We start from the raw sequence: 72,089 nt of genomic DNA, 5'->3' as shown, positions 1-72,089 counted from the left end.
AAATAGAACAAGGTATATACTAAACAAGTAAAGTCAAACAAATTTTTGAGTGAGTATTGCGGATTGTATGTTTAGCAAGATGAAAGTCAAACGCAGATGCTATTGAGATGCATTGCAGTCCATTAATAGCAATATTTTGTCCAAAATTAGTTCGTCTTAGATACTGTTGTAGCGTAAAATTAGCTTGCCGGATCTAATGAATGGAAAAGACATTCAGCCAATCAATATTTTGAACGCCGTTCTGATTGAGTGTGTACCATACAGCGGAAAAATATTCCGAAGTCGCATGCATAAGTAAACAATTGAGAGACTTGAGACAATATATAAAGGTAAAGTTTATAGCTATGTGGAAGATATATCATAAACTCTTAGAAGCATTCGCGATGACGTAGGACATTTGATTCTTGAATACCTTTTTTTATAGTCATGACGATTTTCATGCATGGAAACCTTTGAATTATAGAATAGAGATGTTTTAAGATCCCAGACCAAGTTTCATTAAACATGTGGGATTGAACAAAATGTTGAATCTTCAATCACTTCAAACATTTTCATTCCGGAGAAGAGGGAGGATGTGTGGCACTGAATAAACATTGTTATGGATCTTAGCTTGATGGGCGACAATCAAAAGCCTATAAGAATAATGTAGCATTGAATCGCACATCAAACGATCTAGTAGGCATGGAACAACTTCGACGACTCACTCCTATGGACCGATGCACGAGTTCACTGTTTGAAGTTTCAGCGGTGCCGTGTTATTTATGTCACCATGGTAACGAGTGAATTTGGCACCGCTAAAACGTCATATAAGTGAACTCGTGCATCGGTCCATAGTAACATCAGAAATGTCAAGTTCTTCGTGGGGCTCCCGTTTGCTCACTTCGATTCCGAACTCCACAATGTACTCTTTTTTAACCTAAAATATTGTGTACTATTCTTTTTTGCTAAATGGGATCATGTTTACTCTTTTTCTAAATATCACTCAGAATTGCCGATCAAATCAAATATTTTTTTAAATAAAGCAGATAAATTACATAATATAGTTTCCGAAACATAAAAATTATCGATTATCGTAAACAGTTTTCATCTTTTGATGTTCTGGAACATCTTCAGTTTGTCTGTATTCGTTCACAGCGGAATATTGTTATACATATAGTACTAACAAGCTTCGTACTATACTAAGGAATATTTTTTCGGAAAAATAATATCTGGAGCCAATTTTGGCTACAATAGGTCTGAATATTACAAAATTGATAGATAAAATTGAGGTTAAATTTCACAAAATCTATACAGAAAAATTGAAATTTTTGTCAGCTAACTTAACTTTATACAAAAATGTAAAAATTGTTATGATTATAAATTTGACAAAATTTTGCATTACTTGGCGAAAGCATTTCTTAATTAGCTTATTTCTTTAAGATTGAAGTGAAATTTCAGCAAAATGTAATAACTAGAAAAGATTTTTTACGCCTATACAAATTCTGCTTTGAATTTTTGTCCCTCCTTCTAAATTTTATATTTTGAGATGAGAAGTCAGAAAAAATATTTATCAAAATATTAAGGTTTTCCAAATTAGATTTAAATTTTAAAACATCAAAATTGGGGCCTTACTTAGCCGAGTGGTTAGAGTCCGTGGCTACAAATTAATTATTTTTATTATCCCCCCATCGACCGTCCGAAGGTCGATTGGGCAAAATATTTGTTTCGGCGTAATTAGCAAAAATAAAAATACAGAGCTGTTTATTTGGAAAATTTAAAAGCTCTGTGTTTTTTCAATTTGTCGAATATTTATGAAGACATTGCATTTTGAGTTCTAATTGTTACTCACATTTTATATGGGCATTAATTTTCATATTTTCTGAAGCATGGCCTTCATTTTAGTGGTAATTATGCTTCAACCCTTCAACCACTTCAACATTAAAAAAACTGATAATGGTTAACATAAAAAACAAACCCTTTAAAAAACAGAGTTTTCGATTTTCAAGAATAGGCTCAGTGTACTCTTTTGTACTCTTTTACAGAGTTTGAAAAATGTACTCTTTTTGGTTAGAGCATACATGGTAACCCTACCTTATAGCCCTGTTAGGGGCGTGGGTAAGATCGACACCCTTTGATTTTTCATGTTTTTAGCAGATTTCCATGCAATTTCCACTACGCTCTATCGTTGCTTGTGAAATGTTGTGTTTCGAATGACATTACAACTGACTTATAGGAGACCCAGGGCTCATGGGATTTCATCACTTTGGGGGTGTCGTTGAATATCTCGTATGCCAAAAGAGATAGCACAGTACTGTCTTCGGCGAAGTTTCAGTGCTAAGTACGATCTACCTTAGGAGTTGAGGATCATCATTTTAGTTGAGAACATGGCCGGTAGGGGCGCTTTTTCTGATTTGCACTCTATGAAGCACGAGGGATAAGAATGCAAAATTTTGTAACATATGATATCTCTAGTGGGGCCCAGATAGCCGTAGCGGTAAACGCGCAGCTATTCAGCAAGACCAAGCTGAGGGTCGTGGGTTCGAATCCCACCGGTCGAGGATCTTTTCGTAAAGGAAATTTTCTCGACTTCCCAGGGCATAGAGTATCTTCGTACCTGCCACACGATATACGCATGCAAAAATGGTCATTGGCATAGTAAGCTCTCAGTTAATAACTGTGGAAGTGCTCATAAGAACACTAAGCTGAGAAGCAGGCTCTGTCCCAGTGGGGACGTAACGCCAGAAAAGAAGAAGAAGATGATATCTCTAGATCCTGATGTTTTGGAAGATTGGTGTCTTCGGACAGTTGTTCAGTAGCTAAAGGGCTGACATGCGGTGGTCATTTTGATACGGAATTACGCCACCAGGCGGCGCTAGTGGGCATGGAATTTTTGTTTTGTGCATAGCTCAGTTTCCTGCAGAGTTGCTTAATATCAATCATATCAGCTGATGGCTGATGGTCTAAAACTATCACTATCACTTGCGAGCTATCAATATCACTTTGATTTGACAACCAACAGCAGTGATGCGACATCGCACTCTAGATCATAATCACTGCGGAATGAGTGATCACGTGGTAATTATCCATGCTATTACTGTTTTTCAGTGACCAACAAATAGTTTCAACCTATCTGCAATACTGTAAAAAATATCGTACTGATAAATTGCCATTTCAACTGCTTAATTTAAGGCTAAACTTAACCCATCAGTGATATCTATAATCTATCGCCATCAATACCCTTGTGATGGAGTAGACAGCATGATATTGATATGATGTAGATTGATCCGAATTGTATCGCAGTCGGCCTGTAAAAATCAGCAAATTTTAAGCGTTGATAGTGACAGCAAGCAACTCTGGTTTCCTGACCACTTAGAAAGATGGCGTCTTCGGCAAAGTTGCTCAGTATCACAAGGGCTCACATTATTTGAGCCGAAAGTTAAGAAATTTTGCCACTAGGCGGCGCTTGTGAGGAAAGAATTTTTGTTTTGCGGATAGCTCAGAAGCCTGAATACTTGGAAAGGTAAAGTCTTCGGCAAAGTTGCTCAGTATCACAAGGGCTAACATTATTTGAGCTGAAAGTTTCGAAATTTTGCCACCAGGCGGCGCTAGTGAGCAAAGAATTTTCGTTTCATGGATAGCTCAGTAGCTTGACCACTTATAAAGATGGCGTCTTCGGCAAAGTTGCTCAGTATCGCAAGGACTAACATTATTTGAGCCGAAAAATTCAAAATTTTGCTACCGTTTTGCATCGAATTCCCGGACGCTTCGAAAGCCGGACACTCAGTACAATTTCAGCTATTTTAACATGCATATGCATTTTAATTTTAAATAATTATATACGAATCGACGCCTAACTTTAAGTTCTACATGGTGTTATAATTCGCATCATAGTAACCTGATAAAATGATTGTTAAACTCTTAAAAAACAAACTCGTGTCATATTGAGCGTAAGTTTTCCCGCTGGTTAGGTCGAAGCCTTAGATTTGTACCTAAAACAAATCTTATCATTTCAGAGTATTGAAGTTAACTTAAGTGATATTGAGCAAAACCGAACATTATTCTTGTTTATAGTGATGTTTGTAAACAGTGAAAAGTGATAACAACTGCACAAGCTTCCAGTATTTGTCAAAAATACCTGGTGTCCGGGTTTTGAAGCATGAAAATCTACCGTTTCGAAAACCGGACACCCCATGCTTCAAACATTCCATTCATAGTGATTGTTGAAGGAAGATTAAAAAATCATTATAAGAGTGTTAATGAGTGATTTATAGAGGCTGAAAGTTTTAAAAATCTTGGAAAAGTGATGGACTGTGAGTGAGCAAGTGTTTAATTCAACACAAATGGATGTTTTAGTCCTGCACTACATTTAGTGATGGTGTTGGAAATATTTTATTCTTTTTTTTTTGAAATAGGAAGTAAACAAATCCATGCTGAGCAGAAACAGGTAAGGAATTAATACTTTTAAAAAGTGCTATTCAGCAGTATATCCTCGTCCAGTGGAGGGAACAGAATATAGCTTCAACTTCTGGAATTTGATTTGCGTCTCAGTTCTACTAATTTGATTGAAAACAGGAGATGCAAACATTTTCATAAATTTGAATGCTTACTGCATATAAGTAGTATTTATTCTACCATAATAAAGTTTAGCTTCAACCGCATTACATTCATTCTTGAGCATTAATTGATTAGATAAAATTTACTTTATCATACAGGCTCTAAGCTCTAAGTAGGTTCACATCTAAGAGTAGACTGTTCCTTCTTGTCTGAAATTGATTAATTGGATTTTACAGTAGTTATTTTATATTTTTTATAGTTTTTTTTTATATTTGCATCATAGCTTTATGTTGTTTGTAGAACGTGTTGGAAATTGTTTACGCAAATATTTATTAAATTCTCCTAATTTATTGACAATTTCATAGTGTCCGGATTTCGAAGCAAAAGTGTCCGGGATTGGAAGCATGCATTATTCAGTGTCCGGATTTCGAAGCAAGACATCCCCCACGTTTAGTGTTTTTTAAGAGGTTTATATCATATTACTCGTTATTTTTAATTCGATATTGCTTTCAAAAGACAGCTGTTTACATACTTCAACCAAAAAATTCATCCCATAATATGAAATTCCTTGAAAAATATTGAGTTGAAGCTGCCTAGGTGCTTAGGTGTCCGGATTTCGAATCAAAACGGTACTAGGCGGCGCTAGTGAGCAAAAATTTTTGTTCTGCGCATAGCTCCGTGGCCTGACCATTTAGGAAGATGGCGTCTTCAGCAAAGTTGCACAAGGGCTCACATTATTTGAGCATAAAGTTTCGAGATTTTGCTACTGAGCTATTCGCAAAACAAAAATTCAATGCTCACCAGCGCCGCATAGTGACAAAATTTCGAAACTTTCGGCTCAAATATTGTTAGCCCTTGCGATACTGAGCAACTTTGACGAAGACGCCATCTTTCTAAGGGGTCAGGCTACTGAGCTATCCATGAAACAAAAATTCTTTGCTCACTAGCGCCGCCTAGTGTTAAAATTTTGAAACTTTTGGCTCAAATAATGTTAGCCCTTGTGACACTGAGCGACTTTGCCCAAGACGCCATCTTTCTAAGTGATCAGGATACTGAGCTATGCGCAAAACAAAATTCCATGCCCACCAGCGCCGCTTGGTGGCATAATTCCGTATCAGAATGACCACCCCATGTCAGCCCTTGAGCTGCTGAACAACTCTTCGGAAGACACCAACCTTCCAAAACATCAGGATCTAAAGATATCATATGTTACAAAATTTTGCATTCTTATCCCTCATGGTTCATATAGTGCAAATCAGAAAAAGCGCTTCTACCGGCCAAGTTCTCAACTAAAATGATGATCCTCAACTCCTAAAGGTAGATTGTACTTAGCACTAAAACTTCGCCGAAGACAGTACTGTGCTATCTCTTTTGGCATACAAGATATTCAACGACACCCCCAAAGTGATGAAATCCCATAAGTCCTGGGTCTCCTTTAAAGCATATTCCTATTACGCCCCCAACCAAGTGTCTAATTGGAGACCTGACTGTATTTATTTTCACAACCAATCATGTGGCTTCATCTTCGTAAACAATTCATGAAAACAAATTAATTATATCCATGTGTATTCACCCCAAATATATAATCTTAGCATGGGACTTTTGAAATTTTTACATATATTTAGTGGATCTTTAGCCTCTCCTCAATAGTTTACGTAATATGTGTATAATCCTTTAGAGGAACGGGTCATAAAAGTCGAAAGTCATGTTTGAAGCATTGTTTTTTATGTGCCATGGGATGTTGACGTTCACAACGTATAAATTCTACTCAAAGTGCAAGTGTCGGTTTTACCCCAACAGGGTGTCGATCTTACCCGCACTCTCAATTGGTTCACCTAAAAATGATGAAATATCAATTTGATTTAAATCACTATATAACCCTCATATATCATCCAGGGATCGCAAGGATTGATAGACACAACAATTTTAGGTTCGTTTAACAAGCGAAAGTACACAAATTTTATCAAAAGTCTTAGGGCGTCGGTTTTACCCCGGATTTCCCTATAGGTCATCGTTTACGCATTATCCAGCTTTTTACGCTCGTCATGCTATAAAATATTTGACACAAGCACACCACCACCACTGAACTGAAACTCGAAAATAAATCCTCAGTAACCTATGATAATTTTCATTGCTGAGTGACAACTCAAACTAATATCTAATTCTGATTTGCATGTATAACTCTTTAATCGCTTTTAATCATTCCCTTGCTATTTTAGGTTTCATTTAGATCAAATCCGGAGACGCACAAGGAATATAGAACCAATTCCCCACAATTCTCAACTGGCTGTCCGGGCAGCCAGGGCCCACCGGTGCGGAAGTCTTGGTCATAAGCCCCAACTGCTGGTCTAGCCAACGGCAGCTTCCGGGTTGGTAGCAAAGGCCTCTTTCGACTTCCAGGTCCCAGGGAGTTTCGGATGGGGAAGATTTCGGCGTGGTGATCCTATTTGAATATAAAATTGACCTTGAAACTCGTGGTTTATTTAGATGGCTTGGCTGGCACACTATTTTGGCGGGACGTATCAAACTGTTTGGGCTCGCCGGCCTTCGTTAGCGAGCGTCGCAGGCAATGGGCGCAGTACTCGGGGGTGATGGAACCAATCTGGAACAGGTGGGGCGAGATGGACAGGGTACGAGGCGACATCCACGTAGTGGTTTTTGGACTCGGGTATTGGCTGTTGCTGATGAGAAGTCTGTGAGTGATGGCCCGCAGACTTATCGTTGGCATACACTGGGTGCCATCATGAATCTCTCGACGGCATGGTACGGTTGACTTGCGGCGGTAATGACGACCTTGCGATTGCCGTGACCGTTGTACGGGCGATTAACTTCGCAACACCAATGTAGGGACTTTTCGGGTCGATAGGCTAACTACTCCTGAACTCCCTATCTGATGGTACCGATACACCCTTTTGAGCCTCGCGGTTTTCTTCTCTCGAGAGCGAGCCATTCTCACTGTATCCGCTCCCATCGATGCCACCTTCACTTCGCCTTCAAAAATTCACCACCCACCAATCGGTTGTGTGCGTGCTTGATCGCCACAGCCATCGATCATGGTTTAAATTAAACGTTAACTATCTTACACTATTTAACACTAACACCACACCAATCAACAAACAAGTTACCGTTCGGTGACAAGTGGGTGAAGATCGGGATGCCTAATTCCCCGAAGGACAACGTTGGAGTCAAGAACCCACCTAGGCGGAACCCTAGAAGATCTTGCCGAACTCTCTTTCAGTCAAGAACAACTGCTACAATTAAAATTCCAAAAAGTCGGCAGCATATGCCAGCGGCTTCTTCATCTCTGCCAAGTCTGGGTCCCACACTGGGACCTGCACTCGGTGGAGCTCTGCTGAAGACTGAAAACGGCCCATTATTCGAACCAGAAAGTCCTGAAATGGCAACAACCGATACCACACAAAGAACCCCTGTCTACAACCCCGTTTCGGGGACATCTTTTATCGCCCCACTTGGACTGGAGGCTATGAATGCACAACTCTATGATATCTTGCGTTGCTCCTGCTATGGAACTCAAGTTGCAAACATGGATTGGTTATCCCCTTACCAAAGGGTTCGGATCCAGCGAATGTCGCTGCCAATTACCGGGCATCGCCATTACCAGCTGTCCAGCGAAAATTATGGAAAAAATAGTTAATCGAAGATTGATGGAATTCCTCGAAACCCACATCGTCGACAGCATGCTTTTAGTCCAGGTCATGGCACAGGAACGACTAGGACAAATTCTGCGACGAATCGAACATGCGGAATAAATTGACAGAAAACAAAAACAACGAAAACCATAACAATTAACTGTTTGTCAAGGCTTGCTGAGGACATATTTCCAAGTTTCAGTTCAGTGGTGGTGCCAGCTTCTGTCAGATATTTTATAGCATATTGTTTTTATGGCGAGCGTAAAAAGCTGGATAGACTTTGAACTCAAAACTATACATATTAAAGCTGTTTAATATCTAGAGACAATTTGTTGGTTGAATCAGTTTCTTTTTTTTTAGCTTCTTCTAGATTTCAATTATTAATATTAGTCACCGTCGTTTTTGAAGAGCGTTATTTTAAACCCAAAGAGTGTTTTGGACCTGAAAGAGCTCCTGTCGTGTCTTTCAAGAAAATAACATACAAATAAAAAATATCACGAATTTGAATGTACAAAGTATGTCTGTCTTATTATCTTTTTGGGAAAAAAAATCTGTACCATTTGTTCAGAAATCAAAATTGTATTCAAATTTCGTTCTTTACTTATTCAATAAAGACTCAAGAGATTAATAGAATTGTTGACAATGGAGCATTTAATAAGAGAATGCAAACTTGCATGATAAAATAGCATTATATTCACTCAAAATGCAAAGGACATTGTTGGATTTCAGTAATGCTACAAAACATTCATGATATCAATTAAGTGAATCATTCCATGGCCGATATTAATTAAGTGCAAAGATGCATGCGTAATGGCCACAATGTTGGCTTTCGGTCAAATTAATGTAATGCTATAATGCTTGTGTTTACTTGGGTATCATGGATCGCATCACCAAACATTGGTGACTCCCAGATCTCTACCATATCCCACTAACCCAATATCCTTTCCATGACAAAAGTGAAGATGCAGGGGTATACTCGGTCTCTAGTAACAATGGTTGTCGCCGGTGTCGATTTGTGCACATTAAGAGTTCTGAGCTAATCCCAAGCCCCATTTATTAACTCTCTGTGCAACTTCGATTGTTCTGGTCAATCATGGAGTAGCAACTATGAATTGTACGGTCATTTATTCTTCTCTCACCCACAGGGCGAAATGGACACCCTCTTATTCTATGAGTACAACCCAAGTAGCACGCAAAACATCTTCGAAAGAAATGCTTTTCAAAAATGGTTTCAATCGCGTATCAATAAAAGCACTTGTAACTTACCTGGTTCTAGTTAGGTTGCATATCAATATTAAGGCTCATAAAGTTTAATTGCCGTTCCAATGAACATGCATTCCACTCCTCCTGACGCTCAACATTTTTGAAACGACAAGATTTGCTGCAAATGTCCCTTGCAAATAGCAATAAAGTCAAATTTATCAAGATGTTTTCAGCAACTTTTCAAACAAACTCTTGAAACTTCTCCCAAAATGCCGGTTTTAATGTTATGTTTCAAATTACTTTCATTTAAAGCATCCGCAACTTGCATTCAATTTTCGTTCCAATACACAACTCAAGAAGATTCATCCCAGCTGCGAGAAAGTTGCAATAAACTTCGTGTATGACAGCTAGAAGTTTGTTTGTTTCAATCCAGTTGCAATATGGTTGAGTTACACTTTACGTATCATCTAACAATGGAAACATGGTCTAGCAACAGTTTGTTTGTTTGAAAGGTGTTTCTCATGAGTTGCGCGGATGTTTTTGCGAAAAGTTTAGATTATTTTAGGCGTGGCCTAACTTCGCCAGTAATGAACTTGTATTCCGAAACGTGCAGTCAAGTTATAACCAACAAGCTTTGATTAATGGGCCATGTGGTCGCTTTTATAGTGCATTGGCGAAGCAATTGTTCGAAGAGCTGGTGGAGTAGTGAGTAGAGGAGAAGATTGGTGATCTTGAGATCGGAAGTTCGATTTTCGTTCATATTTTTGTTTTCATTTCTTTTTCCTCTGTTAAGTATTTTGCAACAAATAAGGAATTTCGATATCACTTAAATATGTTGCAAACAGCTTCGCCTCTTGCGCTTTTTGCATTGCTATTCAGTGCAATTGTAAGTCATATTTGCAACAATTGACAACTCTGATGAGTTTCAAGAGATAGTTTTATTCTTGAGTTGCAACAAACTGTGCTGCTTGGGAAACATATCTCATAAAAAATTGATAGGGGCTCCTGGGGTAATATGCACTGCCGGGGCAAAACGCACCTTGCCTGTTTCTCTGAAATAAACAAGTTTTGATAGGAAAACACTATGCGGATGGATGAAACGTTGCAAATTGTTGACACCCTGAGAATTTGATGCATTTTGAAAAACTCAACATGGAGATAGAATAATAAATTCGAAAAGCATGATTCTGATGTAACTTTCCCGATCATTTCACTTGTTGTTTTAAAAGCAATGAATTGAGAATTTTTTCAACCTTTCACCATAAAACGAAGGATTAGGGACTGGGTAAGTTGTTGATGACATAATTTGGCGATATAATACAACGATTTCTGTTTTCCATAACATTTTCTGTTAAGCGCCCGGTTGGGGCAACATGCACTCCATTGGTCGGGGCAGAACGATCCACGCCAAAATAAACTAAAATCATAAAAGTTAGGTTATTTGAAGTATTTACTAACGTATTTATGCACAATTGTATCATCTTGTAGACGAAAATCATCCAAAACTCGTGTTTTTACGATAAATAAAATTACGTTTAAAACTTGACGGTGCATCTTACCTCATTGTTGTGGTGCATCGTGCCCCTTTGTTTAGGTGCGTCATGCCTCAATGTTGTGATGCGTTCTGCCCCAAAAAGCGGTGCATCGTGCCCCGCATCAATCTTAATTCACGCAAATGTAGTATTTGATAAAAGTTAAATTTTCCAACAATCTAATGTAATTTTGATGAAAATTCGCTCAACACCATGTAGGGTAAAGTCGTTCCAACTAGATTCATGTACTAAAAGACTACAAACATGTTGTTTAGTGTTCATTTCGACACATTTTCCTTAAGTGGTGCATATTACCCCAGGAACCCCTACACTGTAGAGTAAAATGGGGCAAAAGTTCGAGTGGGATAAGAGCTTCTTTTAAAGATTTATAGCTCAATTGAGAATACAACTTGGTGATTCAATTGCTATTCGAGTAAGAGACTTTTACTCCAAATATCATTAAACATCGATTGAGATTTGGAAAAGTTATGGCTTTTTGTTGTTTTTCAACGTAATATTTGGTCAAACTTTCGTTGCATGGAACCAAATAAAGCATAAATCTTTTTCAATATTTTATGTAAGGGCGTTTCTAGCCCTATCATAAGGATGCTCCGAGGTGTATTCGTTTTTGCATAAATTATTGGAAACTATTTTTGGCCCATAGTGGGGCAAAAGTTCGAATCAGCGAGACAAAAGTTCGACCCATGTATAAACTCACGAAACAATTTGCAAATTGCCTAAAATCCACATATTATCTTAAAGTTAATCTGAATTTTCCTCATCGTGCGAAAAATGTCACCAAAAGTTTAAATTTCCACTTAGTTTTGCTAAAACTGCTATTTTTGGGTATATTACAATTACAATATTTTGTGTTTCAGTCAGCGAACTTTTGCCCCACACTAGATTCGAAGTCTTTCGAATTTTCATTTAAAACGATGGGCAAATATTTTGACAAATGTTTGTTCAGCAAAATTAGAGCCAATATGTTGAAGGTTCACTGTATGGTATTTATTTTTATTAAACTGCTATTGTTTTTCTGGAAGCTTTGATTATACCTATAAAGTCGAACTTTTGCCCCACCTTACTCTATGCCATCTGTATTGCACATGAATTGTTCGAGGTAAACAAAGTTGTTTTTTGCTTTAAGTGTTCTTTAAATTTGAGAAGTTGCAAAGTTGCATTACGAAAAGATCCTGGACCGACCGGGGACGAAACCAGACACGTTCCGTTGCTTTGCACAGTTTTTTTTTTGCCGATTTTGTGATCGTAATAGAGTAGCGTCTAAACCGTTGGTTTTAGCAAAAAAGTTTGTTCAGGGAAGTTTCTTGATTTGTAAAAGCGCTTCTTTTGATACTAGCGGCCAGGTGATTAAATCACCTAAAAGTGAGATAAAAAAATATTTTTTTTATCTGTTGAAGATAGACGGTCGGTGTCTTCAGCAAAGTTGTAGCACATGTTAATTCAAGACACTTTGTCGAAGACACCAAATTTCTATCTCTTATACATTACAAGATATGTCATTTTTTCTTAAAATTACCTTCTAAAATCAAAATTTTAGTATATCTTTTTTCTAACATTTTTGACATTTTTTGTGCCTTCTACAAAGTTGTTTATCTACCAAAACTACATGTTTTTGCTGAACATTGCAACTTGCTATCTCTTATGGTAAAATAGTTATTTCTAAATAATCGATTTTTATGGGGCTTTTTTGGACTAACAGCATTAGTTTGGACGCAGATTGACGCACTTGGCGATTTGCGATTTTGAAAGGGCTATTTTATGACTTTCAATTGACACAAAGAACTTTTGGCCAGAAGCGGTCTATTGATTGCTATGTTTTAACTAGTTAAACCATAAAAATCCATTTAATTGCGGTTTCACGACATTTTATCGTTTTCATTACGTTATATCATATGAAACATGTTGCATTTGATACGTTATGGTAATTTTCAATATACTTTTATTTTCTCCCTCACCTACAGACATCATTTAGCATGGAAATGTTAATCTTTTTTATTCTTGTTTGAGTCATAACGTTTCATCAAACTTATGCCTCTTCATAGAGCGTTACGTAATTTGTGAACGATGCCATTTGTTTGTCACGCAACTATTATTTGTTAGTGGCAGAGCGTAACATACTTGCTTATTTCAAAATCTCGCGATACGCAACATGGCTAATAAACAATCCTCACTGCTTTCTTTTCCACGTTCCCTCCTACTTCAAGCATCGGTCTGTTTTGCCGGTAAACAAATTAAACAAACAAATAAAAATCATTGTTATAAGGAATGGTACAACTAAATTTTAATAAAATTTATAGTTGTATTTGTTAAACCAGACATTTTTCAACAGCTCTCACTGAATTCACGGAGTTTTTAACAGTTATAACAGAATTCAAAAACATGCACTGAAGTTAAAGTTCTGATTCATGTGTAGTTGGCGCTCACTGGTACAGTTTTATTTTGGATCAGCAAATACTTTGTCTGCATTAGTATAAGTGAAATCTACATTCACTATGGAAATGTCGGCACACATATTATTCACGATCAGTTTTGTTTAAATTTTGTCGCTATATCATAGAAGAATGTGTATAATACAAAAACGATTTTTATTAGCTATGTCGCGTGTCGCGAGATTATGGAAGGAACAAGGAGCATGGTAGCAACAAAAATAAAAATTGCGTGACAAACAAATGGCATCGTTCACAAATTACGTAACGCTCTATGGAGAGTAAAAAGTTGGGTCAAACGTTATGACTTAAACAAAATTAAATAAGAAAAACATTTCCATGCTAAATGATGTCTGTAGTTGAGGGAATAAATCAAAAATAATGAAAATGACCATAACGTATCATATGCAGCATGTGTCATATGAAATAACGCAATGAAAATGAGAAAAAAGTCGTAAAACCGCAATTAAATGCATTTTTATGGTTTAACTAGTTAAAACAAAACAATCAATAGACCGCTTCTGGCCAAAAGTTCTTTATGTCATTTGAAAGTCATAAAATAGCCCTTTCAAAATCGCAAATCGCTAAGTGCGTCAATCTGCGTCCAAACTAATGCTATTAGTCCAAAAAAGCCCCATAAAAATCGATTATTTAGAAATAACTATTTTACCATAAAAGATAGCAAGTTGCAATGTTCAGCAAAAACATGTAGTTTTGGTAGATAAACAACTTTGTAGAAGGCACAAAAAATGTCAAAAAATGTCAAAAGTTATACTAAAATTTTGATTTTTAAGTGTCATTTTAAGAAAAAATGACATATCTTGTAATGTATAAGAGATAGAAATTTGGTGTCTTCGACAAAGTGTCTTGAATTAACATGTGCTACAACTTTGCTGAAGACACCGACCGTCTATCTTCAACAGATAAAAAAAATATTTTTTTATCTCACTTTTAGGTGATTTAATCACCTGGCCGCTAGTATCAAAAGAAGCGCTTTCACAAATCAAGAAACTTCCCTGAACAAACTTTTTTGCTAAAACCAACGGTTTAGACGCTATTCCATTTCGATCACAAAATCAGCAAAAAAAATCACTGTGCTTTGTAGCAGGCGGACTCTAACCACACGGCTAAGGAAAGTCATTTTATGATCTTAAAAAGAGCATTCGCTTAATGTGCCATTATCCCCTTAATCCTCCTACAACTCAGAATGGTAATTGAACTCAAAATTCACAGAAAACATTTTAATAAGCCTATGTGAGTATTAAAATTTGGGACTGATCGAGAATATGGAGTAAAATTAGCATACATTTCTTATTGTGTTTAACGGAAATTTTGTACACAAAACAGTGAACAAATTGATTTTCACAGCACTCGTTTTATTTATCCCATTTTGCAAGCCTTGTTGGATAAATTTACTACTCAAATCATCATTCTGCAAATTGGTATGTAGACTACTATCAAATATATCTGTCATCATCCCATATGTATGAACCATAAATCAGTCAATTTCGAACCAATAATTATTCATCATGTTTATAATACCATTTTATTCGCTTACTCATACACAATATCTTATTCCTAACACTTGACTGCCACAAGTGTAACAATAAATTACTAATTATTAATCGATGTCGTTTTCCCTAAAGCTATAAATCGAGCTTTGATATACTTTGTTGGCATATTGAGCGTTTCTTTCACTACAATTCTTCTATTCTAACCTAATACTAAAGCATCAGCAGAAGAGTCTTCATTGCACCCTCCGGCATCTGAACTACTCCAAAAAAATAACAAAGACGTGCAGAATACACAATTTAACAACGATTTCAGTCTACGGGCGTAGGTCCGTCCATTTTCGTCGGTTCCACCTTAATTCGCGTTCTGTTCCTTGTTCAGCGGCACTCCGTTCTCGTCAATCTCCAACGATGGCACTAGCGGTGGCTTAAACCCTCCGTACTCGATCCGCAGGCTCTTGCCGTACGCGGGACTCCGGCGGAACTTGACGTCACTCTTGACGGCCCAGTGGTCCTCCAGCAGTGGCGTTGGTCCTACGTAGTCGTCCTTGTAAACTCCGGGCAACAGCTGAGCCGTAGACGTTTGGAAGTGATGATGATGTTGCTGTGGTAGCGGAGGTAACGGAGCTGCTTGGTAGGTAAATTTGCCTACAAAGTGCGATTGATCGATTAGCGGGTAATGCTGATATGGGTTGAAATGGTACGATGATTTACCGTTGAAGATCTCTCCGGTGAGTGGGGCACCGTAGATGGATTTGGATTTTTCAGGGAAGTGATGTGGAAGAACGTTGATATGGCCCACGTCCACATAGGACGGTGCTGGGATCGAAGCTCCAAAGTGTAGATCGTTCTTGGGGAATTGGTTGTGGAAGTAGTAGTGTTTACCGGGGACTTCGATTACAGGGGGTTTTGGCAAAGGTGGAGCTTTCAAGATAAAGTGTTCGGTGTAGTGCTTTTTCTTTCCTCCAAAAAACTTATGAAAGTCGAATAGCTTTTCATGATGAGTGGTCTTAATGAAAGCATGTGTGGGTTTGGGTTCGTGAATAGTGACAGGAATGAGCTTTTCAACGGGGTATGGGATGGGAACGCCAACTGGGACTTCTACGGGATAGTGGACGGGTACCTGAACCGGGACTTCAACGGGGACTTGAACAGGATAGGGAACCGGACGGTCAATGAATTTCTCCACGACCTTTTCAACGGTGACAGGCACGGGAACTTCAACGTGTTTCTCGACAACCGTTTCAACTGGTCGATCAACAATCTTCTCGACGACCTTTTCTACCGGGACTTCAACGGGGTAAGGTCGATTTACGAACTGAGTAACGGGGTAAGGAACTTGGACTTCTTTGGTGACGACTTTTTCCACGGGAACGGGCCGATCGACGATCTTTTCAACAATTTGTGTCACCGGATATGGAACCTGGACTTCTTTGGTGATGACCTTCTCGACAGTGATTGGTTTTTCCACTATCTTTTCCACAGTCACTGGAACAGGCACGTGATGAGGAACGGGACGATCGATGTAGTGATGAACTGGAACTTGTTTTTCTACGTGATATGGGACATGAACAGGAGTGGGTACCGGTTTTTCAACAATCTTCTCGACTGGGTAAGGAACGGGAATCTTCTTCTCAACGATACGATCAACTGGTTGAGGAACCGGCTTCTCGATGTACACCGGTTGATGAACGAGGCGTTCGACTGGTTTCTCAATATAAACGTTTTGTTTAACGATCCGTTCGACTGGTTTCTCCACTATGATTGGCTGATGTACAACAGTTGTTCGAGCTCCAAACTCGGGTTGTTTAACTTGTTGAGTCGGTTGAGGACCAACTACCAGATTCTTAAGGTTGATGCTTTTCTGAACTTCTACGACCGTTTTCGATCCTTTCTCGTCAACACAGTCCTCGATGTTCTTTCCAGAGTTGGAAAGACGCAGTCCTGCTTGAATTGGTGCCAAATATTTTTGCGAGACAGGTTTTGGAGTTACAGTGGTTGGTTCTTTAGCTGTGTATCGAGCGGTTGCCGTAGGAAGGCTCGCCGTAGTCGTTCGGAAGCGCGTGCTTAGCCTTGAAGCCGTTGATCCTCGAGCTTTGGTACTCAGGGTGATTGGGCGAATCGTCGTAACTTCGTGTTTGATTTCTACTGGTACGGATTTCCCATCGTCATCGCATGGTTCAGAAGTTAACTGATTTGCTCTGTAGCTTGTCTCCTTTAAGAACTGTCCTTTGTTGTGATCATCGGATTCCCCCAGAATTTCAACGTTGATTTGTTTTAACAAATTGTCTATCTTGTTTCCTGATCGATGATTTCTCGGAGCCGTCTCGGCCATTTCGCCGACAACGATTGGGTTGTCGAAAGACGGAACAGCGACATTATCAAGATATCGACTCTCTTTTTTCGAGCTTTCACTTGGCTCACTGTCCGAAGTTTTCGTCTCTATCTTTTCCTCAGTCACTTCCGTTGGTTTTCCCTCGCCCTCTTCGGCGTTGTTGATACTTACAACATCTTCGTTCGTTACCAGATTTTGCGTGGAGGTTACCAGCTTCTGGATTCCTTCTTCGTTGATGTCCAAGTACGGTGATGGAGGTGGTACGGGTGTTGGCAAAAACTGTTGTTCAGCAGTGGCGTTCTCCTGCCGGATAGCGTCATCGATTGTGGGTTGAACAAGAGTCACCAGCTGTACCGGCACGGCGTTGGGGTTAAACATTATCTGACTAGACTGTTCGTTGGAGTAACTGTTGGTATAGAGGAGAATTATAAGTCATTGATCAAGATATTGAAAAGAACGTTACATATTAAAAGTATTGCCCTGAAAATTTGTTTTGATATATATTTGCAATGGAACAGTGCACGGGTTCACTGTTTGAAGTTTTAGAGGTACCGTGTTATTTATGTGACCATGGCAATGAGTGAATACGGCACCGCTCAAACGTCAGATTAGTGAACTCGTGCATTGGTCCATGGACCTATGCAAGAGTTCACTATTTGACGTTTGAGCGGTGCCGTGTTATTTATGTCACCATGGACACTAGTGAATTTGGCACCGCTCAAACGTCAAATTAGTGAACTCGTACATAGGTCCATGGACCAATGCACGAGTTCACTAATCTGACGTTTGAGCGGTGCCAAATTCACTCGTTAGGCGGCATCCACAAATTACGTAACGTTCTATGGGGAAGGGGGAGTAGGCTCAAGCGTTACGGCTCATACAATTTTTTTTAATTTTTCATACAAAAATCGTTACGGAGGGGGGAGAGGGTCAAAAATGTCCTATTTTAGCGTAACGTAATAAATGGACGATGCCTTACTATGGGCACATAAATAACACGGCACCGCTCAAACGTCAATGGGTAAACTCGTGCACTGGTCCATTGAGTGATTAATAAAAGTATATTTCCTAAAATTTTGTTAAAGTTCTTCTTTAAAGCGTTTGTTCTAGGTATTATTTATGCTACAAGTATAAAACGATAATCAACAGGTCGGCATATTCAAGAAAAGTTTTTTTATATCAATTTAAGGTTTTCATTAAACTTAAGTGTGTGATTTGGATGGATGAAAATCGAAAAAATAATTTTTAACAACAAACATAACAAATAATATGGCAAGTTTCAAGAATACGTTATAAATAGCCACTATATGGTCATAGATTATATTGTTGACACTCATTCAAATCATGAGATGCATAAAAAAAACGGGTAATCTCACCCCACACACGGAAAAAAATCCGTTGCCGAATTCATCAAATAAAATGTAATAAAATCTTTAAATTGTATGTTTCATAATAACATGACTACAAGTCATGCAACCAGAATTTGTATGCGCAGGATGTTACACAAATGTAACTGTCACTTTTTTTTATTTAAGTCTACGCGTATTTTGCGATGAGTGGAGTTTTCGAGTGAAATTAAAAACGTGTAAGACTGTGAAGCCGAAAAACAAGTTATAGTAAAAACCGTAGATAGTCGAATCCATCCCGTTACTAAAATCGTGTTTTGTTTGTGTAAAAGGGTAAACTGGATACCGTGCTTTTCATAAATTTGTCCTCACTTTCCCTGCATTCTTGGTGGCATTTCCGAGAGCTTCCTAATTTTTTCACGACCCAATTGAGCTACCGGTGCTGGTAGATGTTCAGAAACGTACTTGCAAGCTTCAATTCTGACTAGGCAGTTCTGGAAATAATAAACGTTAAATGAAGATTTTGCTTGACAAGTTCGTCGGCGATTTTAACTGCTCGGGCGTCTTAGAACAGCCTGCTCACACAAGCAGGATGTTTCAGTCCAACTTTTAACATCCTCAGGATAGTTAAAGATAGACACCATCGTTAAAAACTGTCCCATCGCCAATTCAACCGAAAAGCATTTTGAGCCTAGAAACCAAGAAACGATGTTTGCAATAATCACCAGATGTTCGGGTTCCTACAGGAGATGTGGCACTCTTGGTGACACTCGTTTATGTTGACATTTTTAGAATGTATTTTCACGGTTTATTTCTAAACTACCAGCATAAAGCCGTATCGCTTTCAATCTTCATGTTATTCGTTTACCCATGACAAACATGAACTGGAATCTTGATTGACGTGTAATGTTTGTTTTCATGAAATTAGTTCATGATTCGGGGATCCTGCTTCATGATTTCATGACTCAACTTGCCGCTTTTCATCACCAAAATCGGTATCATAAATAACAGGTATCTAAATTCATGAATAGTGCTAATGTTTTCATGGACTGCATTCATGATTCCAAATTCTGTTTCATGATTTCATGATTGATGTTGTCACTTTTTATATAAAAAATGAGAATCATAAACAAATAAATAAATCCATGAATTGTGCTTATATGTTTTCATGATCTTTACTCAAAGCTTCAGCGTGCATGCTTCATGATTCATGATATATTTTACACTTTGCTTCTTAAAAATTGAAAACATAACGTACAGCTGACGTTACTGAAAAATGATTCGTGATTTCATAACTTTTGCTCATGGTGTATTTTCATAACTTAAAAACACGCTATTCCCCATATCATGACACTTTTTCTTTGTTTAGATTGCCACATTTTATTCCGTGTAGGCCCAATGTTAACCCGCATGGTGGTATCGCAGTTTTTTAAACTGTTGGTTTGTTTAATAGTACTCATACTACAATCATACTAAAGCAGTGACTCCCAACGTTTTAAAGCCTCGGACTCCTTAGAAGTTCTAAAAACATCTCGCGTTCCTTTTTAAATTTATATTCTTGGAATCAATGCTCAGGTGGGATTTGAAACCACAACTCTAAACGAGCGTTCTACTAGCTAAACTACCGAGTCACTGGATGACTGAAAGTTTAAAATTTAAATACCACAGAATTCAGAATGGATCAACGGATATACTTGGCATGCTCACCAAAATTCGCGTATGTGATGCACCACAAGTAATAAAAGAATTTTCCTATGATCAACTGGCAAAGTCCACTGAGAATCAAGCTAAAATCCAACATCTACTAAAAACTCTGGCCAACAGTTCGTTGAAAGATTACCAAAAGAATCAAAATATTTTCACCAGTAATTCACATGAAGCTCGCCAGTATTGTTAGGCATCTACAAAAAAATTTCCACCTGGAAGCTGCTACGAATATTTTTATTAATTTGCTAATGAGTGCATATTATCCGTACAAACCTTAAAGTTTTGCCACTATGCAACCAAGCTAGACAAGTTATAGAAATATGGTTAATGTGTCAGACTATTACATTCTTAAGCAGTGAGTTTGATACATTTCTGATTTCAAATATTTGTGAAACTATTAAACGGTCTTAGCGAACACTGTTTTTGAGCTTCATAACGGAAGAGAAATGTCCTTCGAACTTACTGAATTTTGACCGAATTTTGTTTTATTTCTAACCTATCTAGAAGTCAAATATCTTTTTAATAACAGCGGCCTTCGGAAATCACGTCCTCGAAAATTTTGACTGAGCTTTTTTCAGTACCAAGCAACTTTTTCGAAATTATTTAGAATTCTATTTTTATGAACAAATAAATGCATTTGGAAAGGTATATGCACTTTATTTTTTTTTTTCAACTTGGGGTATTTTTACCCATATTTTGTTGCTCGGAAGATAATATACAGACACCCTGTAAAACTCAATTTTTTAAATTCCTGTGGTTGTTCTTGCAAAAACTTTTCTAAAAGATTGCTGTTCTGTTCAATGAAATAATGGATCATTTGATATCTTTTCAAGAGATTTGATGGTATTTTCTTGAAAACAGTTGACACCCTGGAGGCTTGAGAAGTGAATGACAGTGTTCACTGTGTTTCGGTTGGAAAATGGATTACAGTAAGGCGGCATCCATTTATTACGTAACGCTAAAATTGGGAATTTTCGACCCCCTCCCCCCCCCTCCGTAACGCTTTTTGTATGAAATTTTTTAAAATTTTGTATGAGTCGTAACGCTCGAGCCTACCCCCTCCCCCCCTTCGAGCGTTACGTAATTTGTGGATGCCGCCTAAACACATTTTCCTGTATTTTTATTTTTTTTTATTTTGAACAAAAAAACTGCTGTTGAAAATTCCGAAATCAATGACGGATCCTGCCCCCAAAGTAAAGATGGTCGAGATTTTTGCCTTTGAAATTTTAGTACAATCTTAGAAGTTGATTCCAAACTGTTTCACCTTAAACTCATCATTCATCGCCCTTTATTTAATAAATGAACGGATTAGGATTTGATCCCAGATCCTAGGCGTTAGAGCCTTATGTTCTTACCAACTAGGTTTGTCGCTATCACTTTAATTTGGAGCTACTGTTCTTTCTACTAATCAATATTGTATTTATTATTAGAATAATAACTTCTAATCGTCTGCATTCGACTTTTATGAATCACAATACTCTCTATTGAACTATCAGTACCTGGTGTCAAACATTTGATTAGCATCAGACAGCAACCAAACATTTGCTTGACTCTATAGTATGTTTGGACTGAATTTAGATCCCAGTTAAATATTTAACACCGTGTACTATATAAGCTCCCATCTGACAATACATTGCTCTTCTAGAAAAAGGCCATTGTGGTCAAGAAAGCCGATTCACACTAAAAGTGGCATTTAGAGCTTACAACGGAACCCAGTGAACCACGTATCGTATAAGGATGTGCGCCAAAAATCTCATATTCATACGTCAAAAATCAGAATCGCACAATATGTCAAATCAAAACGAATAAATGTTAACACAAATTGTATATAATTCTCCACTATGATTCATTGTCGACAAACTTTGTTGACAACAAACCATGCCGTAAATAGTATAATCTAGAATCGCATCAAGTTGTATATACTGACAGATCATATATCAATGCAGATTAGCATCAAATGAAATCGCAATAACTTAGCAAAATTTGCCACCCGAGGTCGGTATCTTCTGGCGGTGAGCTTCAAAGAACAACAAAGCGTGTGTGCTGTATAGCAAACTTCCTTTCATGTTGGCAAATAATCACACCTCATTCATGTAGCGGTCTGTGCTGTAGTGGTATGGTAGCGGTTTAGGGATCCAATGGTCCGGTGTTCGAGCCTCACTGAAAACTTTTTTTTAATTTTATCGGAATTTTGTGGCATCGTATTGCTGACCATGGAAAGTCTAAAAAAGTCGTGCGAAGTGCGTATATGGCCTCCACTTTGGTGTGTATATAGCGTTTTCATGCATTTTATACGAGTGATTTGATTCATATATAATGATGTAAAACGAAAAATATACCAACCGAAATGTTAACTGGGAAACTGTCTTCTACAAGATTGTTTGTATTAGTTAGGCCCTTTGTATAGCGTTAATTATTGGGCTGCTCCACATTTCTATAAAAATGAAATAGACAATTTTTCTATTTAAGGAAATTATGCTATACATGCTTCAGGAAAGTGTAGCTCATTCAAATCAAAGCAACTTTGCTAAAATAGTTTTTGTGTAGCTTTTGAATTGACTGATTTAAAGCTCCTATGTTGATATCGGATGGTCATTAGATGTTGGTTTTCTGGCTTCAGCGTTTCCAATTCTAATATTTCATCAAAGTTATTTATGGACCACTTTTATAGCTTTGAATAGCGTGTTATATTATGAATGAAGAAGTTCTCTATATCTTTCCGATCAGATTGGATTGTTGTTTATCTTGCAAAAACACGCTTATTTTGATTGTCAATATATCTGATAGTGCTATTTCTGTATCTTTAATAAAAATGCATTGAAAACAGTGTATTTTTATCACAAGAACTCCAATAACTTAAAGTCGTTCATACTTTCTTATTCATAGACCACTCAATGGTAATTGGGAAACAAAACTCTAAATTGGTCTATTTTTAAGCTACAGAAACAATTTTCAGACAAAGTTGATTGCAATTTGATGATCTATAATCTCGTTGATGAATATATACCATAAAATATTTGCTAGATTTAAAACCGCTCCGTTGCCGAGAAAAAAAGAAAAACAATGAACAAGCAGACGTCATCCCGGGCTCTCAAACTATTTTGAAACACGAAAATCTGGTACAGTAACCTTCGATAAGGGACATATCGATAACCGGAGAGAAAATTGGGAACAAAAAATGTTAAATGTCAATGATTTTTTTTTTCATATTTTCTTCAATCAGAGTTTTGTAAGAAAAACAACAATAACTTCTAAATGAAAAGAGAACAGACAGAGAACTCCACCAAATTTCGTTTTTTTTTCAAAGCTATAACAGTAGTTCATAGACTACTTTGAAGAGATATTAGAATTGGAAACGCTGGAGTCAGAATAGTTATTAATGCAACGAGTTGCAAAATGATGATGTCGTAACAGTTGGATTATTTCCTCGAGAATAAACATGTTTCAAGAAAACCTACATGGGCATTCATACGTAGCAACATGTATAATTTGTCAATCAGGTAGGCTGTGGGATGAATGTCATACATTATCACATTTTGCTTATTAAATTTTCACAGAAAGAGCAGGTAAGACGACGCATACAGTTTTCAGTCATATTATTAGTCATTCGAGCGCTGAATTGTCTGTAAATACGTATACCCGAATCACCCCATAAAACTCCTGTCTGTTTTTGTAGTGAACTTACACATTCTACTGCTTCCTCTACGTCCTATTTCAACTCAGAATCCCTCATAGTCAACTAGCTCCTGATTCTACATACGAGTCTACGATTCGAATCCGACTCAATTCAATTCATCAAACGGATGTAGAATCTGAACCTAGTTGACTAAGTCATTAAGGCGAAGTAGGCCGTCATTGAAATTTGTACGCGTCGTTGATGATTGTTGCTAATTCATCTCACGATTTCGAATCAAAGAAAATCAGATGGTTTTGCACTGACACAGCTGAAAAAGTATCAGCATACTTTAAGCATGTTAGCGCGTACAGTGATACTTTTTCAAGTCAATATAAACTATCAAGACTGAGTAATATCACTTTGAAATGCAAGCTGAAAAGTCATCATTGTTGCCATAACGAATGACGGGCTACTTAGCCTTAAGAAATTCAGAGCAATTGAATAAATGACGTATGGTTGCAATCCGACGTCATTTTAAAAGCTCCCAAAACAGCAAAGAAAATGCTACTTTAAGATACTGATAAAAGTGCTAAAAAGTAGCACTTTTTTGCACTGTTTCTTTTGGTAGAAAAAGTGGGCCGTTGTGTTGTCCATTCTCTTTAAAATACGTCAACTGATCTACAATGGAATGGACCGCCCTATGCCAACTTAGGAAAACAAAACTTCAATCGGTCAATTTAAGAGCCACAAAAAACTTTTTTGGCAAGTAGCTTGAAATTGAATGGACTACAGCATTCTTGAAGCACGTATACCATAATTTTACAACTAAGAAAATTTTCTATTTCATTTTATGGAAATCTGGAGCACCCTAATTTTAAGTAACGCCAAACAAAGGGCCTAACTATTCAAACAATTTTGTAGAAGACAGTTTTCGTCTAACGTTTCATTCTAAAGCTCTAAATGCATCTTTCTGCGTCAATTGCAAATTCTGGAATATTCGAATAGAAGAATATAACATACGCCCATATTCTAGCACCGGCTAGCAGCGTCTTATAGCAGACCTGACTGTACCATTACCCCACAAACGACGCCCTCCCGCACTCACCCAACGAGAGGCTGATAAGCAATCGGTGACGGAAGTTGCTGCTGGTGTTGTTGCTCATGTTGCTGTGCTTCCTGCGCGTGTCGCTGAATGTTGTCCGAATAGTACACGTAGTAGTTGCTATGAGGTCCCAACGATATCGAATGTTCATACCGAACGCCACCATCGCTCTGAGGAGGTCCCACTGTTGGCGGTGCCGACTGTGCGTGAATCACGGTGAACAACTAAAATGGCAAAACATATTTGAGAGCAATTGGGGTCCCTCCAGAGATCCATTGCTAAACCACACCTACCTCATCCGGGGGAACTGTTGGCAGCAGAATCGTTCGAACTGGTTTCGCCGGTGGGTCATTTGGGGACGGGCTTTGCTGGGTGGCCGTCCCGAGTACGGATGTGACCAGTAAGAGTGCTATCGTCGTCAGCATCCTGGATCATCAAGGCTCGGAATCTGCAATGAAGACGCGAAACGTGAATGTAATTATAGTTTGCAGTTCGGGGGGATGATCACGATGATAACATGCATGGGTTGCAATTGTGCAGAGCAATTTGGCGCGCGATAATCTCACGACACGCGGTTGAAACAAGATGATGTTGCAATTACGCTGCGCTCTGCATTTCCGAAAAAAGGAGGATCTCTTTTCGATTACGCTTCTGAAATTGATAGCTGTGTGCAAAATGTTCACCCCAATTGAGGAGGGTCGTCGATCGGATCGTTTCGCCCATAATTTGAGGCACGTTGCTGGCGGACAAGTGGACATGCGCAGCTAAATATTTAGCAGGCTCGAAGGTGAGTTACATTGCTGGAGCGTAGTCAGGATTTTCATAAGGGGGGCGAGTGATCTTCAAAGCTCATTCACGAGTTTCATGAAGAAAAAATCAACCTAACTTTCTTCTTGTATACGAATGTTAGACTATATAAAAAATCTTGAAGTAACTCCATATCTATCATTTCAAATATTGCATTAATTTCTTAGTGCCCTGTATAAGGCAACAATGTATTTCCTTATTTGTTGAAATTGAACTTAGCAACACATTTTTAAATAAATACACATTTTTAAATAAATACACACATGTTTAGTTTAGTTCGCGATTTGGCGCTAGGTGGCGCTTGTGAGCACGGTTAATTGAGCATTTCAAACTAGTTAAACATAAAGTTAACTGACCTAAATCACTTGAATTTTAAGTGAATCAAACCTGAAACACTTGAATATGAAATCAATCAGACATGAACCACTTTAAAATGAGTTAATAAGCTTTGAAGTATTGAAGCGCGAATTAAAATAAACCCTAATAATTGAATTACGAAATGAAACAAACCTGAATAACTGTAGACTGGGGTGTATGACACCAGAATCAATTGAATATGAAGTAACTCAGACACGATTCAATTGAATATGAAGATGAATCTTGATGTTAGATGAATCGATATAGAACTTATTAATGGATATGGAGCTTATCAAATCTAAACCCTTGAATATAAAGTGAATGGGACCTGAATGCCTAAAATTTACTTCAAAAATCAAACATCAATCACTTGGATATTGAACTAATCAAACCTGAGCAACGTACTTAAGGTGATTCAAGCATGAATCACTTGAAAATGAAGTGAATCAGCCCTAACCTGCTTGAACATGAATTCATACCTAAACAAGTGGAAAATGTACCTACATTTTATATGAATCAAACCTGAACCACATAAATATCAAGTAATTCGTACTTGAAACAGGTGAATATGATGTGATTTAGACCTGCAGCACTTAAATTAAAGCGAACCAAACCTGAATCATTTGAATATGGTGTGAATCCGACATAAATCACTTGGATATGAAGCGAATCAAACATAAATCACTGGAAATAAATCCTAAATCTCTTAAATATGAAATCAATCAGACCTGAATCACTTGTACATAAAGTGAATCACACTTAAAACTTTTGAAAATGAAGTGAACCAAGCATGAATCATTTGAACATTGAGTGAATCAAACCTGAAACAGTCGATTATGAGTGAATCAGATAAGAATTAAGCGAACTGAATCACTTGAATATGAAATGAATCAATTATGAATTACTTAATAATAAAGTGAATCTGACGGAAAACACTTGCGGGTATGGAGCGAACAAAACTTGAATCTTTTGAATACAAAATGAATCAATCCTGAGCCACTTGAACATAAAGTGAATATGACATGATTTTGTTTTGACTCCATATTCAAGTCAAACCAAAATTACTTGAATATAGGGTGAATCAAACTCGAAAGACATGAATATCAGACATCAATCACATAGATATGGAGTTAATCAAACTTGAACCACTTGTATATGAAGAGATTCTGACTAATTTGAATATGATGAATATGAGTGACTGTCCTGAATGAATCACTCGCACATGGAGTAAGTCATACTTGAATCACTAGAATATGAATCAGATCTGATACAATTGAATATACAATTGATCAGATTTGAATCACTCTAATTTAATATGATTACGTCCCTAATCACTTCAACTTCCAAATGCCAAAGGCTTTCTGAACAGAATTCTGGAGATTCTATCGCATCAAATTCATAAAGTTTAGGTATGTAAAGTATGTATTTTACTATCTGAACAACTTTGCCGAAGACTCGAACTTTCTATCTCTTGTGGATCACAAGCTAAAACTAAATGAAGTGCTCACTAGCGCCACCTAGCGGCGAAATCTTGAACCAAACTGTTTTTAATGTCCTTAACCTTCTGAACAACTTTGCCGAAGACTCGCACTTTCTATCTCTTGTGGATCACAAGCTAGAACTAGTTTGAAATTCTCAATTTTACATGCTCACTAGTGCCACCTAGCGGCAAGATCGCGAACCAAACTATTTGCTTCCCGGATGTCCTTGACCTTCTGAACTTCCACACTGGTTTCCCTCAACTAATCCTTCTTTACTTCCAGATATTTATTTAAAATTCTCCTTTGAATTCCTTCAAAGACCTTGCAAACATCAATGCAAAAATCTTAAGAATTGTCTCCAGAAATGACTCAATAAAAATGTCGAGGAAATCCTTTGGAAATTTTGTCGGAAACTCAAGAACTTCATGAATTTTAGAATATCCTTCAGAATATCGTTCAATGAATGTTTTATCGATTCCTTCCGAAACCCATTAGAAAGAACATTTGTTCGGTACCAGATTTTCTAGACTGGTTCCGATAAGGCTCCAGAAATATTTCCAGCAACTTGTTCAGGAAGTTCGCCAGGAGTTCCTCCTGGAATTCCTCCAAGGATTATTCCAGGATGTTTTGCAGAGATATTTCTACAGGGATTTCTATAACGATTTTGTCAAGAGTTTCTGCTGAAATGCCTCCAGAGATTTCACCATAGATTCATCCAAAAAAATCTTCAATAAATCAATGGATTACTCAGGAATATTTTCCAGAAATCATTAAATACTCCTTCAGAGATTCTTCCAAAAATTCTTAAAGGAATTTCTCCTTATATTCCTGCAAAAAATCTTCCAGAAACACCTAAGATTTCCTCTATGAAAACCTCTATTACTATTTGCAGGGATGTTCTTAAGGCTTTCTCCAGGTTACACTGCGACAATTTCTTAGAGGATTACATCAGATATTACGCCAGTGATTTCTCCAGAAATTCTTCAAGTAGTTCTCTTGATATTTTTCTAGGAATTATTTCTGCGATTTCCTTCAGAGATCGCATTAGAAATTCTTCCGGAGATTCCACCGATAATTTATCTAAAGTTTCTACAAGCAATAACTTTTTAAATTCCTATAGAGATTCCTCAAGAGTTTCCTTCAGAAATTTTCCCAGGAAATTCACTACGTGAATTATTCTTATGATTTTCCTGGTAATCCTTCAGGTATTTCCTTTGATATTTCTCCAGAGATTCGTTCTGGGCTTCCAAAAAATCTAATAATTCCTCTATAAATTCCTACAGAGTTTCACTCATGAGTTCGTCCAGGTATTTCATCAAATAAAATAAGAAGTCCTCCAGGTTTCTACCCGATTTTTATAGAGATTCTCTGAGAACTCCATTTCTGAAGAAGTTTTTTGAGAAATCTCTGTAATAGTTTCTGGAGGGATTCCATAGCAATGCATAGAGGAACTTCTTTAAAAAAATCTAGAGTGATCTCTAGAGGAATCCTTGGTAAACTTTTTGGAAAAAATGCTGGAGAAATTATTGCATGAGCCTATGGAGGGATTCCCGAGGAAATCTCTGGAGGAATTCTTAAAGAAGTCCCTGGAACATAAAACATGCTGTTCGGTTACGCTATCTTTATTTTATAAGGTTTTTTTTTTATAATATAGACTGCGCAGATGAAAGCATGTTTTATGTTCCAGGGACTTTTTTCAACTCAAGCGCAGATCTGGATGAAAAATCATGAATTGCGAGCTGTCGCATGATAAAACTATATGATTGTCAGAAAATGTTCACACCACTACCAAATCTAGTTGTTGGTCCTCTTGATGCTCTTGTAAACTGTCGTACCATACATGCGTATCAACTACTGAATGTGACATGTACCATTTATTTCTGTAACAAATTCAAGGTGCCCTTGTGCCATTGTGTCCAGAATGGCCATACCCACAAAAACTATCAACTAAAACCATGTTTTTCATATAAAACTAAAAGAACGAATACCTGTTCTCTGAAAATTTATTGAGAACTTTCTAAAAAAAAAAAACCTTACGGGATTTCATTTTCGACTAGTTGACCCGGCTAATGTGGTATCGCCACCCAGTAGGTCGTTTTATTATTCATAATTTTCTCCAAATCTCTAAAGTATCTATTTATCCAGGGAATCTTCAAATAATTTTGCAAGCAATTTCTCAAAAAAATAAAACGATATGGATTCCCTTATAAAGAACTTTCAATCACAATCGTATTTTCTAGACCAGTCCCACTAAAGCTTTATTCCAATACTCTAGTGATTTTTTCTAAAGAGTTTTTTGTGGAAACTCCATCGGTGATTCTTTCAGAAAAATGTCCAAAGATTTTTCCACGTCATTCTTTATAAAGTTGGCAATTTGTCCAAGAATTATTCCAGAGATTTATTCAGAAAAATATAGACAGAGATTTCTCCAGCAAAATCTTTACAGAAATTCTTCCTGAAATGTTTCCAAGGATAGTCCTGAAAATTTCTCCAGGGATTTCTCCAAAGATGCCTCCAACTTACCCACGTACTCCTCCTGAGATTTTTCCAGCAATTTCTACAGGAATTTCTTTACAGGTTACTCCAGAAAACTCATTTTAGAATTCCTTTAAAAGTTGTTCCAAGAATTAATCCTTGTATTTTTCCAGAGATTTGACCATATATTCCTCCAGCGTATTTTCCCAGAAGTTCCCCCGTAAAACTTACAGAGAAGTCTCAATATTTTTTCTATTGGTTCCTCTTACAATCTATCCTTGAATCCTTCCAAGCTTTTCTCCAGTGATTTATCTGCGGATTTCTCCAAAAAAAATCTTTATAGAAGAAGTTTCTGCAAACATTCTTGAAGGAATCCCAAAAAAATTTCTCGAGATTATTTCTGATAAAATTCCTGTAGGAAATAATAATGGAATCTCTTAAAGAATTTCTACAGGAATTCTTGGACAGATTCCGGAAGGTATTTTTTGAGGCCCAGAACAATTCTCTTGATAAACTTCTAAGGGAATCTCAGGAAGTAATTACTTGTAGAATCCCAGTAGAGATTCCTGGTAGAATCTCTAGAGCAATCCGTTGAGAAAAATTAGAATAATCCAGAATCATTCCTGGAGAAATTTCGGTAAGACTACCTGAGGAATTCACTCAATGCTTCTTCGAAGGAATTTCTGGATAAATATCAGGAGTACTCCTAAAAAAATGGCATCGTGTAACTCCTGGAGGAATCTCTGGAGAAACCCTTGGAGACATCTCTGCAAGAATTCCAGTAGATATTTTTCTGAAGGAATGCTTGAAGAAGTCTCTGGAAGAATTTCTGAAGAAATACTAGAAAGGAACATTATTTTCAAGCGAAGAATCTGGGAGAATCCCAGATTTGTTCTTGGAGTAGTTTTAAGAGAAGTTCTCGTTCGAATTCATGGATGAACATCTGGAGGAATTGTTGAAGGCATTCCCAAAAAAATACCTCGAAACACCTTACCTAATTATTTAGAATTCACTGGAATGATTCTAGGTTCTCTCAGGAAAAACATATGAAATAATCCCTCCAGTGGCTTTTCAGGAACTCCGAATAGTTAGAGCAATCTTTGAAGGGATTCCTTAATGAATTCTTAATGCATTAATGAATAGATTGATTTCAATGTGCTCCTCTCTACCGACGCCCATGTTATCTTGCACTTCGCAATACATTTTTTTTTATTTTCTTAGTCAACCAACCGACATGACCAGATCGTCACACGTTGATAGTACGCGGACATTTCTTATGCTTTACCACACTGTGCAGTAATGGATGCAGCGTAGTTGAAATCCACATTTCGGGAGGTTTAAAACTTTCTCGTTGTCACCAATTACATAGATAAAAACTTCATTTACTCCCATGCTAAAGTCGGAGGAAGTGCCCGAGGAGCGTAGCGTTTTGTTTTATCTGATTAACATGGGCAATGGGAGGTTAAATGTGACAGCGGACGACACATCGCAACGGTCGCAACACATCTGAGATCCACAGTAATGAAGTGCGATGGGAAAAGTTGTGTTTTTATTGTTAAGGCATAGTTGTGCAACGAAACTCTCGGTCCGGTAATAAATGATGGAAGAGGCTTGATTGATGAGATTCATAATTAGACTATAATTGGGTGATTTTGAGTTGGAAACAGAGCAAGTAATTATTGTACGGTATATGCAAATTTGTCGAGAGGTATTGCACTGATTGCGTAGGATGCGATATCAGTTTTCAGCAGCAGTAAATTGGCCTATCTAAAATAATACAAAAATAGTTGTAAACCGCCAAAGACTACACATTTACGTAAACAAGAACTATGAAGACTTTTCTTATGTCGAGGAAAAGCTGAACAGATGAAGATTTATATGAACACAATTTCAACTATCACTTTCACTGGCTCTGCTTCATGGAACCATCAGATATCAATAACCCTTTTCTTGTATCCTCCCACCACTCTACAAAACATACTTAATCTCATCACGATCTACGACCCACATTTGAACTTGCTCGCTAAGCTTTTTGTACCAACCAAACCCACAATTACCAAGCGATAATCCCTCGACCGTTAGTACATCATTTATAGCAGATCGCTGTGATCGATTCCACGCGTCACGCATCGGGGCGGGATTTATTGGAAAGCTTTCAATTGGAAGGAAAAGGCACTAAAGTAATCAGTGTTTTCTCACATCCGAATGGAGTATTCTGGCCATGTTCGCAAAGTCGACGTAAGCGCCAATAAGGCCAATATACCAAAAATGCTTTCTAACTACGCATTGCTTAAGTCAACTTTGATTTCTATCTTCACACAAAGCACAAATTATTAAATCGAAATCGTTAACAGATGCAAGAGTGCATCCAGGAACACAATAACACATTCTCCCAGCTTTGATAGAGCTGGTGGTTACGTCGACCATGCAAATATTGGTGCCATCGAATCAACAAACATAAACAACTGACTGCAGTTAGCCGCGGTATCAACAAGTGACTCCAACGCATCTAAAGCAACGAACCCGATTATACTTCGAAACTGTTTATCAATGCAGGCTTTGTGCATTGCATTGGAAAAAAAAAAATAGTGAGCATTCTCATTCGCCCCATCACAATCGCGGTAGTTTTATGATACTTCGGTCTTTTTATAGTTACCTCTCAAATAACGCCCAAGCGTGGCCTTACACTTTCTATTTGTCGGGTCAGATAAATATTATTTTTATGGAACTACAATTGCAGCCGCTTCAAGGTAACCAACTTGCACTTTTTGTCGTTCAGCTTTTTTAATCTGTACCCTGAGATCTCATCTTAGCTTCAGCTATTGAAAGCAATGTTATTGGTGCAACATATATAAACCCCTATTTCACCCCGTCTGTTAAAAATTAAGTGGTATCTGTAGAAATTCAACCGGAAAATCGTCCAGCAATTCATGCATAAGTTTTCCCTGGAATTCCTCCGAAAGTTCTGCAATTCTATCGCTAAACTTGGTTTTTTTCCGGAAAATTTTCCGTTTTTCTGTCAGAAATTATCCTAAGAGTCCTCTGGTAGTTCCGTTAGTTCCTCTGAAAGATTATCCGGACGATGCTCTAAGAATTCCACTAGAGTTTACCTAAGGAGTTATCCAGATGTTCCCTTACGAGTTCATTCGGAACTTCCTGGAGGAGTTTCTCCTTAAGTTTCTGTAGAAATCCCTTCGGTAGTTCCAGTAGTAGTTTCTCTAGAAGTTAGCGTAGTGGTTCCTTTGGAATTTTCCTTAAGAACAGTTCCTGTGGGAGTTCCTCTGGAAATTACTGTTGAAGTTCTTCCGGAAGCAACTATAGAAGTTCTTCCCGAAGTTCCTCTGGAAGTTACTGTAGGAGTTCTTCTTAAAGTTCTCGTATGAGTTCCTCCGAAAGTGATTCACTGTAAGTTCCTCCGGAAGCTCATTTTGTTAGGCAGTTCCTGTAGCAGTTACTCCGGAAGTTTGGCGTATGAGTTCCTCCGGAAGTACCTCAGGTAGTTTCACTGGAAGTTCCTCCGGAAGGTCTTGTAGAAGTTCGTTCGGGCGTTCCTGTAGGAGTTACTTCGGAAGCTTCTTTGTAAGTTCCGGTTGGAGTTCCTCCAGAATTCCTGCTTGGAATTCCTCCGGAAGTTCCTATTGGAAAATTCCTGTAAGAGTTCTTCAAGAAGATACTGCAGAAGTTTCCGTATGAGTTCCTCTGGAAGTTCCTGTAGGAATTTCTCTGGAAATTCCTGTAGAAGATCCTGAGAAAGTTCCTGTAAGAATTCCTCCGGAAGTTCCTGTAGTAGTTCCACTGGATTTCTTGTGAAAGTTGCGGTAAAGTTTACCCCAAAAGTTTATCTCCATAACACACCGTAAGTTCCTCTCGAAATTCTTCCAGAAAGTTCTCGGGAAGTTCCTCTCAAAGTTTCTCTAGCAATTCCTTGGCTAATTCCTCCGGAAACTCCTTTAGGAGTTCATTTGGATGTTCCTTTGAAAACTTCTTCTGAAATTTTCCGTAGGATAATCAATGGAAGTTCCGCTAGGAACCATCCAGTAGTTCTTGTAAAAGTTCCTTCAAAGTTCCGCAACGAATTCGTCTGCAAGTTTTCCGCAGGAGTTGCTCTGGAAGTGCTTCTGAAAGTTTCCTTCATAATTCCACTCTAAGTTCCCTTAGTTTTTCCTGAAGTTTCCAGAACTCCAGAATTGTTCCTCTAGAAGTTTTTTTAGAATTTCTTCTGGTAGTTTTTTTAGGAGTTTTTCCGGTAGATCTTCTAAGAGTTCCTATGCAAATTATTTTAGAAGTTTCGCAAGAACACACAATACTGTGCACTATCAACTATTGCTTTGAAAGGTCTAGTCAGTAAACCGGGAAGACCATTCTCGTGCATAATTTTCCATAATCTAGCTTTGGGTCGATAGTATCATACGTCGCTATGAGCTTGATGAATAAGTGGTGCGTAAGAACTTGTTATTCGTGATACTTTTGGAATGTCTACCGCAACGTAAAGATTTAGTCTGTTGTCGATTGTTCTTTCACGAGACTGGCTTGATAACTTCTCACAAATTCCACAAGTGGTAGGGTAAGTATTCCCTTAGTTGTGGGTGTTCCTATAGTTGCGAGTTGATTTTATTGCCTTAGCCACAGAACCGACACTGCCAATCGACGTATTGGCTTGTTGATACACGGAATAGTTGAAAAGAGCGTCCAAATTGCTTGAAAACTGATGCTAAAACTGTTCTTGCTTGTACAAATAGTTTCGGTAAAGTGTTCCTATAGTGGAGGATCCCATAAGAAAACAACGGATACCGCAACTATAGGAACACAAATTAAAAATATACCGCGACTAAAGGAACAGTGTACCAATAGTGGAGGTATTATTTTTCACTGACATGCCGTGGATTACTACGATGAAATCATTTTTCTCATTGAGTCAATGGTCGTTACCTGGGAGGGAGAAACCAATACAACATTTCTGTACGTCATAGTGAGCCGAGATTCAGCTGTCACGAACTGTCACTGTGAGCCCAGATCTCAAACATTGGACTAACATGAAAAAAGCGCGTAACTGATTAAAACTCATTTTTGTATTTCTTCAAAAGTGATAAAAATCGAATGAAAATCAATTCATGCACATAACGCAAGTAATGTCACGTGAGCATCATTTAATCTGATTGAACATAAAGCATTGAAAAACGCATCGTTCTACTTTTTCCAATAAAAATTAATATTTAGTGCATAGAAAACTGTGGCCCTTTTTTCATGTTTGTCAGGAAAGATCGAAGGTGCACAACAAAAGGAAACTACCGATTTTCTCGAAGCCTGCCTTGATTGTTGTTGGCAAGCTGGAGTTATCTTGCAGTTCAAAATAACGTTGTCTTATATTTCGTGTGTAGTATCGGTGCCTCCCTCCCAGGTCGTTACTTCCCGTTACAACATCAACATGTGCATTAATTGCGCTTCTTGAATTAAGGCGGTTAAATGAAGTTCAATCACGCTTAGTACCTCCACTATTAGTACATCTACCCTATCTGCAGAAATTCCTCCAGAAAATTGATCAGCAATTCCTACAGGATTGTCTGCAGAAGTTTTTCCTGGAATTCCTCCGAGTGTTCATTATGCACTAATCTTGGAATTTTTCTGATTTTTTTTGCCATAAATTATCCCAGAAGTTTTACAATAAGTGCCTTTAGAATGTGATTCGACAGATCCTGTAGAATTTTCTCCAATGTTTGCCTAAGGAGTTCATCCAGAAGTTCTCGTAGGAGTTCAGCCGGAATTTCCTGTAGGAGTTTCTCCGGAAGTTCCTGTAGAAATTCAGTTGGAAATTGCAGTAGAAGTGGTGCCGGAGGTTCCTGTAGAAGTGGAGCCGGAGATTCCTGTAGAAGCTACTCCGGAAGTACCTGTAAGAGTTCCTCTAGAAGTTCCCGTAGTGGCTCCTCTGAAAATTTTACGTAGGAGTTACTCCAAAAGTTCCTGTAGAAGTTCCTCTGGGAATAACTGTTGAAGTTCCTGTGAAACTTACTGCAAAAGTTCCTCCGGAAGTTACTGTAGAAGTTCCTCCGGAAGTTCCTGTAACAGCTCATCTAATAATTCCCGTATGAGCTCCTCCGGAAGTTCCTGAGAGAGTTTCACCGGAAGTGCCTCCGGACGGAAAATTTGTTCGGCAGTTACTTCGGAAGTACCTGAGGTAGTTTCACATGAAGTTCCTCTGAAAGGTCCTGAGGAAGTTCGTTCGGGAGTTCTTGTAGGAGTTACTTCGGAAGCTCCTTTGTAAGTTTCGGTTGGAGTTTCTCCAGAAGTCACGGTTGAAGTTCCTCCAGAAATTAAAGTTCCTACGGAAGTTACTGTAGTAGCTCCTCCAAAAATTCCTGTAAGAGTTATTCAAGAAGTTACTGTAGAAGTTCCTCTGGAAGTTACTGTAGGAGTTCCTCACGAAGTTTCTATAGGAGTTCTTCCGGAAGATTCTCTAGGAGCTCATCTGGAAGTTCCAGTAGGAGTTTCACTGGAAGTTCTTGTCGAAGTTCCTGCAGAAGTTCCTGCAGAAGTTCCTGTAGGAATGCCTCCGATAGTTCTTCCAGCAGTTCCTGTAAGAGTTTCTTTGGGGTTCTTGTGGAAGTTGCGGTAGAGTTTATCCCAAAAGTTTATCTCCGTAAGCTTTCCGTAGGAGTTGCTCTGGAAGTTCACTAAGTAGTTCCCCCAGAAGTATCCCCTATCCTGGAGTTTCTCTTGAAGTTGGTTTATTATTTCTTCTTTAAGTTTCTTTCATAATTCCACTGCAAGTTTCCCTAGTTTTTTTTTCCAGAATTTTCACAAATTCTGGAGTTCCTCTAGAAGATTCTTTAGAATTTCTTCTGGACTTTTTTCTAAGAGTTTCTCCGGTAGATCTTCTAAGAGTTCCTCTGCAAATTATCTGAGGAGTTTCGCAAGAGCACACAATACTGTGCACTATAAACTGTTTTCTTGATCGGTCAAGTCAGTTTCCCGGGAAGACAATTCTCAGTTTCAAATAGTTGAAAAGAGCGTCCAAATTGCTTGAAAACTGATGAAAAATCACTAAATTTGCTAAAACTGTTCTTGCTTGTACCAAAAGTTTCGGTAAAGTGTTCCTATAGTGGAGGATCCCATAAGAAAACAACGGATACCGCAACTGAAGGAACACAAATTACAAATATACCGCAACTAAAGGAACAGTGTACCAATAGTGGAGGTATTATTTTTCACTGACATGCCGTGAATAACTACGATGAAATCACTTTTCTCATTAAGTCAATGGTCGTTACTTTCCGTTACAACATCAACATGTGCAATGATTGCGCTTCTTGAATTAAGGCGGTTATCATTATGCACTTATCTTGGAATTTTTTCTGATTTTAAATTATCCCAGAAGTTTTACAATAACTGCCTTTAGAATGTGTTTCGATGGATCCTGTAGAATTTTCTCCAATGGTTGCCTAAGAAGTTCATCCAGAAATTCCCGTAGGAGTTCAGCCGGAATTTCCTGTAGGAGTTTCTCCGGAAGTTCCTGTAGAAATTCAGTTGGAAGTTCCAGTAGAAGTTGTGCCGGAGGTTCCTGTAGAAGTGGAGCCGGAGATTCCTGTAGAAGCTTCTCCGGAAGTGCATGTAAGAGTTCCTCTAGAAGTTCCCGTAGTGGCTCCTCTTTACGTAAGAGTTACTCCAAAAGTTCCTGTAGAAGTTCCTCTGGGAATTACTGTTGAAGTTCCTGTGAAAGTTACTGCAAAAGTTCCTCCGGAAGTTACTGTAGAAGTTCCTCCGGAAGTTCCTGTAGGAGCTCATCTGATAATTCCCGTATGAGCTCCTCCGGAAGTTCCTGAGAGAGTTTCACCGGAAGTTCCTCCGGACGGAAAATTTGTTCGGCAGTTACTTCGGAAGTACCTGAGGTAGTTTCACATGAAGCTTTTCCAGAAGGTCCTGAGGAAGTTCGTTCGGGAGTTCTTGTAGGAGTTACTTCGGAAGCTCCTTTGTAAGTTTCGGTTGGAGTTTCTCCAGAAGTCACGGTTGAAGTTCCTCCAGAAGTTAAAGTTTTCCTACGGAAGTTACTGTAGTAGCTCCTCCAAAAATTCCTGTAAGAGTTATTCAAGAAGTTACTGTAGAAGTTCCTCTGGAAGTTACTGTAGGAGTTCCTCACAAAGTTTCTATAGGAGTTCTTCCGGAAGATTCTCTAGGAGCTCATCTGGAAGTTCCAGTAGGAGTTTCACTGGAAGTTCCTGTAAGAGTTCCTGTCGAAGTTCCTGCAGAAGTTCCTGTAGGAATGCCTCCGGTAGTTCTTCCAGCAGTTCCTGTAAGAGTTTCTTTGGGGTTCTTGTGGAAGTTGCGGTAGAGTTTATCCAAAAAGTTTATCTCCGTAAGTTTTCCGTAGGAGTTGCTCTGGAAGTTCACTAAGGAGTTCCCCCAGAAGTATCCCCTATTCTGGAGTTTCTCTTGAAGTTGGTTTATTATTTCTTCTTTAAGTTTCTTTCATAATTCCACTGCAAGTTTCCCTAGTTTTTTTTCCAGAAGTTTCACAAATTCTGGAGTTCCTCTAGAAGATTCTTTAGAATTTCTTCTGGACTTTTTTCTAAGAGTTTCTCCGGTAGATCTTCTAAGAGTTCCTCTGCAAATTATCTGAGGAGTTTCGCAAGAGCACACAATACTGTGCACTATAAACTGTTGTCTTGATCGGTCAAGTCAGTTTCCCGGGAAGACAATTCTCGTGCATAATTTACCATAACTCTAGCTTTTGATTCATAGTTCCACACGTCACTTTGAACTCGTGCGTAAAAACTTGATATTCGAGAAACTTTTGGAGTGCCTACCGCAACGTAAAGATGTATCTGTTGTCGATTGCTCTTTCACGAAACTAGCTTGATAACTTCTCACAAATCTGTTTGCTAGCAGCGATGGAGGGCGAAGATGGTCTGGGACACTGCACATGATGGTGATATTGTTTGACAGCTAATAAAATGGTTTTACGTCTGCATCTTCCTAACTACACTGTTTTGCCAAAATCCAATAGCTGCTGCCGGACCATTTAACTTTCTGATGTCTGTTTAAAATTTAGTGGTATCTGCAGAAACTCCTCTGGAAAATCGTTCAGCAATTTTTTTAGGATTGTCAACAGAAGTTTGTTCCTGGAATTCCTCCGTTAGTTTATTCTGCAATTCCTGGCGGAAACTTATCTTAGAAGTTTAACAGAATTTTTTCCAGAATTTTTTTTCCAGAAATTATTTAAGGAGCGCCTTTGGCAGATTTGCTAATTCTTCTAGAAGATTATGATTATGACGATGCTCAAGAAGTTCGTCTGGGAAATTAGTTTGAGGTCTTTCGATGAATCCTCTGGAATTTTCTTCAAAAGTTTCCTAAGGAGTTCATCCAGAAGTTACCGTAGGAGTTTATCCGGAATTTCCTGTGGCAGATTCTTCGGAAGTTCCTGTAGAAATTCAACTGAAACTTCCTGTAAAAGTTGAGCCAGAGGTTCCTGTAGAAGTTCCTCCGATCGTTCCTGTAAGAGTTCCTCTGAAAATTTCCGTAGGAAATTACTGTTGATGTTCCTCTGAAAATTACTGCAAAAGTTCCTCCGGAAGTTCCTGTAGGAGTTGCTCTGAAAGTTCCCGTACGAGTTCCTCCGGAAGTATCTGAGAGAGTTTCACTGAAAGTGCCGCCGGAAGCTCTTTTTTATTCGACATTTCCTGTAGCAGTAACTTCGGAAGTTCCCATAAGAGTTCCTTCGGAAGTACCTATGGTAGTTTCACTGGAAGTTCTCCTGAAGGTCATGAAGAAGTTCGTTCGGAAGTTCCTCTAAGAGTTACTTCGGAAGCTCCTTTGTAAGCTCCGGTTGGATTTCCTCCAGAAGTCCCAGTTGGAGTTCCTACGGAAGTTCCTGTAGTGGTTCCTCCGAAAATTCCTGCAAGAGTTGTTTTTAAGAAGTAACTGTAGGAGTTCATCTGGAAGTTGCGGTAGAGTTTATCCCAAAATTTTATCTTGGTATTCATCCGTAAGTTCCTCTCGAAATTCTTAAAGAAAGTTTTCTAGAAGTTTTTCCGGAATTTTCTTTCAAAGTTTCTTAAGAAACTGCTTCGCTAATTCATCCGGAAACTTTTTCAGGTGTTCATTCAGATGTAATAAAATTTCTATTAGTTATTCCCAATCCATATCTTCATCAAGGAAAATAAGTCAGTAGAGAGAAATATGTCTTAAACTCTCGAAAATGTATCGCTCTTAATAGGAAATCCCAAATAACTAATGAAAATGGCCGTACTCATTTATTTATTAATATTTTTTGTATTAAACTCGAAATTCAATACAAATTTCTCCATTATGAAACTATATCTGTTTCCTAATGAGATTCTATGCCAAAAATTTAAGAAATATATTTATTTCTTTTTGTTATTTAATATTTAAGTTTTATTTTTGAATTCTTCATGATAAATATTAAATATTTTTCTAGTGTATTTTTTCTTGTAGTCCAAACGATTAAAAAGTTATCCACTTTTTGATTATAGAACGAAGCCACACCTCAAATTTTCAAGAGCACAAGACTTGAGAACCTAAGAGCGGCTCCACGTTAAAAATGTATTCCATTGCACAGTGGTCCAGGAATCAGTTTTGCGCGGAAAGATGCATTTTGAGCTTTAGAATAAAACATTAGACAAAAACGGTCTTCTACAAAGTTGTTTGTATTAGTTAAGCCCTTTTTTTGATGTTATTGAAAATTAGGGTGGACCACATTTTCATAGAAATTGTGTAACTAACTTTCTTATTTGTAGAAATTATATTATACATGCTTCAGCAAAGTTGTAGACCATTCAATTTCAAGCACCTTGCCAAAAAAAGTTTTTTTGTATCTCTTAAATTGACCGATTTAGAGCTTTTTTCCTACGGTGACATAGGGTGGTCCGAACAAAACTGGTTTTCTGGCTCTAGAGTTTTCAATTGAAATTTCTCATCAAAGTAGTCTATGAAACACTTTTAGAGCTTTGAAAAATGCGTAATTTGGTGAGTGAAGAAACTCGCTATCTCGTTCCGTTTAGGAGTTATTGTTGTTTTTCTCTCAAAATCATGCCTACTTTGATTGTGAATATCTCTGATTGGGCCAAGTATAAAAAATATCTTTTAACGGCATTCACAAGACAAAATAAAATTGTATATTATATCAAAAAACTACAGATGTGTTATTTTTGTAATTCTAATAAAATGCCTTGAAAAACAAAGGATTTTAAGCAGAAAAACTTTAATAACTTTTGAACTAAAATAGATATCATCAATATTTTTGCATGAAAATTTGCGTTTTGTTAAGTTCTTCAAGTCGTTCATAGACCGCTTTGACGAGAAATGCGAAATAAGAAAGATAGGACTCTAAAACTATTTTGAAGATTTTCATAGTATGTACCGTTAAGTCACCAGTCACCGTGCGGCCTCCATTCACCGTGCACATATACAAATTCCTACAGAATATTCATACAATTTTCACAAATTATTCTTTTGTCAGCAAAATAACATAAAACTGATTAAATGAAGTAGTTTTTGTCACAAAGCTTTTTGAAAAACCTAGTTTATGTAGTCAAAATCATTTGAATTCTTTTTGATAATGAGATTTTCCAACACTCTTAGTAGAAACGCCAACAATTCACATTTTTAATTTAAACGTTAGAGTACGAAATTTTTCAAAATTCCATTTAGTTTTTGCTGTGGATACTATTAGTAAGATGTATTTCATCGTATGAGCAATGAGATTTTATGCAAATTAAAATTTTTATTGTGTCTCAGTCGAAACCCCAATGCACGGTGAATGGACCCTCTTCAATATATATGGTTCCTATTACCGTGCATTAGTGTAAAAGGCATGAAATTATTTGGTAATACTAGATTCAATGTTATATCGTGATTCAACAACTTTATATTTAGTTTTTTAGGGAATATGGAATGGCTTTGACAATACAGTCAAACCTCCTTTAACGATTTTAGTGAAAAAATAATTATTAAGCCATTTTCTAAACTTTTTATGGTTTTTATTGTAAATGAAGATTTGAATACTCTTAAAAATGAGTACGCACACTACTAGCAACATAGTTGCTCCATCAACAACGTTTTTTCAAGATACGAAATAAAATCACGACGAAAACTATACGCACGGTGAATGGTGCACTAGTGTGCACGGTAAATGGTGACATAGAACGGTATGAGGCGACCTTAGCATGACATTTTCAAACATAATTTTTGAGTATTTTTTTATTATGCATCACTAGTTTTAGATTTTTCCCTGAATTATGATATAATTTCACGCTACGTAGTGGTATTCTAGTAAGCTCCAAATTATTTGGAAAAGTTGTATAATTTTTTGAAGTACATTTTTTTCTTAAATGCACTGTGAATGGTAGCTTGACGGTATTTCTTTATTATTTTGCATTTTGGGCATGTAAATGAAATTTTAGACAAAAATGATCTTCTACAAAATTGTTTCTAAAAATGTAAGCTTACATACTGTGTGGTTTGAAACTAGGGTGGTCCACAATATCACACATATCATATAATCAACTTTTTTATTTGCAAAAATACTGGTATATGCTCTTAGGCAAAGCGGTAGAACTTGAAATTTTGATCAACTTTGCCAAAAAAAGTTTTTCTGTAGCTCGAAATTTGACCAATCTAGAGCATTTTTTCCTAATCATCGCAGGGTGGTCCAACAAAAATAAGTTTTTCAACTCTAGTTTTTTAATATTATTTTCTCGTCAAAGTCGTCTATGAACGACTTTTAGAACTTAACAAAACGCAAATTTTCATGCAAAAAGATTGTTGATATCTATTTTAGTTCAAAAGTTATTAAAGTTTTTGTGATAAAAAATATTTGATTTTCAAAACGTTTTATTCGAGTTACAAAAATAACACATCTGTAATTTTTTGATATAATATACAATTTTATTTTGTCTTTTGAATGCTCTAAAAGTGTTTCATAGACTACTTTGATGAGAAATTTGAATTGAAAACTCTAGAGCCAGAAAACCAGTTTTGTTCGGACCACCCTATGTCACCGTAGGAAAAAAGCTCTAAATCGGTCAATTTAAGAGATACAAAAAAACTTTTTTTGGCAAAGTTGCTTGAAATTGAATGGTCTACAACTTTGCTGAAGCATGTATAATATAATTTCTACAAATAAGAAAGTTAGTTACACAATTTCTATGAAAATGTGGTCCACCCTAATTTTCAATAACATCAAACAAAGGGCTTAACTAATACAAACAACTTTGTAGAAGACCGTTTTTGTCTAATGTTTCATTCTAAAGCTCAAAATGCATCTTTCCGCGTAAAACTGATTCCTGGACCATAGTGCATTGGTCACCACCAACAAGCAAGCAATTTGATTTATTTTCAAAGCGAACTGTTGTCAGATTCACCAGTCTTGTGCACTTCAAAATTCAAAGTTTGGCTTCGTTTTATAATCATCTTAATAAAGTAATTCAGCCATTCCATGAAAAACCGATCTAGTGAGTCTCCGAATTCCATGAAACTTTGCTATTTTTTCCTTATCCGATATAAGGAAACACGTGTTTTTTGGATTTTTTGATTAGGGTGACCATTTTCGAAATAAGGTGACCAGAAAAAAAAGATTTTGCAAAATTTTAACTTTAAAAAAGTTATAACTTTTGGACCGTTCAACCGATTTTCAATCTTTTTGGACGAAATGAAGGCTACAAATTTTGATTTTTCAGGAAAAATGTAAAATTTCATAAAAATTGTTTGTGTTGAAATCTTTAGCTTTCATTCCATAAAAAAAGGAAATCGGTTGAGCTGTTCGAAAGTTATGATGTTTTTAAAAATAAAAAATCTAATGCACTGAGACCTACAGTGTGTGCCGATGAAAAATGAGTTTTTTTTTATTTTCAAAAAAAAATATCTCAAAAACTAAAACACATACATCCCTGATTTTTCTGGTCACCTTATTTCGGAAATAGTCACCCTAATCAAAAAATCCAAAAAACTCGTGTTTCCTTATTTCGGATAAGGAACAAAATAGCAAATTTTCACGAAATTCGGTGACCCACTAGATCGGTTTTTCATGGAATGGCTGAATTAATGTTAAACTACAAATAAACTTTAACACTTCACTTTTTGCAAAAAAAAAAAAAAAAATACTAAAATCAATAAGGTGAGCAAATACCTTTAAACTCTAATATGTGTTGCTTATCTTGACAGATAGGCCTATTTCGTCTGCGACTTACAGACTTCTTCAGTGTCGAGTGCTCGACTTGAAGCACTCGACACTGAAGAAGTCTGTAAGTCGCAGACGAAATAGGCCTATCTGTCAAGATAAGCAACACATATTAGAGTTTAAAGGTATTTGCTCACCTTAGTGATTTTAGTATATTATTTTTTTTTTTGCAAAAAGTGAAGTGTTAAAGTTTATTTGTAGTTTTAAACATACTCTAATAATCCCTCCCAAAGTTTAATATAAAAAAGTGTAGTGAACTAATGTAGTAAATAATCAAATATTAAACATTAAAAACCTTAAGTTCTTGATTTTTTTAATGTTCTAAGAACACTTCTTCAGTTATTGAATATGTTTTCAGTTTCGCATTCATATATTGTGTGGCAATCACAGAGATACTCTATACCCAGGGAAGTCAAGGAAATTTGCATTACGGAAATATCGTAGACCGACCGGGAATTGAACCCTTACACGTTTAGCATGATTTCGCTTTGTAGCCGCGAACTTCACCATTAGACTAAGAAAAATCTCATACCTGAAGTCAAATGTGCTTAGGTCCTCACACTTCAACGAGGAACATTTAACAGACGAACATGTTCGAGTATTTTCAATAACCATCATCATGTTACTCCAAAATCACACTTCATTAGTTCCCATAGATATAGTCTCAAGTTCGAGCAAAAAAAACCATCGTCTCCTGTCTTACATCCAACAAAGTGCCATTATCGGCCATTTACACAACTATTATCGACATCCGAGCGACAGCCAACAGTGGGAAAGGCACATACATATAATGCTGCGCAACACTCGCGTGTGTTACCTATTCTCTGTGAAAACGTGAGCAAATAGAAACATAAATATCGGACATAACACACTGACTGAATGGAAGTGAGCAAAACAAAATAAAAAAAAGGGTAAAATCACTACTGCCAACAGGGCTCAGACAGAAAAGTGCACCAGCAAACTACAAACGGCACATGCTGTAGATATGGTATCTTTGGACGGCTACAAGTGGTGATACTAGGCGCTAACATGCGGTAAGAGTTCAGTGAGGCGAAAAGGGCGGCAAAAAACGGAAAGCAAAGGCCAACCGAGCAACAGCTCCAACATAATGTACCCCGAAGGCTTTTCTTTCCGATTTATGTTTCCTTCGGTGCTGTTTGCTGGTTGTTAGGCTAAGGAAGCAGTAAGGTGTGTGTTTGGTGACACTCCTCTCTGCTGTTTTGTTTAGTGCACTGAATAGACTTAATTCACGATGCTTAAATAATGAGATGTGTTAAAACTATTTGAAAATTTCCATAGTAATATTATTTAGGTAATGGCAACATTATATAATTTTAGATAACAAAAATGAATACAAAGCTCATGTTTAGAAACACTATTTGGAGCATGATTCGGTAATGTAGCGAATTTAAATTCGTTGTCCACCTTTCTGTTGCAATTCTGCTAGACGTTCCGACAGTGTTCACGCTGAGAAAAGTCCGCTGGGAGAAGCTTCAATCGCACAAATTTCCTACTGTTCACCTGTTGGTGGCCAACCCTCTGCCCGGAGGTCAGTGTGCGGTAATCACCCTCTCCTGGTCACCGGTTGGTCGCTTGGCGAAATCACAAAGCTTAAGCCTACGACTACGTAAGGCATTTCGGTAGGACCGCCTGCGGGACTTTATGGCGGTCGTGAAGGTCTATCGTAATAGGACGGTGCGATTCCGGTGACTGTATGTTTTGTTTGTATTATGAACTGAAATTCAAAACGTAAACGGGTGTACGTGACATTTCCATCAGTTTTGTTTTAAAGGAGCGTACTAAAACATTCTACGTTTTTCAACCTTTCCAATGGTATGTTTAGGTAATTGTTCCATTCAAGAAAATGTATTACTTTCGAATAAAAATAGCTCGAATTTTGCTTGCTCACAATTTTTATAGAACAGGCCTGCCCAACATTATGACTACCATGGGCCAAAACTGAGATATAGTATTGCGCAGCGTACTCGTACTTATAGACGGGGGTGATTGTCTAATGGCTACCGCTTCTACTTCATAAGCAGAAGGTCATGGATTCAATCCCAGGCCCGTCTCTTTCCTCGTACTTCGTGATTGTATCTTTAACTTGCTTCTAACGTCCACTTTAAATCCATCACAGTCAGGGCTGGAAAGCGTCAATCTAAATACCGTGTATTGACTTTTACATAGATGCTTCTCTCACTGTCATCAGACGGCGAGACAATGACAGAGATATTCTTTAAATTTCATTTTTTCGTCACTACGACTTGTACAGTACCCCAGCAACACACAAGTTACATATAATTGTGTATTATTAAATTATATATGACCAAAACTAGTCATATATAAGTTGATAATATATAATTATAACATGTGTGTTGCTCGGGTATACTTAAAAAACCTTTTGCTTTGGAAATATTTCATCAATAAATGATGATACGAACTTTTTACGAGATGGGTCATTCCGATCAATGTTACCCCGTTGATCAATGATACGCCGGATTACGGTATGCCGTTTCCATCTGATGCCAAAGAAGTGAGTACGTGTGTCGCCCAGACAACCAAAATGTTCGTATAACAAAATCCTCTGGAGGCTTTATATGTGCAACATTTCACTTATAACATGTCGCGAAAAAACCTTCTGCGTACAAAAGTGGAGGCGTTGCATGTGCATAATGAATAATAACATACAATGCGAGTGTATAAATATTCTACCGAACTAACCTGTGATCTTATGCGACTTAACTCATGATAACAAATGTTGATTTGACAGCTGCTATGGATTAATTCGACTTAATCTGTACGAGTGTACGGAACGAAACAATATGTTTAAATGAACTCAGTAAATAGCTTTTTTATGCGAGGAAATCTATCAATCTGACGATTTTATCCACCGTGTATTGTGGGTTTGATGTAATTTGTATGAATAAACGAGTTATTACGTGAACTTTCATGCGATTTCTGGTTGTCTGGGCGGTTTATTTTCATATTTCCGCTTCGTTCCATCATTTTGTTCTATTTCATTGCCACTACGTAATTTGATAAAAACCAGGTTCTAAGTTTGAGTTCGATGATATTTGCAAACGTTCGTTCATTGCATTACGTGAAAAACTAGTATCAGCTCATGTCTAGTTGTAGATGGCAAATTGTATCCGATTGCTTATTTATCTAAACGGACAACAGCTGCTGAATCCCGTTAGCACAGTTTTGAACTGGAAACATTAGCAATAATTTATTCTCTGCGTAAGTTCCAAATTTACCTAGAGGGTATTCCATTCCGAATTTTTACTGATTGTAATTCTCTTGCTATGATCTCAAGCAAGAAAAGCATTAATGCTAAGATCGCCAGGTGGGCTTTGGAGCTTGAAAATCACCATTTGAACCATTCAGCACCGCAGCGGTAAATTAATGAATCACGTGGATGCACTAAGTCGTATTCCTGTCAGTCAAAATCCAGTTGTTTCCAGGATTACTCCAGATGATATCGACTTTCAATTGCAGTTGGCGTAAGGACGTAATCCGATTATCCTCAAATTAAGAGAAGAGCTTGAGAATGGTATTGTGAAGGATTTTACTTTGGACGATGGATTGGTATACCGTACAACTCCGAATGGGAAGTCTTGTTTCATGTTCCTGCTGAAATGGAAACTCATGTTGTACGTTATGTTCATGAAAAGTTGTGTCATCTGGGTATAACGAAGACCTTAGATCAATTGAGAATGCACTATTGGTTTCCGAAAAAAGTTGAAAATACGTCAAAAACTGTGTTCGTTGTATTATGTATTCCGATTCAAATTCCGATGGTGGTCGAGTTTTGCATAGCATTCCAAAGAAACCTTTTCCGTTCGACACTGTTCATATTGATCATTTTAGTCCATTTCCTTTGATTGTATCTAAGAGGAAACACATTCTAGTGATTGTTGATGCGTTTACGAAATATGTAAAATTGTATGCTGTAAATTCTTCGAGTACAAGAGAAGTTTGCACCTGCTTAGATAATTACTTTGAGTGTTATAGACGGCCCCGTAGAATTATAAGTGATAGAGGATCCTGTTTTTTGGGGCCCAAATAGCCGTAGCGGTAAACGCGCAGCTATTCAGCATGACCATGCTGAGGGCCGTGGGTTCGAATCCCGCTGGTCTAGGATCTTTTCGTAATGGAAATTTTCTCGATTCCCAGGGCATAGAGTATCTTCGTACCTGCCACACGATATACACATGCAAAAATGGTCAATCGGCAAAGAAAGCTCTCAGTTAATAACTGTGGAAGTGCTCATAAGAACACTAATCTGAGAAGCAGGCTTTGTCCCAGTTGGGAAGTAACGCCAGAAAGAAGAGAAGAAGAAGAAGGATCCTGTTTTACATCTCTGGGGTTCGTTGCTTACTTGTTGGAAAAGAATGTAGAACACGTAAAAGATGCTTCTGCTCAAGCAAATGGGCAGGTCGAACGTGTTAATCGTGTTCTCAAATCTATGTTGGGTAAGGTATCTGAGCCAGTTCAACATTCCGATTGGACCAAAATGCTGAATAAAGTGGAATTTGCTATGAATAACTCCGTTCATTCCAGTACGCATCAAACTCCATCCATTCTGTTATTCGGTGTTGGTCAAAGGGGACGGGAGATTGACAGTTCGTCCGAGTATTTGGAAGATAGGTCAAATTCGGAAGAAATCCGGGATCTACCGATGTTGCGTGAATTTGCATCCCTTTACTTAGAAAATTCTCAGAACAAAAATTTCTCTTTGTTTGATAAAACTCATGCAATACCACATAGCTTTACTGAGGGCGAATATGTTGTTATACGCAACGTTGATACTACGATTGGCATTAACAGTTCCAAATATCGAGGCCCATATCGTATTCATAAGACACTGCCAAATGATCGTCATGTTTTTAGAGATATTGAGAACTGTCAGATAACTCAACGTCCTTATGACGGTATAAGTAATTGAAGCTGCTCGTATTAAGAGACGGGCAGACTGGAGGTCTCCGTAAAAATGAGATGCACTAAAGGAAAGCAACACTTGTCATATGTTAATTGTTTGCCGTAATTGTTTGTGTTTTGTGTGTTTATGTCATGATCGAGACGATCATTGGTCAGTAATGGCCGAGTTGTAATATTCCGTGTGTTAGATTTATGACTGATTTTCGACAAAAGTGTATTCCGTCAATTCCCGATTGTGTTCGTTTATCGATTATCGTGTTTCCGTTCCAATTTTTTGTTTCAGTGTGTTTTATTTTGAAAACCACCTTTGTATATTTTCTTGACACACTTCCTGTGTCATTGTGAGTTTACTAACCGACACGTTCAGACGCGAAAAATGAAACGTCGTAAGTTCAACCGCGTGTTTTGTTTGGTCGCCATCCCTACAATACTCATGAATCAAGATGATTTTTTTTTTCGAAGATGAAATAATTCTGAATCAAATCGAACGATTCCTTTCAATAAATATTGAATTTTATCACCACCTGAGTTTAGGAATTCTGATGACACTTCTAACAGAGAACGACGATTTTTAATAGTTGTTTAAAAAACAACTCAATATAAGAGAATTTAGGTATCCTCAGTAGTCTAAGCCGATGCCACGCATCTCTTTTCTTGGACATAGGCAGACAAATTACGTATGCGCTGCTCAGTCCCCTATCGATTCACACCGACAAACTTGGTAAAAGCTTATTGGAAACGTCTTTACAACGCTTCCAGCATCTCTTGTCAGTCGGGAGCCTCATTCTCTTCGGCAGCTTTCCTGTAAGAACTGCAGACGAATCTCTTCAACAGCTCCAAATCATCCGCATTTTTAGTATGTTCGTTAGAAATGGTAACTTCTCTGTCTATATTGTTTGTTCCGTTTCGGAAATATCGTCCGCGGGAAGCTGATAGAACAAAGAATCATCTGAATGTTTTCATTGGTGTGCTTTGATAGAAAAACACTGTGTATTTGGCGTTTCAAATTCAGTTGCCGATAATAGTCGATTGGGCCGAAGCCGTAAATTACCCTAATTCAAAAATTCCATTATTTTCAGTTAAATAACATTATAAATAATAGAAAACAAATAGTATGATTCAGTACAGCTACCAAAGGAAATTTAAAAACCTAGATTATCACGATGGATATAGTATTCTTGAATACGCTGTGCCAACCATACAACCCCTACAAATAACCTTTGTTGCTAAAGAATCAATTTATATAGCAATCCAGTTGAGCGGTTCCACAGAACATGACGACTTTTTTTTCCCAAATTTCATTTTTATATTTTTTGATTTGAATGAAATTTTGCACATGCCCTCTTTATGCCCAAAAATGCCTTTTTGCATCAACGGCTCGCCATTTTGACTCTAGCCTTACTTTTGAGAAGGGCCTAAGAAAAAAATCCTTAATAATTTTCAAAAAATTATAACTTAGAAACGGTTTGTCCGATCAGTTTGGTGCCTTCCGCAAAGTTTTAGATTATTGTTGGGACTATCTGGAAAAAAATATACACTTTAAAAAAATTTTGTAATTTTTTATATATCGAAAATAAAGCTTAAAAATCAATTTTCTCAAAAATCGTATTTTTGTTTTTTTTTTTATTTTTTTTATATGTTAAAGTAGACAAAAAATGAAGTCTTTTGCACAGTGGGTCAAGTTGGAGAAATCATGGACAAAAAAATTATGATATTTTGAAAATAGGTGAATTTTTGAAAATGTGTACAGTGTATATTTTTTCCAGATAGTCCCAACAATAACCTAAAACTTTGCGGAAGGCACCAAACTGATCGGACAAACCGTTTCTAAGTTATAATTTGTTGAAAATTATTAGGGATTTTTTTCTTAGGCCCTTCTCAAAAGTAAGGCTAGAGTCAAAATGGCGAGCCGATGATGCAAAAAGGCAATTTTGGGCATAAAGAAAGCATGTGCAAAATTTCATCCAAATCAAAAAACACAAAAGTAAACCGACATTCGAATTCAAATGGAACCGCTCAGTTGCAGGTTTGGCTCAATAGGAGAACAATTGTCCACTCACCTGGGTTGGTCAAATTCGCCTCAATCCACCTCACATAGTATTTTTCACAAAAGCATGCGAATACGAATTCCACTCATTAACCCCACGGCACCAACCTTTATTGAGTATAATGAGGGAATCCTCTCGGCATTACCTCCTCCGAACAACTGGAGGCATCGAATCAATTAACCTTTAATGAATGACTTACTGAACTGCAATTCCTCACCTCATCAGCAGAGCCAGTGTTTTACTTTGCCCCCTTCACGGGCTTTGCGATTTATCTCTTCTTGTTTATTTCTTCCGCCTGGGCAAAGTTGCATGCGATGAGTAGCAGCTCTCGAAGTGATGAACCTCAAACGAGCACCACCGATTAAGACCCCACCACACCTTCACCGTTTGGTCGGATAATTTCACCTTTGGGTCGCCGAGACGGGCCTGGTTACTACTTGTAATTACTGCTGACTTTCGTGACCCATTGGCGGAAAGCAAAAACGTTGTAATTGATCTCTTTTGCTTTCAATTAACGGAATGGAAAACTGCAGCGACGGTTGATGATTGCCGCCAGCCAAATGGCACCGGTCCACAGTGTTCCAGATTTAAACGATCATGGCAAAAATAACGCATTCCTAATATTTTACTAGTTTTGTTCATGTATAGATAGGTAAAAATATATGTGTATCAGGGAATGCTGAATTTGGTTTATAATACGTTATCGATCTGAAAAAAACAGCTAAGAACAAAATTTGTCTTCTTCTTCATCTTGGCATTACGTCCTCACTGGAACAGCCTGGAGCCTGCTTCTCAGCACTAATGAGCACTTCTACAGGTATTTACTGAGAGTTTTCTTTGTCACGATGATACTCTATGCCCAGGGAAGTCAAGGAAATTTCCATTACGAAAAGATGCTGGAGCAACCGGGAATCTAACCCAGACACCTTCAGTATGGCTTTGCTTTATAACCGCTGACTCTAACCACTCGGCTAAGGAAGGCCCCATTTATACAACATTTGTATAAATTATAATAACGTTAAAAAAATCGAGTTTTGAAGCCAAAATTAAAAGTTTCGGACAATCGACTGTAGTAAGCTTTGTAGCCAACTGGTTATTGACGCTGACTCTAATTTTGATCATATCCCTGTTACTTTTCAAATTTCCAATAAGAATACAGACCTACTAAACGTATTTATGACTTTTGGCCACGAAATTCGTCCTGCCACTCCTATGTGCGTCGCGTCCTCATCTTCGACGCTTGTTTTGAACGGATTTCTCACGCCGTCAAGTGTAAGTTGCGGTTCGGGCGTTCTGCATAATATCAATTATTCGGTCATTTTGGACCAACAGCCAGTAGCAATGCGACGATGACGCTCTTTGGCGGCTTTTCAGCTCAAGCGTGTATATCAGGTGTTCGCAAAGCCTTCTTTTATTTCTAGCTAAAAAATTGATTATGTGTATCAACTTATATACAAATTGAAACGCAGTGATAGAGCATTGGAGTTGTTTCGCCAAAATGAGTGTGAAGTGCGAAAGAAGTTATGCATTGCTGCGATAGAGCTCTAGTTTTGGAGATTGAGAACAATGTCTAATGGATTGGTTGGAGTTACTGTCCATAATTGACGGCAGCAACAAGTCGTTGAACATCAATATACAGATGAAGGCGGTTGGTTCAATTGATATTTGAGTTTTGAGTTTTAAAGGTTATCTTCTGCAAAGAGGGTTGATAAATTGATTTTGAGCTTTGTTTTTTTTTCAAAATGAATAAGCGATTTAGAAATCAAATTCACTTTTTTTCACAGACATCTAATTATATTGAAAAATACATGGAGGTGGCATAGCAAGATTATTGATTGCAGCTCTGGCGATCGATGTTTGTTTCAAAATAATTCGAAAACCTGTCCATGAACAGACGTTTAGAGGAAGACCATATGCCCGAGGATGTCGAGAAAGCTTCCAACATAGAAAGATCCTCGACCGGGAAGATTCAAACCCACTTGGCATGGTTTACTGAAAAGCTTAACGTTTACTGCTACGACTATTTGAGTCCCATTTATAAAATTATTCTCAATTTAGAAATCGATTTGTCAAATTCTCTTGGTACTTCTAACCAACGAAATCTACTATGACCAATGCAGTGAATTACTAGTCGGTTTTTCCTTCTTCCATCGTCATCATCATTATGCAAAACTCTTAACACATAAACGCCACATGCATTCGTAGCACTATTTCCCAATAAATCATCGATATTAAAGCGCCATGTGTTTGTAGGGCTGTTGGACACACAGTTCCAGGAAATCGATTATCACCCGTATTGGGCAGTGTTCCTGCCCAAAGTTGCATTCAGGAACAACACACAATTACAAGCCGTATAAAATTGCGTAATGCCCGTTTTCGGCTGGTTAACATCTGTATGGCCATATATGAATTTCTCTATTGGACCTGCTCTGATGATTTTACACCACACAGGTATGAAATGAAGTGGTGGAAACGTAGAGGCGCGCGAGAAGACGAAATGGTTAATTTACGGAACGATGCAAATAGGCTTTTTTTTAAACGTTCATTCAAAACGGGGAGCTTACCGAAGCGCACACAATGGAGCCTTACTGATTGCTCGATTAGCCTAATTTTGGTCATTATAGAAAGAAATACAGATCTGTGACGCAGGTTCATAGGAGATGAATAAATTCACCATTTAATTTTTATTATGTTTTAAAAGAAATGGCGCCCCGTAGAGATAAGACAACATCAGTGTTGCGAAACAATTAATTGTTTATCGTTTACTGAGCTAAACGAACGATTTCAGGGAGAATAAAAATTTCACACAAATTTCATTGGTGTACAAACGCTGCACAGAACTTCTTGGAAGGGTGTTTAATCCGTATGGCCAGATACAAATCGAAAATAGTACAAAAATTCTGCCATTTGAATTGTCTGGATATTTAGGTTTTTGTTTTAACGATTGAATGTTCTTGAAAAGTTATTCCGAAGGGTCACGGGTCAGATCGGGTAAATTTCCTTTTTTGTCTAGATTTACTCAGCTTATTAGTATAAATCTGACTACAACTCAACTTTTTTTAATAGTTTCAGCTACGAATTCACGTGAGAATGAAATAAGATATTTGGATCAACTTTGGTCTTGGGTATTTTTTCGTGTATACAATCGGCTTTCTTGGAACCGTTCTAAAAATAGCTCTATTTTGTTCTTATTTTAAACTGTCACATTAGGATGCAAAACTTCAAAACTTCAAAAGCTTACCCAGACATGGTCAAGAAGACTCATTCCAAGGATATTGAGGTCCAGTTAATTTGCTGTGAATAAGATTCTCACAAAATGGAGAGATTCCGAACGCAGGATGTATTGTCTATTATTTATCGTTCTCTGAGTTAGTTCTAGGCTTGTTTGACATCCAAACAGTTATGAAGGAAAACAAAATCGATTCCACGGGGGCCCGATTATTAACCGTAAAATTACCCAAGACCAAAATTGGCCCAACTGTCTAATTTTGTTCTTACATAACATTCGTAGTTGGAACTATAAAAACAAGTTTGGCTGGAATCAGATTTATACAAACAAGCAGAGTATATGTTGAGGTATATGTAAGTTTGGATCATTTTTACCCAATATGATTCAGTAACCGAAATAACACTTTCAGAGTTTCCAATAGTTTAACAAAAAAAAATAAGACATCCTGACAATTCCATTGAAATTAAAAAGATCAAAATTCGTCAAAAAAATGACGAAATGACAGAACTTTAAACTTTTTTCAATTTGCCGGGTGGATACGGATTAAGGTTAAGACCACCCCAGAGCCAATAAGCTGGAATAAATTTTTGGTATGAAATAGAGATGGGCAAAAAGAAACGGAGCCGTTCAAAAGATCCGGATCACTCACAAGAACTAGTGAACCGTGGCTCTTTTTTGGCGAGAGTCGGTTCATTTGATCAGCACGGATCAGATAAAAAAATACCCGAGAAAAGAACGAACCGAATATTTTCCTCTATTCTCATTCGTTTGTTACTCGGCTTTATTATAACACTTGTCACGTGCTCCGCACTTTCGGCATACGTAGCCAAACAATAAATTTTACCCGCCCACTTGCATACAGGCAGATGAAAGAAAGAGAGAAAAGTGCATGGCAATGTACCATTCTTCCTTTTGGTTCGAGTAAGAGAAATCGGCCGATCATATCGAGAGTTTCTGGGAGAGAATGTACGAACAATGAGAGAGCAAAAGATACGAAAGGTACGACGCGCAACAAGGATCGAACCGCTCTTTTTCCGTTCGTTCGGTTCAGTTAGCTCTTCCTTTTGTGAGCTGCCACTGAACCATGCAAAAGATTCGGTTGACTAAAATGAGTGATTCGGATAGTATACGTTCACTAAAATTAGCCGTTTTGCCCATCTCTAGTATGAAGCCCCTTCTAATTAAAAAAAAGGTTTTTGGCTACGCCACATTAAACCAATTAAAAACATTTCACTTTAAAAAAATATATGGAAGGGATTATGAAAGTATATTAAAAAAAAGTAGTATTTTTTTCAATTAAACGCAGTTTTTAAACACTCATGATTGGGTCTCCAGTTAGGATAGAGCTCAGATGCCGGCTAAAGTAGATGAGATATGCAAACCTTTGTGTCGCATTTTCATTAACAATGATGATATCTATTTCCAGTCCAGGTACGGATCTTTAAATTCGAGAAATTTTGTCGTAGCAATGCACTATGGTCCAGAAAACAGTTTTTTTTTTTAGATATTCTTGATAACAAAATTTTCGCTTTTAAGAATTGTTGTTCCTTAACATAGTATAGCAATACACCCGATTCTATTTTTGCACGGATTTTTTTTTTAAACGGCCGTGCAAAAAAAGTTTTCATACATTTTTTTTTCGCAAAAACCTTATTTTTGCATTGAACTTCGAGAAATGGTGTTACTTTTTTTGCACGGTTTTTGAAATTTTGAACTGAAAACTTTGTTTTGCAATTCCGTTGTAAATCAATCAACTTTTCATTGCGAAGTTGATCAACATAACGGCTTGCTTTTCCTTCTCGGCGAGCCTCGTTGGATAAATGTACAACTCGTGCTGAAAATATCATCATTTGGAACTTGTTGCCTAAATAACTATTGCACGGTACGCATCCCCCGTGCAAAAACAGAATCGGGTGTATACAATATGAATGGTTTTATAGTTTATGAGGCAGGTAACAAAATGGAACTCAAAAAGTTTTTTTTTGTGTATGCTAGTCATAAATTTATTTTTCTTCTCAAGACCCCTAATGTTCCTACAAATAATTTCTGGCAGCGCCACTGCATCATATAAATAAATCAACGAAAAAAGATGATATTTAAGTTTATTTATCGCAGATTTTAATTTTTCTTCTCCAACCTGTACCTGTTTTTGATGTACTATGATAAAATATGTTTAAATGAAGCATTTAAAAAAAAATCACGAACATATCGGATTTCTAAAGTATAAAAAAACGTTAAAACGTTTCAAAAATATATATTTTTAATGGAAAGATTTGATGGAAAATCATAAAATTGATAAAAAGCTTAACGCTAAAGTATTCAAGACCAATTTCAGCTTCTAGTATAAACATTCTCTTGAAACAGATAAACAATGGAGATCGTACACTAGACACACTTGTGTCAAGGAAAAATGTTATAGTTGTTTTTATGATAATCCAATAAACATGCTTTGTAAGGTCTTAATTTTAATGGATATTCCTCGCTTACAAAAGTCAAACTTATAACATTTACTCATGAATTTGATTTTTGATAAAAACTCCTTCCAGAGCGATTTTCTGGGTACGCCACTGCTCAAAGCTCTTACGTAAATCATAGACGATCTCTTAATCAAATATTGCACAAAATTTATTTGTTCATCGGATGTCATTGATGAGTTTGTCGTCCACCAAAAATATTATTCAAAAATTAACGTTTGAATGCGTCAATTTTTTTATTTCCGTTTTGTTAATTTTTTTGAACACAATCTAGGCTCTTGCACCGGTCACCTGCCACCAGCATCTTGTAACTATATATTTCGTCGTGTTGGATGCCCTTTGGTTGATGTCTTCCACAAGAAAACATCTCTTCAAGTAGAGAAGTAGAGGCCGTCCATAAACCACGTGGTCATTTATGAGGGAGGTTGGGACCACAGACCAAGGTCCATACAAATTTTAGGTTTTTTTGTGGACAAGAGACCAAGAAAGCAAAGGGGAGAATGGTTCTCAAATTAAAAAAAAAAGACCACGCGGTTTATGGACAGCTTCGTACATGAAGCGCATTAGTATCGATGTTGTCAATAGAACTTCAATGGTTCTAAAGTGTCCTTATGAATCGAATGGAAGATAGGGGAGCATGATCCAATACGCACTGATGGGGTAAAATAGCCCGACTATCCCGTTATGCCGAATACCGTTAGGTCGTTAAGCCGAAGGCCAATATGTGCAAATGGCTTAGGCCGAAAACGGTAAACAGTTCGGATGGGCCTGAAGGTCGAATGAATTTGTAAGCCGAATAGGTTGAAATACCTACTGTCATGATTATCTGCATTACCTTTAAGCCCAAAATATCTACTGTAAAATTAAATAGAATGAAGTAAGAGGAGAAAACACTGATAATTGTGTTACCCATTTGAAACAGCAGGGATAGTTCATAAATAATATAACGCTAAATTTCAACTTTTTGGGCCACATTTCCCTCTTCGTCACGTTTTTTTTTATTGAATCTTCCGAAAATTGCGAAAGGCTTGTCACACTTGATTTGACCAAACCCCCCCCCCCCATTCTTGGTAAGTGGCATAAGTTGTGTTTACCTATGAGTTTCTGCTACAAGCCTTGGAAATTCATAGGTTTTCCTTCAATTTTCTGGTACAATTTAAGCTGAAGATGAATCGAAGTCAAACTTAAAATCTCCAAAAGCACAAATCTGGAGAACCAGACATCCGTTTATGCCGAAAACTTAATCGATTGGTCACTTGCTGGTGGTGACCAATCCATTAAGTTTTCAGCTTGGACGGATGTCTGGTTCTCCAGATTAGCGCTCTTAAAAATTTGACTTTTGGCTTCGATTCATCTTCACCTTAATCATTTGTCACTTTTTTGTCTAAATCGTAAGCTTTTCCGCTGTTTTTATTAACGAATATGCGTTTCCATGCTACAGACCAAACTCATGGAGAAGCTTGGTTGCTGACCCTTGGTTCTCCATATAAATGGTGTTTTTCCCCAGCCATTGTGTCATTTTGAACAAGGTCCATTTTTCAACCAACTGTTAGACACAATTTAAAACTGAGAAAAAATTCAAATTCAAGGTATTTTTTTAGTGATATGTAGCAAATATTGTGAATTCATTGTTACCACTTTGAATGGCCTTAAAATGATGATCTTGTTATGGGAAAATATAACAAATTCTTAAAGTGTCATTTGAGACCACGTTACCGTACAATTTGCTTCCATTGTTTTATTTGCCAATAATTTTGAGATTTTTTTCAAAATGACATCGAACTGGTGAAATTGAATACTAGAATTGCTTCAGAAAGTTACATTGCAAATCGGAATTGAGTTAAAAAAACACAGAAAAAAGATTTAAAATACCATTTCCTAACAATTTCAATGATGTAAAAAAGTTCTATGAAATTTTCAGCCTAAGGTTGTGACTTGAACAAGGTCTGAAACAATGTAACATTGTAACAGTGTTACATTTTTAATATAAAATACTCTTTAACAAATAGCGAGGACGCCGAAAACCTTACTATGTTGTTAAAAAGCCCGTTTTATTTTAACTTGTATTTAACTAGTGTAATTGAGCATCCAGTTACTCGGGATTTCAAAATATGAAATTCTCTTCAAGAAATCGTTTTCGTTTAATACTTTTAACTAATATTTTCAGTTGGCATACTTTTCTGACAAATCGAATAATGCCAAGTTTGTATCAATTTTAAAATCCAGATAAATCTTACAAAAGCTTCTTATAAATGTATATTTAGCATATATTTTTCTATCAGTCAACTTTCTGAAAAAGTTATTCTCAACATTTACGTGTAACTTTTTTGGTTTGTTCCAACAAATCTGAAGGCTATTCAACCGGTCTTGCTTTTCCAGAGATAAAAAAAATCGACAATTTTTGACATGAACGTCCGTTTGAAAAATTGAAAAACTTTAAATTTCTAATATACTTTGTTGGAATAACTCAAATGTATCTACCCAACAGTACACTACAGGTAAATTATTAGATTAACAAGTACCGTCGATGGGGGTGATAATGGGTCTGGGGGGTGAGATTGGGTCAAAACGGAAAAATATGATTTATGAAATAATTCAGCTAATAACGCTGATATTACTAAAATTTATTATTAATATGTTAGGGAACATATTATTACACATAATTAATCACAATATACATGTTAAGTAACAGTAGTTTATGTTAAATATATCAACAAACTTGTATGTTGAAACTAGACAAAATTAACTACATTAAATTTCTCCTGTGCAAAGTATCACGCATGTACTTTACTCTCTTTTGTTATATTAGTAGGAGGTTGAAAGTCTTTTCATTACATTCCACACGTATTTTCCGGAATCTATTTGATTTTTCCACAAAAAAATCATTTTTTTCGGTACGGTGTCTAAAACATTAAAAATGGGGGTGAGATTGGGTCAAGGAAGAACGATGGTAAATGAAATCTCAAGTCAATTTTTTTGGCGTTTTACGGTGCAATGTGTACTCTTTCTTCATTAAGATGTGTTTATTCTTTCTAAATACAGCATCACTGAAACATCAAACAAGTTTAGTTGAGAATTCCGTGCATTGAACAAAAAATGCAACGCATTTTAACAACTTCTCAAACCAGCAACTGTTGTTCGTGCGCAACTTGTTTGTCGCACCGAAATTTCACTATTTGCGAAGGTTCAAAATAATCACTGTTTCTGAAAACCTTTGGGGAACCGGCTTTATGGCAATGGGAATGAGACTTTGAAGACAGTTTGAGGGGAAAACAAGAAAATTTGTAGAAAATTGACAATAAATGCTACATATTTTTTTCTCATAACCCTTCAATTGTTTGCTATAATTGTTGTATAAAGTGGGTTTATCATACTTGTGAAACATCTTAGATGTCTTTTCGTCTTGTTTGCATCGTATTTCATCAATATTTTTCAGCTGTGAATGGTTTTTCAATCATATTCTCAAACACAAATTATTTCAATTACAGTGACCCAATGTCACCCCCTCTATGGGGTGAGATTGGGTCATATTTTATTCACTCATAGCGCCGCGGTGAATAAATATTTTTCTATCATTTTTTTGGACAATTGTTAAAGTACCATCAAAGTAGATACACACCAAATGTGAAGTTTATTGGAGTAAAATTGCGAAAGTTATTCAATAAATAAATCGTACATATCCTTTTTTGACCCATTGTCACCCCCAACGACGGTATTGTAAGTTAAAAATCCCATTTTCTAACAAATTTGTGTAGGAAGAAAAGTTATATAAAATTTTCAATGTCAAATTGTGATTTGAAGAAGGCATGAAACATGTAGAATTGTATTTTTGAAAACTTTTGCGCAACAATTCTGCGAAAAATGTTGTAAGGCGACTTTAATTTTCTTAAAATTTAATAAAACAATAGTTGTTATTTAAAATCAGGTACAATAATTTGAATTTTCTTTCACGGTGACGAACATCAAAATTAAATGGCAAACATGAGCATGAACATAATTGACCGCCCGCAGTTGCTACTCCGTTATTTCCAGAGCAGCTGTACTTAAACATGGAACCAACAGACGCTACTCAGGATCGGTAGCATCTTCAATGTGTAAGTACTGGTGATCTCATTATTAGAATAAACAATAACGGCGCCATCTGCGTCCGAATGCAGGTCAATTTGGGGATGGGAGATAAATGTTGACGTGTAACTTGTTTTATAGAAGCCAATGAGTCCTCTGCACTTCCATAAGAAAGCACTGGGAGTTTGGATATGGGAAAGGAAAACGATAAATATGCAATTTGAAATGAATACTTGAGCCCCACATGGACGAGCAATACCGATAATGCGATTTCTATGCAAGCAAGACACGATCCGGATTCCGTCGCTCGCCCACAAAGGAGCATGTAACAGATTCAACGGATCAAGCAATGCAAACTTTACCTAAACGATTTGACAAAATCCATCAAAAAATCATACAGCTCAAGTAAGATAAAGGCCCTTGGGTTTTTTTTCAATTAGGGTCGATGTACCAATAGCCGCATAGCTAAGAACAAATATTCATATAAAATCGAAAAATAACACTAGCGTCATTATTTTTACATCATCTGAATGCTTTTTATCTTGGTTTTGTGGGAAAAATATGAAAACTACGAAAACTCATATGTTTGTATTTATTATCGCTTGTGCCACTATAGGAATACATGTGCCTATAGTAGCACTATTTCTAATTTCTGTTCCTATAGTAGCACTAGCATCACGGCGTTGGCAAAATACTAATCAAAACTGTATTTTTGCAAAGCTTTTATATTTTTCCTTCAAAGTGTGGATCAAAAGCTTTCGTTTGATGTAAAAAAAGTTCGTAATTCATTAATTATTTCGTATAATAAAAAATAATTTCTCTCAGTAGTGCTACTATAGGAACAATAGGTTTACTATAGGCGCAAGGGAGCTCAAATTTTAAGCAATACTAATTATTTCGATCATTTATTGAACAAAATCAAGCTGTGTATCAATGGTACTTAGATAAATAGCTCCTGACCTTCATGTCAAAAAATATTTTGAAAAGATTTATAACAAAACAGCCGTAAAAAGCCACTAGTGCGACTATAGGGGACTGTCCACTAAGGGAACACTGACCCTACGGGTTATTTGCAATGGAGTTAAAAGAGTTCTGCAAATGGTTTTTGTAGGAGCACTACATAATTTAAGTGTTTCTTATCCCTCCGATAACCGTCAGAGTTTTGCAAAATAATAATCAGCAAATATTCCACGAATTTCCCATGGATACCTCCAAAAAAGATCATATGGCTTGCGTTTTTTTAACAGAAAGAATGACATTCATAATTTCCCAGTATCTCCATAGTTCAAAAACATTTGTAAGATTCAAAAATTTGCAGCTCTGTTGTAATTCTCCCTTGAAAAACAACTAGCACATTCCTAAAATTTGTTCATCAATCAAGGATATGAAACTTATTTTCAATGGCTCACAGACCCCCAAGAGAACTAGTCACGGTACCCTAGGTCGCCACTGGTTGAGAAGCCTTGGGCTAGATTAGCTCAACAAAAATATACAGTAGTTCTTATCTATGTTGTATGTAGTACACCACATGAGTTTCATACGCTGCAAAATTAGAAATTTTAGAAACGGTTTTAGGGAATAGTCTTAACAATCTCTTGTAGTGTGGTTAATCAAAATTTTATTAAGGTTGTTGGGACTAAAATATTTCTAAATGAGTTTTAACGATGAATATGGTGGTTACAACAGCTTGTGGTATATGAATAGCTAAACATGTTGCTTGGAATTTAATATGTTAGTAACAAATTTGAGCTTGAGCTTGATTGGCCGCCCGTGGATGCTACTCAAGTATCACCAGATCAGCTGCCTTTATACAAGGAATCAACCGAATGGCTGCTTGGGAACTAACAGACACCCTCAGTTTAAGTGCAGGTGATTTACTATTTTTAGACAACCTGCCACGTCAGAATGAAAAAGCCAAATTAAGTTCTATGATTGAGATGATAGTGTTGCCTAACACAAAACACTTTGATGAAATAAGTAATGTTAAATTTAAAATGATAAAAAAAAACTCTAATGGAAAAAAAGTTTTATATGGCAGAACTTTTTGAATCACTGTTGATGGTATAATTATCTACTATTCCAAAGAGCTTATTCAGTTTTCATATTGGCTCATACTTAACAAGAACGAATTACTAGTTATTTTCATATATAGCTGCACAATAACTATGAATTCTAAATATTCAAAAAACTATCTTTACTTCAAACTTAGAAGATTTGAACTCAATAACTTCGAACTTCCTTTAAAATGCTTAACTTCATAAAGTATGATTTATAGTATCGCAGCATTCACTAAAGACTTGATTGAACTAAAAATGTCATACTCGCTTAGACAACCATTGAAACTAAGAACTCAGTGAGCACCATACCAACAATAAGGCCATTCGATCATCGCATTTTTGTATTTTCTCCAATTAGTCGATTCCCACAAGCAGTATATAATCTAACCAAGAAAATGAAGTTCTGAGATCATTTCAAGCATGTGTAAAATCAAAACTCTCAATGCCAATATCCGCAATTCTGTAACATCAAAATACGATTCCATAAAAACTATCAAATTATCATTCGTTTACTATTATGAGAATATTGGTTGTGCCGATAATTGAATAGATTATCACTCATTTCCAATGTTATTCATTTGAATTCATATCACCAATCGACACTTTCTGCCGTTTTCCATCAATTAAATACTTCAACACTCATTTCCTTCATAACTTATTAATTAAATACCCCTTTATAATGAAACTGCACAATTACTCTTTTACGATACATTCAACAGCACCCACGTAATATCTTACCCTTTTGAATATGTTCATCAACTTTTCCACGAATCACGTTTTCTTGAAACACGCTTATTCAACACTTCATAATCCATCCACTGACTGCAGCACAATCGTTTCTTCTTCTGTCGGTACAAACCGCTGACAATCCACCTTCTAATCTGCGTGTACAAAACCGACACCGACAATGGCCGGGCACTTGTTTCCAAATCTCACTTTGCGACCTTTCCAAAGAAGAAACTGGTAATCATATTCCCCCTTTCACACCGAATGAACTTTGCCGGTCGAACCTTACCCACAATGGGCCCGCAATCTCGGTTTGGGGTCCGTCCTTCTTCCAAGACAATGTTTCGGAATTCACACGAGCACTAATCGCGTATCCGTCCACCTTCCCGACCGACCGAAGAGGAAAAGCTTTTCACCTCCGAACCGTGCGCGATCTCGAATCGATATGAGATTGCGAGGGCCAGATGCTGTGCCAGAGACCTCTCGCCAGAGACCACCGACGACACTCTCACTCTTGACGGTGACTGAAAACTGCCTTTTTTCTGTTTTTCTTCGCTCACTTCCACAGTCTGGACCGAGGCAGGGGTCCGAAAATCTTAGACACTTTTCACACGCACGCGTCGTGCCCGCCAAGCCTCTCCTCCGATATGGGTGGAATTTTCAAAGATCGTGCCTCATTAGCGCAGATTGCGCGCCAATCAATCGTGACGTGATCCCGTCTAGACCCTCAGCTCGACTGGAGAAATTGATCCTTTTCTTTTGGAATGGCGACGGCGAGTGACAATCACGATCGCGACAACGCGAACACTATATCGGTACGGAATGCCAACTCAGTGCACGCGTTTGGCACCGAAGACTACGGCCAAATGGTCTCGAGACCCCCGGATCGGTTGCTCTATATTAAACTTTTCGCCCCTCTTTAGGTTCGGTGTTGTGGTCCAGCACACAGCATCCCAGGTCGGTTGGTTCATAAATTTCTTTCCGCGAGTTTTCCTCCCGTAGCCGGACAGCATCAGACAGTGCACTCGGACTGTCGTCGATGGCTGAGACAAACGACTTTGTCACACACCGAGTGACCAACGCTAGAGGTATGCGATAAATATCTTTTCTTCATACAGTGCGCATCGTATTTTCGGGCTGTGAGTACACAAATTTTCTCGGCTCCTGGAATTTTTTTAAAAATACCTAAAGCAATAGAACAGTGCTTCTCAGTGCTCCAAGAACAATACTTTTCAGTGCTTGAAAAAACCATGCTTTTCGACCCAATTTTATGAAAGTACGCAAAATTTTCAACAAAAAAAGGTATTTGAGAAAATTTTGCTAATTGCTACCGAAACATTTGAAAAGTTTATTATGACCATTTTCAACAAATTTACCTATTTTTTTATATCATAACTTTTTTGTCCATGATTTCTCCATCTTGGCCCACTGTGCAAAAGACTTCATTTTTTGTCTACTTCAACATATAAAAAAAAAAAAATCAAAAATACGTTTTTTGAGAAAATTGATTTTTAAGCTTTATTTTCGATCGATATAAAAAATACAACATTTTTTTTACAGTGTATATTTTTTTCCAGATAGTCCCAACAATAACCTAAAACTTTGCGGAAGACACCAAACTGATCGGACAAACCGTTTCTAAGTTATATTATAATGACCGAAAATTGAAAATTATATCATCATTTTGTATTAAAATCGCTGTATCTTTAAAACGGTAAAAGTTAGCCTGATTTTTCCGTGTACCTTTTCTGTTGTAAATTTTGCGTACTTTCATAAAATCGAGTTCAAAATTATTTAAAAAGTTTATTATGACCATTTTCAAAAATTCACCTTTTTTCAAAAAATCATAACTTTTTTGTCCATGATTTCTCCATCTTGACCCACTGTGCAAAAGACTCCGTTTTTTGTCTACTTTAAAAAATAAAAAAAATCAAGAAAACGATTTTTGTGAAAATGGATTTTTAAGCTTTATTTTCGAAATAAAAAAAATTACAATTTTACTGTGTATATTTTTTCCAGATAGTTCCAACAATAACCTAAAACTTTGCGGAAGACACCAAACCGATCAGACAAATAGTTTCTGAGTTTTAATTTTTTGAAAATTGTTAAAGCTTTTTTTCTTAGGCCCTTCTCAAAAGTAACGCTAGGGTAAAAATGGCGAACCGATGATGCAAATAGGCATTTTTGGGTATAAAGAAAGCATATGCCAAATTTCAGCCAAATCAAAAGTTACAAAAGTAAACCGACATTCGAATTCAAATGGAACCGCTCCCTTCTAGGATTGATATTTGATCTTAACCGACTTTAGCCAACTGATTACTCATACTGATTTAGATTCTGATCATGTCCCTGTTACATCTCAAATATCCCATGAATCGATCGGTGTCGATATTAATCATTGGTGATCTAGTTTTGAAGATATTCAGATGTTCCTTGGGGGGCCGACATTCTCCACATAAAATGTCTTTGGTGGCCGTTTTGTTTTTGATCAATTTTCCAAAAAATGAAAACGTGGTCTCTACAACGCCAGGAAATAAGAAGCTACTCTGAAAAATTCATACAAATCGGTTAAGTATTCTTGAAGATATCAGAAAATTACGATGTGATGTTTTTTGAAGTTTTCAAGATCTCTATTTGGCCAGCATGGTACCAGAAACCTAAATGGTCATTACTCAAAGACGGTTGCACCAAATTGCTTCATTTTTCACAACATACTTTCATTAACGTAATGTTCCGTAGCTTGAGAAATTTGCGTGGGTTATGGCTACACTTCGGTCCCCCAAGGAATTTTGGAATATCTCCGGATCCAGATGACCAATGACCAATTTCGACACAGGTCCCAGAACTAAAGAAACATTATGAGAACTTGAGAAGAAATGGTGCAACAATATTGAGTATTATTTTGAAGCCCATAGTACCAGTTGTAAAATATATCTAAAAAGATCAGCCTTAGCATAAGAAAGGGAAAACACTGATAAATGTGTTGACCATTTGAAACAGTACTTTGTATTTTCACCTTAATATGTCATTTCGGCCTAAAGACCCTTTAGGCCTAACAGCCATTTAGGTCTACTGGCAATCGGCCTAACGTCCTGCTGCCGAATCAAAAACGAAAATTTGCGAAATAGTAGTTTACGGAACAATTTGCAGAATAATGATTTTTACAGCACGAGTCGTAAATTTATCCTACGAGGCTTTGCCAAGTAGGATAATTACAACGGGTACTGTAAAAATTGATTTATGCAACGAGTAACGTACAACATTTTTTGCAATTTCGTAGAAGACCACTTGAGGGTATCAGAAATAATATCAGAATGCATTCATCATTATTTTACAATTTCTGCAAAATTGTTGTGTTATGATTTATAAAGAAACTCAAAGCAGTTGCGTCATGAGGAAGCGTTGCGTAATGAATCATTACAGTACTGGTTTCAGTTGCGTAATGACTATACCCGCACTGCATACTTTAGTGCAGGAATGTAGGGCATTTCATGACAGATTGGCGTGGTGAAAAACAGCCTATTACGATGAAAAATTGCTAAAAATATTGTAACATATTTTTTAATCGAGGAAACTTGCTCTCTCATTTTTATTATATACACTGAAACTAAACATTGCAATATTTTTATAACTTGTTTTATCACCCAGCATATAATAATTCTGAAAAATAGAATGATCCCGAATAGTATTTTATTGCTTACCAAATATAATTCCTTTACATGAGCTGTGGGATCAAGTGCTCCCAGTCTAAATTTTCTACAGCAAATCATGTCACGCTTCGTGACACAATACGCCTAAACAACTGACGTCGCTAACCGCTCGACCACGAAGCCCACATGTTTTTTGAATGTTTAAATATTGAAAATTTTAAGATTTTTTTAAGACGTACAATAAATGATTATTGAATTTGTTTTTGTTAAAACAAACAAATTATTTTTAAAATAAAATTTGTTAAATGTATCATCCGACAAATTTCCTGCACTGACATTGATATTGTGTTATAGAAAATGGAGGGATTAAGTGTCCTTAAAAATGAAGTCTACCCAGTCTCGCCTAAAGGGATTCGTAAAGTGACTAAATGTGTACATTGAATCGAGGAAACTGAGTAAAGTGAAGCAAAAGTGTGAGTGGGGCATAAGTTTTTTTCAAGATTTCTAGTTCGTTTTGCAACACTAGTGCCAAACATGCAAGGGGTCGTCCATATACCACGTATTCATTCATGGGGGGAGGAAAGGTCTGACCAAAGACCACGGTTCATACAAATTTTAAAATTTTTGTATGGACAAATGACCACGATGGGGGAGGGGGCTGGTCTGGAATCCCAAAAAACTGTCCACGTGGTAGTTCGAATGCTATGCAAGTAAAAAACTTCCACTCCAAATATTATAAAATTGATTGAGATTTCGAAAAATTGTGGCTATTTGTTGGTTTTAAACGTAAAAATTATAATTTTCGGTCTAAATTTGATAGCATGAAAAAAGAGATGGATATCTTTATTTAAGAGATTTGCTGGCTCATCTCTCGGAAAAATAAATAAAATTACAATCTTATTCTATTTTTCCTGCAATGGCGCTTTGAGATGCTTTGAGGTGTATTAATTTTTGCCTAAATTCTTGGAAACCGTTTTGGGCAAAAGTTTGAATCAGGAGAGCAAAAGTTGGAATCATATAAAAAAATGTAAAATTATCCTATTGTCTACACATCATCTTTAATTTAATGAAATCACTAAAATTTCACGTTTCAGCTGCAAAACATATCAGAAATAATAAAACGTTTCATTGTGCAAATATGCATCCTTACATGTAGTAAGATAACTACAGTGATTGATTTTTACAATTTCTTGCTACGTTTTATTGACTTGAAAATATTTTCAGCTGCATATTAATCTCGTGTATCCGGCCGAAATTAAAAAAAAAGAAACACTATTTCTAAAAAAAAATTTCTTGGTCCCCAAGCATTGCCACTGATTTGTGAACTTGTGTGTATTGTGCTCTGCAAGAAAAATCCACGGAATTCGATTAATTGAAAATGTTGATATACTGTCGCAGTGATAATAAAAATCACAAAATGCTGCAGATTTAGGTAATTTGAAACATTCGCGTCTTTGAAGAACGTAAAAATTCAAACCTACTTGAATTCTGACGTTGCGTTTTAATTGTGCGCATACCCGTTACCACCGCCACTGGATGTGAATTTAATATGAGCGTCGCAATACTTGAAAATTGTATGAATACTGCGTAAGAGCACATCGTGAATGATTTGTATGTCGTCCGCTTCGGTGGTGACCCGACAATTTCGTTAGAAAGGTTTATCCTAAAAAAAAAAGAATGAGTTTGAAGAATGAGTTTTCACTATGTAATGATAAGTTTGTACTTACATTACAGTACTAGCGCGATTGGAACATTTCTCAATTTCTTTCCACAGTAATTTCCATATAAACCTACCTTGTCTTTGGGCCACCTTGAAATCACCACCGAAAAAAAAATCACAGAACACTATTTTCATGGTAATAATAGTAAGGAAATTATGGGAGATTGGATTTTCGAACATTTTTATATCTTGAAACGGCCTAATGGGACTTTATTTATAAGGGATTTGGTTCAACAAATGCAGTTGAACAAGTTGGACGCACAGTAGCTTTTTCCGACGGCATGTCACTTCTACTTTTGCACTGCTGTCTTTAGTGAAGTACCATGTTCATGCAGTAGATATCAATCGAGCTTTTTACATGGTGCGAGAGCTCAGCACACTACGCGATCGTTCCTGGCGTCTTTGGGACAATTACTATGCTACTTTCAATGTATTGCATATAAACCCACACTATGTATAATACCCTCATGCTATTTTAGGGCTCAAGAATCCATCATTCATCATCAAAAATTAAAAACCAGTTTTTTCACCCAAACTTAATGCAATCTTCATGAAAATCTATCATTGTATCGCGGATATCAGTTGCAGAGTTCTGTTTGATCTTTCGACCTTGACGCTTGCTTTTGCCGGAGCGAGCGACGAGGGCAGGATCAAACATGTCGCGCGTCGGTCTAGTAAGTGAAAAAGTGGCGTGATCGGGGAGTTCGGTTGGAGTAAGTGAAAAAGTGCCGCGATCGGTTAGTTCTGTTTGATCTTTCGACCTTGACGCTTGCTTTTACCGGAGCGAGCGACGAGGGCAGGATCAAACATGTCGCGCGTCGGTCTAGTAAGTGAAAAAGTGGCGTGATCGGGGAGTTCGGTTGGAGTAAGTGAAAAAGTGCCGCGATCGATAAGTTCTGTTTGATCTTTCGACCTTGACGCTTGCTTTTACCGGAGCGAGCGACGAGGGCAGGATCAAACATGTCGCGCGTCGGTCTAGTAAGTGAAAAAGTGGCGTGATCGGGGAGTTCGGTTGGAGTAAGTTAAAAAGTGCCGCGATCGGTTCGTTCTTTTTGATCTTTCGACGACCTTGACGCTTGCTCCTGGGCAGTGCGTCAAGAAAGCCCGAGCTGTCGTCCGTGTTTTTTTCGGGTCGCGCGCCTATTTTTTTTTTCTGAGTGCTAGCCGAGCAAACGAGTGAAGCTGAAAGTGGATTGTGGCTGCTAAGTCAAGGATAACGGATCAATTGGTGAGCTCGTTTCATGCTACTATTTCTAATCTATAAAATATGTATGACTGCACATTTAATCGTTACAATGGTGGGATGTAAATATGATGTTTCAACAAACTATGGATGGTTCGTCACTGTGAGTGTCGACACAAACTATGATTCATGATTTATTTATGTTTAACATTTTTTTTCAGAACACCCCTTATATACCTTTATTTTTGTAATTAAAAAAACTTTGAATGGTTCGACACTACAAGTGTAGACTTGCGAAAGGTTCACTTTATTCAACAAACTTTGGATGGTTCGCCACTGTAAGTGTCGGCATAAGAATAAGAGTGTTCTATGATGTCCCAACCAATTGAGTCTTTTGTTTCTTTTCAAATGAGTAAAATATAATAACACATGCTTTCGTACTGACAGCTGTAGGAATGTTACATTTAGGTATTTGTTCAACAAACTTTGAATGGTTCGTCACCTCAAGTGTCGGCATAATTTTCCTCTACATAGAAATTATATGAACAATTATATTTACGTATAAGCATGTATATATCTCACAAATCATTGTTTATCATGGTCTAATCGCTTATCAAAGTGAATCCTTTGACCCAACGATCCTCCCCATTAACAAACATCCCTCCCAGTAACCTTTGTGGAGATGCAGAGGCAAACACGGTCTCCAAATAGCAAAGGTTACACACTAACATTCCTTCCCTCAATCCCACCTGACTGCAAGGACATGGCCGGCGCCGTTATTGACCTTGTATAAATAGAGGCACTGAATTATGCACACTGAAGAAGATTATGGCCAATCCCAGCTGAACTTCTAGTTGATTCTTTGTGCATTTTCTCTGACTTCGGTCAATCACGGAATAGCAACCATTGATATGTGTAGTCAGTCTAAGCTAAGCTAAGCTAAGCTAAGCATTGTATCGCGGATATCAGTTGCAATGCAATGATAGATTTTCAAGAACATCGCTTCGATTTCGAACAGAAAAACTGGTTTTCAATATTTGTAAAACGATGATGGTTATTTTCCTCTTAAGATTTGTTGAATTTGATTTGCTTTTTTGAATAAGTTGTACGATTTTGATTCAAATGGTTCTTCTTCTTCTTCTTTCTGGCGTTACATCCCAACTGGAACAAAGCCTGCTTCTCAGATTAGTGTTCTTATGAGCACTTCCACAGTTATTAACTGAGAGCTTTCTTTGCCGATTGACCATTTTTGCATGTGTATATGGTGTGGCAGGTACGAAGATACTCTATGCCCTGGGAATCCAGAAAATTTCCTTTACGAAAAGATCCTCGACCAGTGGGATTCGAACCCACGACCCTCAGCATGGTCATGCTGAATAGCTGCGCGTTTACCGCTACGGCTATCTGGGCCCCACATCTGATTCAAATGGTCTACCTGTTCAATGAACAGGTTGAACAGGTTGACCAGATGCCTCTGGTTTCCATGATAGCTCGAAGGGTTACAGAGCCCAAAGTTACCCAAGATGTTCTTAGGGGTTTCTGAGAGCTTCTCAGGCTCCTCCCTAAAAACCCTTAGAATCAACATTGAAATAGGAACCTCTGATAACTCCTTTCGATGCACAGGAAAACTTTCTAGACTTTTAGAATGCTGTAAGCCTCTGGGATCCCTCCCGGGTGTTCTTAAAAACTGTTTTGGAACCAGTGTG

General features: G+C 37.2%; 1 protein-coding gene across 2 annotated transcripts; it reads right to left on the bottom strand.

Moving 5' to 3' along the window:
• Positions 1 to 14,897: 14,897 nt before the first annotated feature.
• LOC5571028 (titin) lies at positions 14,898 to 64,764 on the bottom strand. 2 transcript variants are annotated; one of them, XM_021852527.1, is made up of 5 exons: positions 63,843 to 64,764; positions 25,276 to 25,430; positions 24,986 to 25,206; positions 15,591 to 17,617; positions 14,898 to 15,524 (listed from the first exon to the last, which is right to left on the bottom strand). In XM_021852527.1, exons 2-5 carry the CDS (start codon positions 25,405 to 25,407, stop codon positions 15,232 to 15,234), a joined length of 2,673 nt encoding a protein of 890 aa, XP_021708219.1. In that variant the 5' UTR covers positions 25,408 to 25,430; positions 63,843 to 64,764; the 3' UTR covers positions 14,898 to 15,231. The 2 variants fall into 2 exon arrangements, with proteins under 2 accessions (XP_021708219.1, XP_001659466.2); XM_001659416.2 differs by having other exon boundaries at positions 14,898 to 17,617.
• Positions 64,765 to 72,089: the final 7,325 nt, after the last annotated feature.

This window comes from Aedes aegypti, chromosome 3, assembly GCF_002204515.2.
Source record: "Aedes aegypti strain LVP_AGWG chromosome 3, AaegL5.0 Primary Assembly, whole genome shotgun sequence".
Lineage (NCBI taxonomy): Eukaryota > Metazoa > Arthropoda > Insecta > Diptera > Culicidae > Aedes > Aedes aegypti.
This window is presented reverse-complemented; position numbering and strand designations above follow the sequence as displayed.

Coding starts and splice junctions, on each gene's coding strand:
- LOC5571028 (XM_001659416.2), bottom strand. CDS start 25,407: ATGCTGACGACGATAGCACTCTTACTGGTCACATCCGTACTCGGGACG. Junction 25,207..25,275: donor CAACAGTTCCCCCGGATGAG/GTAGGTGTGGTT, acceptor TTGCCATTTTAG/TTGTTCACCGTGATTCACGC. Junction 17,618..24,985: donor GCTTATCAGCCTCTCGTTGG/GTGAGTGCGGGA, acceptor CTATACCAACAG/TTACTCCAACGAACAGTCTA.